The sequence below is a fragment of the Physcomitrium patens genome, chromosome 15, assembly GCF_059467195.1.
Source record: "Physcomitrium patens ecotype Gransden chromosome 15, ASM5946719v1, whole genome shotgun sequence".
NCBI lineage: Eukaryota > Viridiplantae > Streptophyta > Bryopsida > Funariales > Funariaceae > Physcomitrium > Physcomitrium patens.
The window spans coordinates 305,670-366,617 of record NC_143424.1 but is presented as its reverse complement, the minus strand read 5'-3'; the positions used below and the strand labels follow the sequence as shown (position 1 = coordinate 366,617).

The following is a 60,948-nucleotide window of genomic DNA, read 5'->3' as shown; positions in this document are numbered from 1 at the left end:
GATTTTCCATCTCCAAAGCATCACAACTACAAAGAAGCTACAAACAAGGATTGAAAGTAGAATGTTATCTTGCCTAGATGTTGTTTCTTTTATAAAGAAGGTTTTCATCTTAATTTTGATGGATGTCGTCAATGAATAGCCTCCACAGCCTTTGCTGTATTTACAAGATTCTTTATTGGCTCCCATGTACGTTCACTAATATCATATTTGCGCCAATGGACAAGATATCCTAATTTATTTCGACATCGCCTTGAATCTAAGACTTCTTCTACTTCAAACTCTTTATTATTTTTTACTTCTATAGGAGGAGGTAGAATTTGTTGTCTTCTTGGTATGTCCACTATCTTGTATGGTTCAAGAAGAGACACATGGAATACTGGATGGATTTTCATTGACTCCGATAGATGTAAACAATATAAAACTGGATTGATTTGTGTAGAAATAGAAAATGGTCCAAGCCTTCGATAGTCCAATTAGTCACAAGGACAAGTGGTCTTGATATTGCGATGAAGTAGCCATACCTTATCACCCAAGTGGAATGGTGGTTATTCCTTTTAATAGACATCCGCATTAATCTTTAGTTATTCTTGAGCTTCTTTTAATTGCGCCTTTATCATTACATGTAACTCTGACAAATGAATCACCAAATCTTTCGTAGCAGGATTATCAACTTTTGAAAAGTCAAAAGTATCAAGTTAAGTATGATAACCATAATTAACAAAGAAAGGTGTTTGTTTTGTAGAAGAATATATCGTGTTATTGTAAGCAAACTCTGCCAATGGCAAAAGAGTTGTCCAATCAACTTGTTGGTAGTTAATAGTACATCTTAAATATTGCTCTAAAACTTGATTAACACGCTCTGTTTGTCTATCAGTTTGAGGATGGAATATTGAAGATAGTTTTATATCCACTTTTAGAATCTTGAAAAGAGTCCACCAAAATCTTGATACAAATTGAGTTCTCATATATGATATAATATCATTGGATAATCCATGATAGCGATAGATATTGTCAAAAAAGAGCTTAGCTATTTCTTCACCTGTGATAGATTTTGTACATGGTATAAAATGTGCCATCTTGGTAAAACGATCTATTACCATGAATATAGATTCATAAGAACTTGAGATTAGAAGGTTCGTGATGAAATCCATAGAAATAGAGACCATGATTGTTTTGGAATGGATAATGGATGAAGAAGTCCATAAGGTTGATGATGAGGAGTTTTTGATCTTGAGCAAACATCACATGATTGTACAAAATCTTTGACTGCCTTCCACATTTGAGGCCACCAAAAATCCCTAGATATCAGCTCCAAAGTCTTATTGTATCTAAAATATCTTGCTGCTGGGAAGTCGTGTCAAGCTTGAAGAATACGTAAATGTGCTTCTCCTTCTGGAACATATAAGCGTCCTTCAAAATAGAATAGGTTGTTCTTGAACTCGAATTTAGAAGGATCATGAGATTTAGAAGAATTATTCTTGATATCATAAACAAGAGGGTCTAAAGACATACTTAACTGGACTTGCTTAAGAAAAGTTAAATCAACAGTCAATGTTGATTTTATTGCTCAAAGATGAAATTGCTCCGACTTCTAGAAAACCATTCTTTGTTGCTCAAAAGCTACATCTCTTTCTTTTGGTGTAAGATAAGAACGTCTAGACAAGGCATCATACAAATCTTGTTGTTTTCTTGGCCGATAAGTGATAATGAACTCAAATCTTGATAAAAATATGTTCCAACGAGCTTGACGACGATTTAATACACATGCTGATATGAAATACTTGAGGTACTTGTGATCTGTATACACGGTGACTAGATTGGAAGCGCCTTCTAAATAATGATGCCATTTTTGAAAAGAATCCACAATTATAAAAAGTTCTTTGTCATGGATCTCATAATTGATTTCTATTGCTGAGAATTTTCTTGAATGAAAGGCTACTGGATGAAGTTTGTCATTTGTTTCCATTTATGATAAAATCGCAACTAGAGCAAAGTTTGTTGCATCTATTTTCATAAAAAATGCTTTGGAAAAATCAACACGATACAAGATTGGTGCAGAAACAAACGTTGTCTTCAAAGATTCAAAAGTAACTTCTGCTTCTTGATTCCATGTAAGTCCAAAAGGCATGACATTATATTCAAAATATCCATACCTAGTTCGAAACGTAGTCTTTCATTTGTCTCCTTCTTTGATGCGTATTAGATTGTATGCTCCTCAGAGATCTATTTTTGTATATATCTTAGCTTGATTCAGCTGATCAAGAAGTCTAGATATTAAAGGTAGTAGATACCTATTCTTCATGGTAATCTTATTGAGTCCTCGATAATCAACACACATCCACAATGATCCATCTTTTTTCTTCACAAATAGAATTGGAGCTCCTTCAAGAGATTTAGAATGGCGTATGAAATTCTTGGTTAGATTTTCTTCAATATACTCCTTGAATTCAATCAACTCATTTTGTGATAAACTGTAGATTGGTCCAAATGGCAATTGTATTCTTTTTTGAAGGTCAATTGAGTAATCATAGAGACAATATTCGGGGAGTGTATCCACATTCTTTTTTTCAAATACATCTTGAAATTCTTGATTTTGGCTTAGAATGCCACGTGAAGTTTTTGCATCGTTAGAAATGTGTGTGGCATAAATAATATATGGTGATTCTTTCATAGCAGCATGCAAGAAAGCTTTTGCACCTATAAACACGGATTTAATTGAACTGGACTTATGACTCTCTACTTGATTAACTACACTATTATACTTTTAAAGAAAGTAAGAGTTCAGAAAATTCAATCTATTTGAGGATTATATTTTTCTAACCACAATAAATCTAAAATAATTGGATTAGAGGGAGATCTAATGATATTAAATACTACAAAGCTATTATGACCATGGATTATTACTTCTATAGGAAGGGTTTCATGAATAATATCTCCAAAAGACAATGGACGACCATCTATGACTTCTACATGAATAGATTTAGTTTTCTTTACTAAAGATATGCTATGTCTTTTAGTAAATTCTTTATTTAAGAAACACATTGAGGCTTTTGAATCTAACAAGGCAGAGGCTTTGTAATATTTAGGTCCCAAAATAACATTTAATGTAAAACAAAGAGAGGGCTCTAAGGAGAGAATATGACCTTTACTAGATGTTGTGCAAGATTCAAGTCACACGGTCGCCATTGTAGCTAGATAAACTTATTTTCTGACATATTGTCTTCTTTAACAGCTATACTCCTCATTTTGTGGTTGCGTCATTTCTTTGGACAATATTGAGCAGTGTGTTTTGGTTCTCCACAATATAAACATAATCTTTCTTGGCGACGACGAGTCTTTTCTTGCTCAGTAAGAGGTTTGAAACGTACTGCATCAATTTACATATCTTCTACTTCCGAATGTATGTGTTGAAGAGGTGTTGGTGTTGCTATTGAATTATATTAATGTTGAGGTCCACTTGTATGGTTCTCAGATCGAAATTCAAAAAGGCAATTATCGTACTTCACAGCAAAGTCAATTGCTTGACTCAATGTTTGAGGATCAAATAAGTTGAGCATTAATTTTTTTACCTCATATTGTAATCCATAGAAAAATTGGTTAATAAGTACAGAATCATCCCACTTGATATTAGTTGCAAGTTATCAAAATTGTGAAGCATACAATGTTACTGATCAATTATCTTGTTGTAAGATATGGATCTTATTGGTTGTAACACGAATTGCATCATGTTCTCCATACATGGATCAAAACTCCACCAGAAAAGCCTCTAGATTATCCAATATTGGATCTCATCATTCAAAAAAAGACAAAAACCATGATAGTGTTGAACCTAAAAAAAACATACCAATTAATCTAACTTGCGATCCTAGAGTTGGATAGCTTTGGAATTGAAGTTCAATCACAAATTGCACTTAATTGATAAATCCCCGAAACTTAGATCTGGTGCCATCAAACTTCTCGGGTAGGGCAATTCTTGGTTCTCTAACACTGGAAGGGCATTCCACCATAAGAGAAAGGACATGATTTGGTATAGATGTTGAAGCAGCTCCAATTATTTCTATATCTTCACTTCTTATCAATCTTATTGTTCCTTGTGGTGGTAAATTGCGTTGATGCATCGTAAGCATTAAGTCCCTCAATTGCTCTTGTATTTGTACCATTGCACTCTTCATTTCAACAAGTTCTGCCATAATAACACTTAGAAAAGAGAAGTTGTCTAATATCGCTCAAGATAAATAGAAGAGAGGACTTGAGAACAAAGAAAATACTAAGGAAAATATCAGTTTAAAAGAGGGTAATCCATAATTTCTAATATGCTTATATCTTATAAAAAAAAAGGGGTAATTCATTCTTAATCAAGATTAGACAAAGCTCTGATATTGTAGGTGTACTCTTATCAATCTATCAAGGACAAGAACTCGATGAAAAAGTAATTTAGACAACTGAGCCTTCACTCAAAGAAAGGTAAAAAAATATAAATAAACAAGTATATATATTAAAAGAGAAACTAGAATGGCTATTGCTAAAAGATAAGAAAATTAGAAACTCTTGAAACTAGACTGGAAGTAAGAAAGGAGTTGATAAGAGTGAAGAAGGCTTCACTCTTGTCTCTATATATACTATCTAACTAGAGGCTATGTGACAATGTTCTATAGGACTTCCAATATGTGTTGACTTTGTAGGACACTTGCCTTGATTTACAAGGTAAGTTTTTTTACGTGTGGAGTACATAATTAGCTTGATCTTCAAGCTAACAATATGTGTGGCACATGGCCAACTTATTGACCATGTTTCTAATCCAAAAAGTCAATTAAAGACACCTATAAAGTCAAAGCAACATCTATGAAGGTTCTAGGAAGCTTTTATACCAAATACTAAAGAATTAACTTTCTTTTATCTACTTTTACTTACTTCTACCTATATATATATGTAATTACTGGCTTATATGAGTATGTTCGTGACACTAAGCTACCATATTAGCAACATCATATTGACAAAGTTCCTTATCATATTTCTTAACTTCAACAAATCTTTGTGCTAATGTGGCATCTGTGTTATAGTTAAGAATAATTCTTGGTGTAGCTAAATCTAAGAGTTTCTTATCAATCTTGAATAAAAAAATCTTAATAAGTTGGCTATGAATAAATACACCTTGTAGCTTTAATGCAAATCAAGTCAAATAAGTATACATGATTTGTGAGATATTTTCTTTTTTATAATAAAAGTCTTGAATGGATTGCATTTGATTACATCTAAAACATCCATACTTATGCTCCAAGTGCTTTATAAATATTTAGAGAGGTTTAAATGAATGTGATTCTCCTATTGTAGATAAATTTGCATTCATTGCTTGAGCCATGCAAGACAAAGTAGTTGGAGTAGTAGTTAAGAAAGTAACTATTCTTTTTCATTTGGTATCTTTTGAAGATGTATCAACTTCTCCTTGGATTGGATCTTCTTCCTTCACTATAGGCATGAAGCTTAAAATAATATTCTTTTTAATAGCTGAAATAAGCTCTATAAGCGCCTCTCAATAACACTCCATTTCACGCAATTCAAGTTAGTGTTCTTCACTCTATTTTCCATAGAAGGTGTTTAGACACCTTAGCAATCTTAAGCAATCTAAAAAATCTTATTAAATTATTTTCAACTTCAAATAAATCTTAAAAAATCCTAAAAAAAATCCTAAAGTAATAAAAAAATAAATCTTAAAAAAATCCTATTTTTTTTAGAAATTATATTTTTTTTTCAAATTAATTATAAATAAATATTAAAAAATCCTTAGTTAAATCTTTAAAAATTTCTAAAAATCTTAACCAAATCTTAAGTAAATCTTAACAAATCTTAGTCAAGTTCTAATTAATCACCATAATAGACTTTAAACATTAATTATTATTAGATTAACTATTGTTTTTTATTCAAGTATTTTATATAATTTAGTTTATTAATTAAAAAAAGATACAAATTTTAAGAAAATCTAATTTATATATCAATATGCACTCAAATCCCTCAAAAATAATTCTCATAGAGCACCATTTAACATAGATGCACTATTTTGTACTTCAAGGTTTGGTTTTGATCCTAGTTCATAACTTACCTTCTATAGGTATCAATCTAAGATTTATCTAAGTAATTTTTGCTGATTACTATTCTTTATTTCTACCAAAAGATTCCCATGATGATATTTTTGCTAATTAATTTTATTTAGCTTTTTTTATGGCTCTAAAAAGTAAGTAAAATTCTTTTTTATACAAAAGCAATATCAATACTTATCAATTTTATTACATCCTTAACTATATTATTTATATTAAGTTTTATTACCTCCTTAATTATAGAATTTATTTTTAAATTTTCTAATTTTTAAATTTATTTTAGAACACGGTTTTGATGAGTATTTTTTTATACTATTTAAGATCAATAGAGTACCTATTTTTTAATAAGTTAAAAAATATATCAAATATTATCTAAATATTTTTTTTAAAAAAATTAAATTTATTTTTAGATGTATATGGCCAAATTCTATGAAGTTGACTAAACTATGTTTCAATAAAAATTTAAGATTCTTCTTAGATTTAATTTTTTATTTATTTTAATGAAATATGATAAATTTGAATAAAAATATATATACATATATATATATATATATATATATATATATATTCTAAATCTAAGGAAGAAGATCTACAAGGTATCTTTTTGATTGAATTCAAATAATAGATTTCTATATCTAAATTATCTTGAGAATTTTAAGTTAATATTATTTTATGGTTTTTTCTATTTATTAATTTAGTATTAGAGTGGCAGAATTTTAATTTTTTAAATTTTTTCATATATATATATAGATGTTCTTCAAGTCACATTCATACACTTGAAACATATAATCAATTCATGCCATCTTCTAAAAATTAAATTGTTTGGTTTATTTGAGATATTTAAGTACTAATCTTATTTTTGTTTTAATTTTTGAACCTTTGGTTTTATGCATGTTTTTGTTTAATTTTGTTTTTATTTTGTTACGCCAGTCTTTATTGATATTTATTAATGGATTCTACAATAATTCAATCTGAGGATCTCATTTTCTATTATCTCCAATAATATATATATATATATATATATGTATATACACCCCCACACACACTGTAAAACTTATTATTTGCTTCAATAGTTTCTGGCTTTTCATTGGTTTAAAGCAAATACATGTTGAAACATCAAATTAACAAGATAAATTAACACGATAAATTAACAAGATAAATTTTCAGCACGACCAAATTTTCATGCAAGATGGTTATTAAAAAAACAGTTTAGGTCTTTTTTTTTTTCCCCTTTTTTTTTTCTTTTTGTTTCCAACGTCCCTTTTGAATGATTCTATTCAATTCTGATGAACTTCATAACGTTGTCTCCAACTCTTATCCCTCTATTTTATCACTTGGTTTCTAATTTTTGCATATTCACTGCATCTTAATTTCTCACGAAAATACATGTAAGAAAATGATTCCTAACAGCGGGTACATTGTGAAGTTCCCCAGCACCTGAAGTATGCACAGAAATACAACTAAAAATCTACATTGATGTGTAAACAACTCATCAATATTCTCTTCCTATTGTTCCCTCTTGTTTATCTTCCTTTCTGTTTTTTTCTTCTTCTTTTTTTTTTTTTTATTTTTTTCCTAATAATATTTCGTTATACAGATGCCATGCAACAAAAGCATCACGCACCCACAGTTCAGAAGAGCCTGCAATCGACAAATACAAGTGATCGGGTCCAGGATTTCAACTAACATCCAACACAGATGTGCATCTCCTCCGAGTCTGCACAAATGCATTGCATTCTCATGCACTAGATTTGCATTGCAGGTACTTCACAACTAGTGCCGAGATCATCTGCACAGTATGATGCATGGCCAGATCACACCAGAATCCACAGCTCAACGTGCTCCTCCTCCTCAGATCAACACAAGCAGGATGAACAACGGCATGACAATCGACCCTGCAGCTCACCATCTCCGGGACCCTTGCTATCGCATCCGCTGCTGCTCTTGATCCGGCGAAGCGCCGAGGAGGAGAGACCACGACGAGCTGCATCATTGACACTGCTCTAGACTGTCTCGTCAGTCAAGGCAACTCCGGGCATTCGACCAGCACGTGTCGAGCTCAGCATCAGCTTCTCCCGGATGGCCTTCGTCGCTTTCGCTTGGAAACATGACACATCAAGCATCTCAGGCTTATCAGTACTGCCAGGACTTCCATTGCAAAACTATAAGTGTTGATCAAAGGTTGAAATGAATGGATGAGGCACGGACACTCAACTTGTGACCCTTACTTACCCCTGCTATAAGACTTCTAGCCACTGGAAACGGGTGCCAGTGGCACCCTTGTCGCTTGTTGGCATATGTGCCGCTATGTGATCACCACTCACAGTGATACTAAATACTTTTTGCTGCGTTTAGGCGACATAGAACTGCATGCAGCTTTTTATTGCCTGACATGTCATTAACCAGAACTTTTGACTGTCATGCTTCCACTATTTGAATTTGGGTGATAATGGACACCTATGGATTCCTTTACAAATCCAGTGTTTGCGATTGAGAGATTTTCAGCAGTCCGAGCACTGTCCTGTAACTCAAACCTAGACAATTGAGTTAAATCTGCAGGGATCCCTCTTCTCCATTCCAGTGATTGGTAATCGTTCGAGACGGACGTGGCTAGTCTCCCAAAACTAGCACAGATAGAGACCATGATCGTGAACTACACCACAATATCCAGCCAGAGCATGCTTTAAGATTGGACTGCGAGCATCGATGCAGTACGAGATTACGCTCTAACCGTATTTCATTGCGATGAGAAAGTAGATTCTTTGTGTGCACACAGATTTACCATCCTACTCCCTTCAAATCCCAAACGTCAAGAATACAGCACATGATGCAGAAGCAGAGGAAGACTGTGAAATGACCTACCCAAGTGAGTGTGCTCGTTGTCTGGTGGTTGCTCGTGCTGTGTCCCACCGTCAGGTTCAACATCATTCCCATCGACTGAATCCTCTACAGTTGGTGCCGCAGTATGAAAACTGAAACTGGCTGTGGAGTTGTTCAGTAATGAAGCTACAGCTGTGTCGGAGCCGCAATCATCCTGCGTTTCCAAGATTAGAACTTTATTTTCGGGCTTCGATCCTCCAATTGTCGGTGGATTAGGTGCTTGCAAACGAATTTCTGAAGACAAAAATTGAAGACGTTGTCGCGTTTCGAACAAGGGTTGGAATAAATTGAGCTCTTCTCGACTACCATGCTGAAAGTTGCTGCTCCCCATTCCGATCAGCCTACTGCTGCTACAACTCCTCCTTCTCCTCCTCTTCCTCTCCCCTCTCCACCACACAATTAACACTAAACTGCAAACTCGACAACCTGACGAGCCACGAAATTGGATCTTTCCTCGCTCAGTTCATTAGCAATTGCGATTTCTCGCCGGAGTTGCGTAGAAAACCCCAGAAATACCAAGTCAGCGCGTGCTTACCCTTTCTGTTGGCATTCGTTTGACTACACTTCCACCTTTAACTTCTCCTCCGCATATCGACCAAGCAGTTGCTCAACAGTCAAAACAGACCTGGCTTAAACGAATATATCCCAAACATATACACCGTTCAAGATTTCTGCCATAAAATATAAAACATTTCCAAGAAATACCAGCGTGAAACGGAGATCTTAAACGAAGTTCACGAACTGAGAGTGAGAGGAATATAATCCAAGCAGTGGAATACAGACCTACAGACCCTAAAAAAAATTAACAAAAAAAGAAGAAGATGTCTCATGGAATCTTACCGACAAGTTGGCAGACCCCGTCAAGCGAGGTTGTGATTGTGAGCCCCAGGGAAGTTGCGGAGGTTTCTGCTCGGTTGGTGCATTGCCGACCTCTGTTTGTGTTGTGAGGCATTCAACCTGAAAGTTTTATTTGCGAGAGCAGTGACGAGAACTAGCCCTCGACGCGGAGAAATAAAAGGGGAGCGGTAAGCGACGACGATGGCGATTAAGAGCCGAAGGGATAGCGTGCGAAGCAGCACACCCCGGATCCTGAGCTGGATGTGGACGACGGCGAGCGAAGATATCTCAGTCCATGAGAGGATCTGAAAGTGCAACGTAAAGCGCCAAAATATAAGCATGCCGCCCACGACGCTTCCGTCGCCGCTTTTCCAGCCTCATCTGGTTAGTTCTCGTCTTATCACCCAGTTCCGACTCCGCTGATTGTAACTCAGCGCCCAGAGGTCGAATAGTTCATGGAGATTGTCACTTCCCAATGGTCCGGAGTTCGAGATATAATAACTTTTTGCGCCAACCTTGAAACATTTGCAGCAGTTCTGAACATAATCAACTGTACAGAAGAGCAATGGCGAGGAATCATGCATGAGGCTAACAAACGAAGTGGACACATCTGATGACAGATGCAACTGCCTTCTGACAGTCTGTGATCGCCTGAAAATTACTATGTACCGAGAAGCGCAGATTGATTGCTAGAACCTGCAAGTGGTGCATCCAGAGTGGAAAAGAATACTAGTTGTAAGGCGTCAGATTTTACCACTCTTGTAAACGACATTCACGAGTCTACTCCCACTGCCACAGATCTGAAATCCAACCCGGTCTACCTTTCTATATTAATATTTTATACATGCTGGTCTCTCTGTTAAGATACCACAGCCATGACAGACTTCAGGTACAACTCATTTCGAAAACTCTGCTAGTTGTCTGCAAATCTTTATTTATTTTTATTTTTATCCTGCTAATATTCCTCACATGTAGTTTTCAAAATGAGTCAGCTGTGTTTAGACCTATGTAACCTAATACTTCGTGATAGATGTAGAGAATCAAGACTACATACACAAGCAATGATCAAACCTAATATCATAGAATAGCAGTTAGACTGATGCCTGATTCATGTATATGACCCACTTCGGTCCCATGAAGGTTGAGTTCTACTTCGGCGTGGATCTTAACATGTTGACACATCAAAGAGGTTGCAGGCAAATTATTTCTAAAATTCGGGGCCCTAGTTAGATCAAGCATAGTCACCGCTTACTAGAAAACTTGCGGCCCTTAATGGTTTTTGAACCTCTCAATGTCAACCTTTACCCACCTCAGAGGGTCTGTTGGTATGTACACAGAAGGAGCGGTGACCATGCCTACAACATGTACGAAGTTGTAGATTGTGTAAATATGGTACAATCAGTTGTGGAGTTACTGATTGTAGTTGTCACGAAAAGTTGTCAAATCATTCCTTTAAAGTGAATCAAAGACCCCAGCCAACCACGCAACACAATCCAATTCTATGTGTCTCATGTGGCATGAACTTACTGCTGTACAGGAGATTTCATTCGAAGACAATCCGACCAGATCCCTGTCTACTTCTTGCTCGTGTTTCCACCAATTGCAGGATGTACCCTCCCTGTCCCAATCCAAGCTGATGTCCGTATGCACACGCTGCCAAGCTTCCGCAGATAATACCCACAAGGCGTAGCGCGACTTCAGAGCTAAGTGTAAACGCTTTCATAATCTTTTCAGCATGATGTATGGAGTTGAGTTGTTTTACGTGAGTCATACCTACACCTCGTACTCTTAATGGCAGAAACTCACAGACAGAAAGGATCCTGCCGAGAGCTGAAACCAATCTGTAGTTCGTAAACGACTGAAGACATACACTCAATGGTTGGATACGGGGCTTGCTGGGGATTCATATTGACGAAAGAGGAAGTTGAACTCTGGATCTTTGCTGTGCGGGGCAGCTCAGAGTGTGATATGCACAAGCAGACTCCATCGCGAATCCTCACACTGTCGATGTCTCACGTCCGTAAGCCTATTTTAACCTTCGTTGCAAGTCCGAGCCTGGTTCCTCGCTGCGAATAACCCTAAATTAAGCAAATGATATGATTAGGAGTCTGAAAGCATCTAGTATTTTATTAGTCATGCCCTGCGGCAGTACGGAACTTCAGACAAAAACACAGGTCAACTCGAGACCATCTGTAAACACCGAGAAAAAGCTTTAAATAGTTTCCCTGAAGCATTAAGTATAAAGCTGGAGACTTCAGGGAGTCCTTGATCGTGAGCCCTCACGTCATTTTCCAATCCCACGCTCCACATGTGTGCAGCAGGATTGACTTATCGTCCGGAAAGGAAGATGGATTTCGAAATTAGCCTGTACATCAACGTTGATGATCTCAAATTGTGCATAGACCCAAGATCGTTATTCTTAGACACTCGGGTTCAGAAAATTATTGGCTGCTCATGGTGGGAAGCCAAGCTGGCCTGAAGCAAACTGTCAAGGCTCATGTGATGCGGTTTCTCGGGCCTTTGTTGTTCTGCCACCAAAATCGCTGCTCAATCCATCACTTGGTGAAAAGGACAAAACTTGCTATCATTTCTGACGCAAATTGGCTCCAAATTCACTGACCAAGCGTTTGGTTTTGTCTTATTTTTAGCCCTGTTCTAGGAAAGATGTTGGGCGCGAATCTAATTTCCACGATTACAGAGATTGGAACCTGCGAGTTTCATGTTCTTAGAATAGCCGCACATCAGCATGTATCCCTGTAGAGAAGGATGGATTTCGTGCCTTCCAACCTACAGTTTCAGAAATCCTGGGAAAATACCAAAAACTATTCCATTCTGATCTGATTTCTCGACGGCAAGGATGGTTGTTCAGTCTTTGCATTTAGTGATGTTTTTAGATGGTTCCCTCGTTGATCTAATGATGACAGACAGATATTACAGTATCCGAGGTGGATACAGTATGTAAATGGCCAAGTTGTAATGCAGAACCTTTGATTTATACTCAAGGACCCAATCAATGAATTGCATGGGAACCATGATTTTTGTTTCGGGCATCAAACTGAGGGCCCTGAAAGATGGCCTAGTTGTTCAAAAACTGTGCTCCTGGCAACCAGTGCGATTAAATGCTTATTCCTGCAAGTTGCTTTGCACTCGAAGCACCATTATTAATATTTGTCCTATCCCACAATGTCAACCATCCTGAGGAGTGCTTCTATTTGCAGCTCAGACATCAAAAGAGGAAGCGTGCCTTGTAAGACGTCTACATCAAACTGTGGGCGAGGCTGTAATAACTTTCAAATAACTTTCCCCCACCCCCATTAGGAAAAGCTCAATTCAGCCGGGAACGAACTCTGAGGTATAATAGTCTATGAATTCAACCATATGATTATCCTGTAGGGAATATCAAGGGAATCACTGCAACCACTCGTTCCGCCGCATGAAACATGGCTGCAACTGTTTGAAAGTTCAGATGAGGAAAGTGAAGTTGACAACAAGTTTTACGACAGTGATCCCAGCAACAGGACGCAGCTAGCCAGCGGCACGGCTGTGGATCTGAAAGCCCACCTCATCATAATCATCAAGCGGAGTCTTCTGATCTGAAGATGAGACTGATCAGAAGCCATCGTTGCCGAAGTTTGGTTCAGCGTGTAATTGTGTAATGCTGTGGTCTGTGATGTTCTGGTGGAGCGGAGCGGATGAATCTGGTTCGCAGACACGATGTGTGGATGGTGAGGCTGAACTCCCAGTTAAGTCCCAACTCCATGGAAATATCTCATTTGGATTATATTTACATAATTTTCTTTTTTTCTTTTTTTCTTTTTTTCTGATACACAGAAAAGAAAGAAAAAAATTGAAAACATTTGTGAATAGTGGTTGCTGTAATGCTTGCTTTGGCACCTCTACTACCTAGCAAAAATCGTTTTGTACTCTACACATGTTATTACATATGTCAGTAAGAAATTTTTGTTTAAATTTGAACTTTTATATGTTCTAAGTATTTGTGCATTCATAATATTTAGTAGGTTCTCCAAATATTTTCTATGATTTTTTATTAGATTTTCTAAAATTAATGTTTAAAAGTTTTATAAGTTGTTTAATAACACTTTGGAATCATTTAAAGAATTATGAAGATGAGCAATTGAAAATCTCAATGAATCATACCTTGGTTCTATATTAGAGCTAAATAACAAAATTGGTATGTCCTATGATTTCTTCAAAGTAGCAAGTAGTGCTAGCAATTCTTTGTGTATTTCAAAAACACTCTAAGAAGTCTATTAAGACATATTTTAAGATTATAGCTTAAACAAGATTTTATCTTAAGACCATGCCTAAGTTGTGCTACAAAGTTTTAATCTATGACAAGACCAAATAATATTCATTTTTAGGCCAAATTTCTTTTAAAATTCTCCAATAGCTTTAGAATAGTCTATCAGTTTTGATTATATATTTTTATTTTCTATAAGTTATAAAGTAAAAAAAAAAAAAAAAAAAAAAAAAAATTATTATTTTTAACAACATAACTTTTAGAATTAGAGAATTCTATCTATCTTATTCTTATTATTATTATTATTATTATTATTATTATTATTGGTTTTTAGAAAACTTAATGATATATTGAATAGTCTTTGTGTCTTGTTTTGACCAAAATTTTAAAACTATAATTCTATATAAATTTTTTTTTGCTATACATATTTGCTAGAAATCCTTAACTTGCTTCATATTATTGATTTGTAAATGAGATGTAATTTTTAAAAATCTTATAGTATTTTTTTAAAATTTTTTCTATTAGTCTTTTTATTAAAGATTTATGATTTTATGTTATTTTACCTCTAAAAAAGGCTCATTTTATTTTTAATTTAAAACCAGAAAAAAAATCTATTTATGTTTTTATTTTTATCATTCATTTTTTTAAAATTTAGTTGTTGTAATTGAAAATTCTTAGATTTTAAAGAAAAATTAACTATTTTATTAAAAAAATTGAATAAAAATATGAATAAACTATGATATTTTTATTAAATTTGATTCTAATATTAATATGTTTTTAAGCAATAAGTATGTTAAAATAATATATAGATAGCATATAATAAAGTTTAGCCAAGAAAATCATGAACTTTAATTTTTTAATATAAAGAAGTTATATAAATCAAGCTTATTCTAGTATGGCAATGGTTGTGCTATGAGTTGGATGTAAATACAGATATTATTAGAAAGATAATTGAATTAAACAAGAATATAAAATATATAATCAAGTTTTAAAACTTATATTAAAGTATATTATTCTTTTGAGTTTTAGGATTATTATAGATTGAAATAGTGAGTGTGTAGGATTAAATATTTAATTAAAGAGAAGATCTAATAGTTAGAATTATATATAAAAAAATAGAACAAAGTCTTATACAAATATAACTACAAGTAATGAAAGAAATTTTGATAAGACTAGATGCATATGGAAGTCATGGTAAACCTCATCTTATTAGAAAAATTATAATGAATATCTTTTTAATAAACTTATAATAGTGGTAGATTCTTTATTAGAACATAATTTTTGTGGAAACTGTGCAAGTAATAAATTCTAAAATCAATACAAATAATCTATTTTTATAAATTATAATAATTTTAAAATATATTTATATTTATATTTAGATACTAATTATTATATTTAGAATTCTAAAAATATTATTAAAGTAAAAAATAGTCTAATTTAGAAATTAATGACAAATTAAAAGGCAATAAAAGAAATAAAAAATTAATATCTTTCTATGAGATAGTATTAAGATATAGCAAAAGATGTAACTTAAAAAAATAAAAGACTATAAAATTAATGGAATAATAAAAAAAAAAATTATTGAGGTAGAATTGAAAAATAAATAATAGAGAAGAACACATGAAGTGAATTAGTAAGATATTTTAATTAATCTAAGAGACTATTAAATCTAAAAAAATTTTAAAAATTAAAAAAGTAAGTAAACTAGTAAAAATAAATTGTTAGAAATCCAAAAAAATACATATATTGAGTTTTAATTAACAAAAAGATAAAACATAAGACTAATTTTGATTAAGGCTATGGCATAGTTCATAATTTAATGTATAAGAGAAGGTAATATAAACAAAAAGATAAAAATTGATCTAATAATTTGAAAGTTGACAATTAACTCAATGGATTATTTTACATTTACAAGCCACATATATTTGGATTTAACAACAAATTTCGAATTAGTTAATGTTTGAATAAGCCAACAGCAAAAAATACTATTAGATAGATATAAGAAGAAGATTAAATTAACTTACAAGGTGGCATTATTGGTGCAAATAAAGATTTGTTTTTTTTAAAGAAATGATTAATAATAATAATAATAATATCTATCCATCAAAAATACCTTTTTCTAAGCATTATCATTCAATAAAAATAAAAAAGAATTCAAAGACTTTTATGAGATTTAAAATCAAGATATCTTATAGCCTTATCTATAGGAAAAAAAAAATTGATATGTAGAGTCTTGCAAGTCTAACTAGAAAAGAAGCAAACACAAATGAAATCTTTAAACTAAGAAATGTGGTTTATTTTGAATATTTAAAATGCATCTAAATGAGGCTCTTGAATAAGCATGCCTTTGAGATAAGAAATAGCTATAAATTTAATAATTTTTTTTTGAGAAGAACAGTCATATAAAAAAATTAAAAACCTAAAAGCAATAGATATAATAATTTATTTAAAGAAAAAAATTAAGAAATAAGAAAGCTTTTGATAGTATTAGCTAAGGTATAAAATTACTGCAACTATTACAATTAGACTAAAAAAAAAAAAAAAAAAAAGAGTATGAGAGAAAATTTGGCAAAATTAGCTCCAATCACCTAATTTATAAATGTTTTTTATTTTTTTTATCAATAATATACATAAAAGTGGTACAAGAAGAAAAAAAAATAAATACAGCAAAAATAAAAATGTTACTTGGTGCTATGATTTAAAAAAATAAAATAAAAACTATTATTTTTTAAAAAAAGAAGCTAAAAAAATAAATTAGAAAAATATATATTCAATAAAGTTAAAATAATGGAAGAATAAAAGAAGGAGAAAATAAATAAAAAAATAAGCTAAATAAATTTTGTAAGAAAAAAAATGACAAGATTAAGTAGAGCTATTGAAAGTGTAGATGAGACAAGGTAAGTAAAAATTAGTAAAGAAGAATATAATCAAAATGTGAAATATTATTTTATCAAATAATATATATATATATATTTAAGAAAATAGACTCATATTTAAGAAAATTATTAATACAAAGACATGTTATTACATCATAAAGGTTGCATCTAGGTATGTAAAAAATCCAAATAAGACAAAGAATGAATATGTATTCTTAAATATTTATTCTTTTCTATACTTGGTAGAAATTTTAAGTGAACTAATCTATAATAAAACTCCAATGGATCACCTTCAGATGTTTATATGAGGATTAATATAAAATTATCCAATATTTATTCTTAAAAAATATAGTAAATTTTGATAAGTGTGAAGAGATATAACATATAGTCTAAAAACATAGATAATTTAAATAACTGGAAGAAATAACAATATAAAAAATAAAAATATAATAACTCCTCTTAATAGGAAATTGGTATTAGTAAGAAAAGAAAAAATAACATGGAATCTATTTAAGATTAGATGCAAAAAAAATATTTTAAATTGGTAAGTAAAAACCTCAAATACACATGAAACAATAAAAAAGATTGAAACAAGTGATTGGCAAAGTTGGACAAGTTTTAAATTTTCTAAATTTTTATTTTTTCTGACATAATCCAATTATAACTGATTATAAGTAATAAGAGCCTATTAAATCATCTACCAGTTGTAATATCCAACTAAATCCAAGAATGTCAACTTAAGAAGTCACCTTACTAAGAAGATTAAAGCATTTTATTAAATCTAATGGCACAAAAAGTAAATAAATAGAATTTGGATTATGCTTCATATAATAGAAAATTTTAAAAATTCATATGATTTTATTAATTTAAACTATAATTGCTAAAAAATAAAATAAAAATTTATAAAAATTATAGAATATTAAAAATTAAAAAATAAATAAACTATAAAATTTGAACCTTCTTTTAAAATAAATGAAATATATATAAATATATATATTCAAAAAGATCTAAGTTAACTTTAAAAAAATAGAAAAGTAGAAAATAATAATAAAAAAAAATAAGTAAAAAATAAATTAGAAAAGATAATAAGATCAAAGAAAGATAGGTAAAAAGATATTTTTTAAATACATAAAAAAAAACATCTTAAAGTCTAAAATATTAAAAAGATAGATATGTAATAACCTCTAAAAGATATTTTATGGATTTCTATACTAAATTATATTTAATAAAAAAGTACATAATAAAACATACTTTAGCTTTTAAGTCAATAATGGATATGATTTGTTTCTAAAATTATAAAAAAAATTAAATTCAAATATAATTAATTACATAAATAATCAAGAATGAAAAAAAAAACCATGTGAAGATACAACTCATCTCTCAACCTAAAATATAAGATGGCTCCAATTAAGAATTTTTAGTAATTATTATTATAAAGTGAGACAAGAAAATAATAAAAACAATTGAACAACAAACACAAAACAAGTGAATGAATGTAATCAAGCAAATATACACTCCAAAACTTAGTCAATGTTTTTTTATTGTGGTTTTACTTTGTAAAAAATAAAAGTATTATATTTATATAGATAATTTTAATTTCTTTTCGATGACATAAGAATCATTTAAAGCTAATTTATTATGAGTAAATTATAAAGGTTTAAAGATAGAAAGTAAATAATTAAAAAAATAAGTAAACATAATGTTTCTTTTCATAACCAAATTAATTATAAATTTTTGAATAAAAAATCGATAATATAATGTATTTTTAAAATTTATATTTTGATAAAAATTACAATCATATATTATAAAACTTGTAGTTCAATGTTATATAAAAATTGAGGTTTTAAAATAAATTTTTAATTAATTTAAATCTTATTCAATATAAAATAAAATTATATATATATATATATATATATATATATATATATATGTATACATACTATAAAATTAATAGTTTAATGAATAGTTCTTTATATAAAGAAGAATTTGACAATGGCACTTGTTTACTACTTATTTATTCTATATTGATAGAAAAATACTCAACTATACAATACAAATTAGAATCAAATGAAAAGCAATAAGAAGGATTCTTTCAATAAAGAATGAGGACTAATAAACCTTCATATAATTTGCAAATAATTCAAAATTTGATAATTTATAGAAATAAAAATTTATATTTAATCTCTTATAGTTTTTGTTGTAGATTTGTTGTAGATTCTCAAGTTTATCTTGTCATACTATGTTACATCTTTTAATTTTTTTTAAATTAAAACATATAAAAATAATTATTTTATATTTTTAAAAGTGAAATTCTATAGGATTTTAAAAAAGTGAAGGTATTTATTTTCATAACTATTTTTTAAATATAAAATAATCAACTATATAAAACTAAACAAAAAAAAGCTTGAATCATGTAAATATTTTATAGTATTATTCACAAAATTGGGTTGTAAAAAATTATTACTATTTGATCAATGTTTTTATAAATAATTGGTTAAATATTAATAAAAATATTATGGATTTTATAAAACTTACAAGAAATTATTATTATTATTATTTAATAAAAGTAATATATATATATATAGATATATGTATATGTATGTATACAATTATGGTATTATGGGACCTAATAGAGGATTTACTTTTTGATTTTTTTAGCATCATATTAGAAACTTTAAAATAAATTGATGACACAATTAAGAAAATTGACAAAAACTTCTTGAAGAAATTAAAACTACTTTGGACCCGTTTTTAATCCTAGTAAGATAGACTATTGAAAAAATTCTAAATAATAATTAAAAAAAAAAATGTGATTCAAGTTTCATGAATGAAAAAAAGTCATATTAATTATAATTAGTGAGGTACAAAAAAATTGTGTTTAAAACATGGAAGACAAAAGTAAACAATGACATGAATGTAAATTGCATGTTTTTCACTCATGTAACTAATCAAAGAATTATCTACAACTTTTAAGAATATACATAACTGTGTAGAGTATGGAATTAAGCTTCCTTTTTTTAATTTTTACAAAAATTTCTTGTATCTACATAGATGGAGATTATAGAAGGCACCTACATGGAATCAAACCATCTTTGCTAAAAACCTCCTTCTTTGCCTTGAAAGATTAAAAATTAACTAAAAAATCTTTTTTAGAATTTTTTTGTAATAAACTTTAATAGATAAAAATATATGAGTATATAACTCATATGTATTTAGTGCTAGAAGTGCAAGAAAAATTCATATATTAATAACCAAGAATACAAAAAATAACATAAAACAAATAAAAGAAGAAATCTAACTAAAAAGAATCATTTCTAAAAAGATGGAACAAAAATTGTCCACTAAAACTATTGCCAAAAACTAATAATTTTTTAATTATTATATTAATAGATTCTAATTAATTTTTTTCTTAAAATATTTAATTTATATAAAAATAAAGATAATTTTTAATAATTGTTTTTAAAAAATATAATATTTATTATTATAATATTTTAATTGTATAGAATAATTAAAATTATAATTTTTAAAAATATATAGTATTATAAGTATTATAATTATTATTTAATATCATTAAATATTTTTTAGAATATAATAAATAATAGTTTTAAAAATTTTTATTTTAACATCTTAAAGATTTTTTAAAAAAATTAAGACTCTGAAATAGTTTATGAAAATCTACTTGTTATAGATTTCTCTTAATTGAAGTTATTTAAATCAAATTAGAAGTAAAAATTATTAATTTGTTTAAAATAAATTAAAAATTAATTACGTAATTAAATTATTTTAGGTTATTTATTTTTTAAAATAATTTTAAACTTATTTATGATATTTGAAATATTTAATATTATAATTAATATATTTAAAATTATTAATATTTTTAAAAATTATATATATATATATATATTTAATTTAACATCTAAATCAATATAAAGTATGAATAATTATAAATTGTTATTATTAAATAAAAATAAAATAATTTGCAAATTTTTATCAATTTTTATTTGAAGAATTTAATGTATTTATATATATATATACTAGAAGAAGCTTATTTAGCAAGCTAAATGAAATAATTATGCACTCTAATATTTTTATTGGTTCTACTATTTGTATTTTTATTTAGTTATTTAAGTGGTACTAACAACCTTAGCAAATCAACAATATTTGTGGACAAATAGACATACAGAATGTTTTTATATAAGTAGATATGTACATACAAAAGCACTCAATTTACCAACACATGAGCCTTAAATATTATATATATATATATTTATATATTATAAATTTTTAAAAAGTAAGGTTATCATTGTAAGTTTATGTTAAAGTTAATACTTCATGATTTATAGTTGGAACTTTTATAATCTAAACTTTTTTCTCAAAAGAATAAATATTTTTTAGTTTAATGTAAGTCTTGGTATTTTTTTCTTTTCAGATTTTAATGTACATGTGCAATTTATTTTATAATATATATTTGATTTATATAGTGCCGAATATCTCTCTTCAACGAGTGCTTAAAATAGAATAAAGAATGTACACTTTAAAGTATTATCTATGACTTATAGACCTTTGATTTGATGAATTAAGAAAATAAAAGTTATAATAAATTATATTTTTTTTGAATTCACAATGCTTCAAAAAATTGTCATACTCTATACTAAGAAATAGTCTTCAAATAAAAAAAAAATGACATGCATATGCTATCAATCTTCAAATAAATAAATTTGAATATCTATCATTTATGTTTTTAAGATTGTAAAGATTTGCTAAAAAAATCACAATATTTTAGAAACTAATTTTTTAAATAAGAAATAATCTCTTAATTTATTATAATAGTTTAATATACTTAAAATTATGTAATATAATATTTTTAGATTAGATAAATAAACTAGTATCTATTTAAAATTTCTTCAACTAGTTGCATTTAGAATGTCTCAAAAACATATATAGACTTGAGAGCATCAAAACCTAAGATTAAAATTGGTTTTTTGCTATCATCATCTTTAAATTCATCACTACTTGCAATTTTATATGAAAAACAACTAATTATGATATCATTAAGATCTGAAATTTTGATAACAACTTCCTTGTTTGAGTAGTTCAAAAAATTCTAGATGTTTATTGGATTTGAACAACAAAACTAATGGATGTGGCCATCTAGTTCTTAATCAACATCCTTCTCAATGAATTGATTTTTAATTATTAAAGATAATATATGTTTAGAATAAATTTAACAATAGCAGAAGCAATATTGAATTATTTTTAGTTTAGTATTGAGATTTTAGATTGGCACAACCATCCAAATAGCTTTGAGGATGTCAATCTTTATCAAATTTTTAATGCTATCTTCAATAGTTTAGAAAAGAAGCTAATTGAAGTACTAGCATTAGTATATTTTGAAGTTGCAAATGATACCAACATTGCAAGATTGGATTTTTGAAATTGTATCAAGAAGAAGATTAAAAATTAGTGTATTTTGCAATTAAATGTGACTAGAATTTTTTTAATAGTATAATATAAGCATTGAAATTGTTTAAAATGAAAAGAACCTTGTAATTTGTTATGTGCCAATTCAATGCCTTGAGCCATATTGCAAAAATTGTTTGTATCATTTAAGTATTATTTTTTTTGTAGAAATAACTTATTTGTAAATTTAGGACAAAAAATGCACTTATTGTGCTTTAAGTCACTAGTCTAGTGAGTTAGTGTAAGAATTTTGAGATAAATAGAAAATAAATGAATGTAAGATTGTGGAATTGCCTCAAGGGAGTAGGAAAGGGAAAAGAAATAGAAAAGGAAAGAGAAGTTAGTGAAAAGAAAAAAGACGAAAAAGAAGAAAAGAAAAGAGGAGGAAATTTGAAAAGAAAAATTCCTGTTGGCTGGTCCCCGAAATCCAGGATCTGAGCCTCGACAGGGGTCGGGGGCTACCCCGGACTTTCTCTCTTCGCTTTTTTTTTTTTTTTCTTTTCTGCTGTGAATTTTTCTCTGTTTTCCTGCCTGTGTGTGTTTTCCGACGGTTCCAGGCAGTGGTGCCGCTGCGGAGGGCTAGCTGTCTCGGTGCGGCTATGTGCAATGTTGACGGTGGTTGGAGTACTGCACGTGTTCTTCAGTGTAGATCCTCTTCGTGCCGAATCTAGTGGCGGCTCGGCTCGTGAGCGGCTGGGTTTTGGAGAAGGGACGAGGTTTAGTTTTCTGTGTTGCTGATCTAGCACTGGACTTGTTGGTTTTTTTTTTTTTTTTTTTTTTTTTTCCTCATTCCCTGCTTCCGTCGGTGGCGGCTGTGTAGAGTGAGGTTGTGTCTGTCCGGCGAACGAATAAGGGATACTGGTACTAGCTTTCTGTGATCCACATTAGTAGCCAATGGGAAGATTCTTTTTGTGACGAAATTGTTTAGCGTACCGGCAGCTGATTTTGTCCATTGGCAAAGTCGTTGAGAGGGGGTGTTGGCCGCTTCAACGTTGCTCGTACCTTCTTCTCCCTTGTGATGTCGCCTTGCTGCAGTTTAACTTGCTGTCAGCCGAGGGGTGCTATTAGCGCCAACTTTATTCCCCTTTTGCTTCCCCTAGTGGCGATAATTGTTTTATCTATTTATTTTGACTCGCACATTGGCAGAAGCAGTCCTCGACGATTCTGGTGTGTTGAGTTGGAGTGCAACGTTTTGCTTGAAGTGGGTTTTGGACTCCCAGCAAAGATACAAGTTGTGCTTTTTGTCGAGTGGTCGTAAGTAGAAGTAAAGGTCCGCAGCCGTTGCGGTCTTGTGAAATCTCCCTCGCACGGAGAGAAGCGTGTTTTGTTGGTTTCTTTGCACAGAGACTTTTACTGCACTTTTTCTTCTTCTCTACCTTGTTTCTTTACAACTCCTCCGACTCGGCCACAACCTGGCTTGCATTCAGGCCTGGTAACATTTTGAGAACCTCTGGTACTACAGAACGTCGACAATGCTAAAGCTTAGGTGACGATTTTACGATTTAACAGTCCTGGATCCTATAAGCAAACATGGGCAATTAGAGACTCCTCCAAGTGACTACTTATCAACTTGCTGTCTTGCAAGTTGATACAAGGATGGTGTGCTTTAATTACTTCCGAAGTTGATGGTCCACCACTTGTTTAGCAAAGAACAATATCATAATTGGCTAGGAATGTAGTGTCAAGATATGTGCCTCATCTTGCATTTTGTTGCAAGGCAATGAGACAACATTGGTAAGGCTTGTAAATTCTTTCAAATTGGTAATTTTTGTACTTGATTCATCTAATAAAATCTTGGTATTGAAGTCACATTTATCCTTGCATTATTATTGATATACACAATTTAAATAAAAAATATTAGTAAGAAGATAATTATAGGTAAATTTGATATTATCTTGTAATGTAACTTTTTAAAAGTTGTACAGATGCATATTTGACTTTATATATGTTTATAGTTGATTGATAGGTTAGAAACTTGGCCAACAAGTTAGTCATGTTTTGCACGTGTAGATAGCTTGTTGTACAATTTGATGATATAGTGTATTATCAAGGACATGAATCTCGAAGAAAGAGAATCCTAAATACACTCTTCTATCACTAAAGAGAACTAAAAAGTCACTCAAAAAGTGATGTTATATGAACTAGAATGGCTATTGCAAAAAACAAGAAGATTAGAAAGTCTTAAAACAAGACTAAGACTAGAAAGGCATTCATAAGAATGAAGAAGGCTTCATTCTTGCCTCTATATATACTATCTAACTAAGAGCTACGTGGTGATGTCCTATAGGACCTCCAACATGTGTTGACTTTGTTAGCTATATGTCTTATCTTACAAGGGAAATTATCTATATATGTACCATGTAGTTAGCTTATTCTACAAGCTATTACACAGAGATAACTTGTTCTACAAGCTATCAATACATGGTTAGCTTTTTGGCCAAGTTTCTAACCTACAAACACATCTAAAGTCAAAACCACGTCTATGAAGCTTGTAGGAAGCTTTTCTAAAAGACTTTATGAAATTATTCTATATTTACCTACTTCTATTTAATCATATAAGTAACTATTGAGATAAATGTATATATCCATGATATTATCTCCTCCCCTTCTAGGGACGAGTACCATGAGGAGCGGTCTTCATATGTTGACAAAGTCCAAGATGTGGCGAATTGTATTTGCTACATACTCCGATCTTTGCTTTCTTCAAAGATGGTTGATAGATCCTCTCAACCATCTATAGTGTCCCATACTAGGGTGAGAAGACCACCCTGTTATTTGATCATTATTGAGCCCTTCATAACTTCCTTCAAATAAAACATTTGGAACACTGTCAGGAGTTGTTCTTACTTCTAATAAAATCACTAAACATCAGAAGTCTCTTCCAAGGTCATGATACCAAACACATTGTATCTCACCATTTATTCGAGGAAGGACATATTGTTCTTAAGAATCTTCATCTCGATTCCGTCGTCTTGAAGGTTGTGACAATCCTAATGTCTCATCTGGTAAGTCCGCAAATGAAAGCTCTTGAATTGAATTTGCTAGTTGTTGATGCTCCATCTCATCACAAATACACAGAAGCTACAATAAAAGATAGAAGGTAGAATGTTATTTTCTTTTGATCTTAATTCTTTTATAGCAAAGGTTTTCTATTCTTTATCTTGATTTTGATGGATGTCATTGATGAAAGGCTTCAACTTTCTTTGCTGCATTTGCAAGATTCTTTGATGGTTCCCATGTGCATTCACTAATATCATATCCGTGCCAATGAGCAAGATATTCCAACCTATTTTGGCACCACGTTGGGTCTAAGACTTCTTCCACTTCAAATTCTTGGTTATTATCTACTTCTATAGGAAGATATTCACTATCTTATATGATTCTAGAAGAGACACATGAAATATAGGGTGGATCTTCATAGACTCCGATAGATGTAATCGATAGGCAACATGATTGATTTATTCACAAACAGGAAAAGGTTTATCACAAGGATGAGTAGTCTTGATATTACAATGAAATAACCATACTTTGTCATCCATATTATATTATGATTGCTCCTTGCTATAGGCATCCGTGTTGTTCTTTTGTCGTTCTTGAACTTTCTTTAATTGTAACTTCATTGTTGTATGTAGCTCTGACAAGCGATTTTTAAAATCTTCTACTGCAGGATTATAAACTTTTGAAAAGTCAAAAGTATCAAGACGTGGATGATTACCATAATTGGCAAAGAAAGGTATTTTTTGAATAGAAGAATGTACCAAATTATTATATGCAAACTCTGCCAATGGTAAAAGAGTTGTCCAATCATCTTGATGGTAGTTGATGATACATCTCAAATACTGCTTCAGAACTTGATTTATCCGTTCTATTTGTCCATCAGTTCGAGGATGAAAAGCTGAAAGAAGCTTTATATCCACCTTTAGAATCTTGAATAGGGTTCTCTAAAATCTTAATATAAATTGAGTCCCCCTATTTGATTTAATATCCTTTTGTAATCCATGATAGCGATAGATATTGTCAATGAAAAGCTTAGCTGTTTCTTTACTTGTGATAGATTATGTACATGGTACAATATGTGCCATCTTGGTAAAACGATCTACTATCATGAATATAGAGTCATAAGAACCTAAGATTAGAAGATCCATGATGAAATCTATGGAAACAGAAGACCATGGTTGTTCTGGAATGGATAACGGCTGAAGAAGACTATAAAGTCGATGACAAGGAGTTTTTGATCTTTAGCAAAGATCATAAGATTGTACAAAATCTTTAAGTGCCTTCCACATTTGCGGCCACCAAAAATCCATAGATATTAGTTTCAAAGTTTTATTATACCCAAAATGTCCTGCTGTTGGAAAGTCATGACGAACTTGAAGAACACGTAATCAAGCTTCATCTTTTGGAACATATAGGCATCCTTCGAAATATAATGGATTATTCTTGAATTCAAACTTCTAAGTATCATGAGACTTAGAAGAAGTATCCTTGATATCCTAAAGAAGAGGATTAGAGGACATGCTTGATTGAATTTGCTTCACAAATATTGAATCAACACTCAATGTTGATTTTATAGCTCGAAGATGAAAATGCTCGGATTTCAAGAGAATTGATCTTTGTTGATCAAAAGATGCATCCCCTTTCTTTTGGTGTAAGATAAGAATATCTAAAAAGAGCGTCTAATAGACCTTGTTATTTTTCAGGTCGATAAATGATGTTGAAATTGAATTTAGATAAAGACATGTTTCAACAAGCTTGACGACGATTCATGATATATGTTGATATAAAGTACTCGAGGTTCTTATGGTCTGTATACCCAATAATTAGACTTGAGGTGCCTTCTAGATAATGATGCCATTCTTGAAATGAATCCACGATTGCAAGGAGCTCTTTGTTATGGATCTCATAATTAATCTTGCCTATTAAAAATTTCCTCGATAGAAACCTATTGAATGGAGTTTGTCATCTGTTCCCATTTGTGACAATACGGCACCTATAGCAAAATCTGACGCGTCTGTTTCCATAAAAAAATACCTTAGAGAAGTCAACGCAATATAAGATTGTATCAAGGATAAGAACTTAATGAAAAAATAATTTAGACAAGTGAGACTTCACTCAAAGAAAGGTAACAAAATATAAATAAAGAAGTATGTATATTGAAAGAGAAACTTGAATGGCTATTGCCAAAAGACAAGAAAACTAGAGATCCTTGAAACTAGACTGGAAGCAAAAAAAGAATTGACAAGAGTGAAGAAGGCTTCACTCTTGTCTCTATATATACTATCTAACTAAGGGCTATGTGGCAACATTCTATAGGACCTCCAATATGTGTTGACTTTGTAGGACACTTGCTTTGACTTACAAGGTAAGTTTTTCTATGTATGGATCATATTATTAGCTTGATTTTGAAGCTAAAAACATGTGTGGCACATGGCCAACTTGTTGACTACGTTTCTAATCCAAAAAATCAATTTAAGATACCTATAAAGTCAAAGCAGCATCTATGAAGGTTTTAAGAAGCTTTTATACCAAATACTAAAGAATTAACTTACTTTTATCTACTTTTACTTACTTCTACCTATTTATATATATAATTACTGACTTATATGAGTATGTCCGTGACAAATTAGTGTAGAAATAAACTCTTTCTTTAAAACATCAAATGATGCTTCTGCTTCTTTATTCCACTCAAATTTGTCTTTATAAGTCAAATGTGTAAGTGGAGCTACAATTTGAAAAAAATTCTTAATGAAGATTAGATAGTAATTAGCAAAGCCCAAAAAACACTCTATAAAACATGCTGAGGCTCCTGAATCTAACAAGGCAAAGACTTTATCATTATTAGGTTCTAAATATACTTCTATTATAAAACAAGATGAGGGGACTGAGGAGAGGATAGGACCTTTACTATGTGTTGTACAAGATTCTAGTTGCACAGTCCCTATTATGGCTAGAGAAACTTGTTTTTTGATACAATATCTTCTTTGGCAATTGTACTCCTTATTTTGTAATTACATTGCTTCTTTGGACAATATTGAGCAGTGTGTTTAGCTTCTCCACAATATTAACACAACCCCTCTTGGTGATGTCGAGTCTTTTCCTGCTTCATAAGAGGTTTAAAACGTATCATATGAATTTGCATTGGTTCTGACTTTGACGAATACGTTTCAGAAAACTTGGGAGCTGTCACCATTACTTGATTTATTCCTCTCCAACCAAATCTCTGTTCTTGATGCCTTTCAAATAAATGATTGTTGCATACAATGGCTTGAGTAATAAATTGTTCTAAAGAATCTACTTTTGGTATTGTTAATAACAAATCTTTGATACTATCCTTCAATCCTATCGAAATTGGTTGATAAGTGCTTTGTCATTCTAGTGCACATCGCAAGCAAGGTTTTGGAATTCTATAGCATATGTAGTGGCTGATTGTGATCCTTATCTTAAGCATAAAAGCTTGGTCTCTACTACTCGTTGTTGATCACTTTCTCCAAATGTGGTCATAAATATTTCTAGTAATGAATTCAAATCATAAAATAGTTGTGAATCTTTTTCCATTAAAGGTGTAAATCAAGAGAGAGCACTTCTTGATAATCGTGTGCCTATGAGTCCGACTTAGATAAATCCATCAAGATATTGGAAAGGATGCAACCTTAGATACAGCTTGATTTATTGCAAAAATCTTCAAAATTTTGATCTTGTTCCATCAAACTTCTCAGGCATACTAATCTTTTTCCCTGTCATACTTATAGAAGCAAAACTCCATGGATTTATTTATGATGTTGATCTACTTGCTTCTTTCAAGTGCACAACTTCTTCTTTTGACTCTCAACTTCTTCTGTAGGCATAGGTATAGTACTTCCATGATTCACATTGGAAATACGTGAGATTTTCACTCTTAGAGTGTTGACAAGCTCAAGAAGATTTGCTATAGTTGCAAATCTATTCTCACTTCTATTGAGAGTAGCATCCATAATCTTTCCTTCCATAGAAAACTTAAATGAATTCAAAAGTTAAATTAGAAGAGAGTAATCTGCAACCTCTAAAAACAAATTCCACAAAGAGGGGTAATCCACTTTCTTTAAGGAAAAGATCAGTGTTAAAAAACAAGATTTTTTGTTTAAAGGTGGGTAGTCCACAACCTCTAAAAACAAATCCCACAAAGAGGGGTAATCCACTCTCTTTAAGAAAAAGATGAGTATTAAAAAATAAGATTTTTTGTTTAAAGGTGGATAGTCCGCAATCTTCAAAACATAACAATAGAAGTGAGGTAATCTACTCACACCTAAAACAAGATAGAAACAATATGTTAGCACTCTTATCAAACTATCAAGGACATGAATCTCGAAGAAAGAGAATCTTCAATACACTCTTCTATCACTGAAGAGAACTAAAAAGTCACTCAAAAAGTGATGTAATATTAACTAGAATGGCTATTGCAAAAAATAAGAAGATGAGAAAGTCTTAAAACAAGACTAAGACTAGAAAGACGTTCATAAGAGTGAAGAAGGCTTCACTCTTGCCTCTATATATACTATCTAATTAAGAGCTACGTGGTGATGTCCTATAGGACCTCCAACATGTGTTGACTTTGTTAGCTACATGTCTTATCTTGCAAGGAAAGTTATCTATATATGCGCCACATAGTTAGCTTATTCCACAAGCTATTACACAGATATAACTTGTTCTACAAGCTATCAATACATGGTTAGCTTTTTGGCCAAGTTTCTAACCTACAAACATATCTAAAGTCAAAACCACGTCTATGAAGCTTGTAGGAAGCTTTTCTAGAAGACTTTATGAAATTATTCTATATTTACCTACTTCTATTTAATCATATAAGTAACTATTGAAGTAAATATATATGTCTATGATATGTATATATAAGAAACTTATCTTGTAAGTTAAGTCACATGTTTCATAAATTAGATATAAGTTGAAAGTCCTGTAGAATAATAGAATGTAGTTTTTAGTTAGATAGTATATATGGAGGCAAAAATAAAGCCTTCTTCACACTTGTCAAGGTCTTTCTAGTCATTAGACTTGTTTCAAAACTTTTTAATCTTTTTGACTTTGGCAATGGCCATTTTAGTTTAATAGTGATTTTCTAGTCTTTTTGAGTGATATAAGAATATATTGATGTTTTAGTTCTTTGAGATTCATATCTTTGAAAAGTACTTAATTTATAAGAATTAACTATTCTTCATAATTATAATGAGCACAAGGGATTATATAACAATATAGAGTATTTGTTTAGAATGACAAAGATTGAAATTGAAACTAAAACAAATTAAAAAATTAATTCCAAAATTAGTGAATTTTTAGACTTTGGAAGCAAGTTGTTGAGCTCTTTATATATATTACCTAAGTAGGTGTTACTGACATACACATGTAAACTAATAATTACCTATATGATTAGATAAAAATTTATTAATTCCATAATAACTTCTATAATAGCTTCTCAGAAGCTTCATAGATATTGCTTTGACTTTATAAGTGTCTATAATTGATTTTTTAGGTTAAAAATGTAGTCAATAAGTTAGCCATGTGCCACATATGTTGGTAGCTTGAAGTACAAGCTAACTATGTGGCCTATACATAAAAAACCTGTCTTATAAGCTAAAGCATGTTTGTAAAGTCAACACATATTAAACATCCTATACAAAATTACCACATAGCTTTTAATTAGATAGTATATATAGAGGCTAAAGTGAAGCCTTCTTCATTCTTATGAACTCTTTTCTTTCTTTTAGTCTAGATTTAAGAGTTTTTAGTTTCCTTGTCTTTTTGTAATAGCTATTTTAATTTCTTTTTAATATATATATTACTTTATTTTTATTTTTTATTTTTTCTTTTGACATGGATTTCTTAGGTTTATGCATCTTTTCCAGTTCATGTCCTTGACAAATTGACAAGAATATATTGACAATATTATAGCTTTGTCTTTTTTTGATTAAGAGTAGATTACTCCTTTTTCTTCATAAGACATAAACATATTAGAAGTTGTGGATTACCCTCTTGTAAATTAATATTGTTCTTAATATCTTCTTTATCTTCAAATCTTTTTTTTTGCTTGTCTTGAGTAATATTAAACATTTATTTTTTTAGTATTATCATGGCAGAGCTTGTTGAAATGAAGAGTGCAATGGCACAAATGTAAGAGCAATTAAAGCAATTAATGCTTGCGATGCATCAATTTACCACCATAAGAAGCAACAAAAATGGCAGGAAGTGAAGATATAGATATGATTGAAGCTGCTTCAACATGGGTACCTAATCATATTCTTTTTCCTATAGTGAAACATCTTTTTGGTACTAAAGAATCAAGAGTTGCCTTGCTTAAGAAGTTTGATGGCACAAGATCTAAGTTTCAAGGATTTATCAATCAAGTAGAATTTATAATTGAACTTCAACCCCAAAGCTATCTAACTCCAAGATCACAAGTTAGATTCATTGATACACTTCTTTTAGTTTCTGCATTATTGTGGTTTTCATCTTTTCTTGAACAACGAGATCCAATACTAGATAATTTGGAGGCTTTTTTAGTAGAATTTTGATTCATGAATAGAAAATATGATGCAACTTGTGATGCAACCAACAAGTTCCATATTTTACAACAAAACAATTGATCCATAACATTATATGATTTTTAATTTTGACAACTTGCAACTGATATCAAGTGAGATGATGCTGCACTTATTAGCCAATTTTTTTATAGATTATAATATGAGGTAAAGAAAATGATGCTCAAATTACTTAATCTTCAAAAATTGAGTCAAGCAATTGATTTTTTTGTGAAGTGTGACAATCAACTTTTTGAATTTTGATTTAAGAGTCAGACAAGTAGGCCTCAGTAATACTGTAATTCAATGGCAATATCAACGCCTCCTCAATACATACATTTGAAAGTAGAGGATATGTAAATTGATATGGTATGTTTCAAACCTCTTATTGATCAAAAAAAGATTCATTGCTGTTGGAAAGAATTGTGCTTATATTGTGGAGAATCTAAGCATACTATTCAACATTGTCTAAAGAAGTGAAATAATTATAAACTGAGGAGTACAAATGTCAAAAAAGATAATATATTGAAAAATAAATTTGTCTAGCTATAATAGGAACCGTGCAGCTAGAACCTTATACAATATCTAATGGAGGTCCTATTCTCTCCTTAGAATCTTCTCCTTGTTTTACATTAAATATTATTTTAGAACCTAAACATTACAAAGCCTCTGTCTTGTTAGATTCAAGAGTCTCAATGTATTTTTTAGATGAAGAATTTGCTAAAAGACTTAACATAACTTTAATAAAGACAACTAAACTTATTCATGTAGAAATCATAGATGGTTGTCTATTATCTTTTGGACATATTATTCACAAAATCCTTCCTATAGAAGTAATAATCAATGGTCATAATAGCTTTGTGGTATTTAATATCATTAGATCTTCTTCTAATCCAATTATTTTAGGCTAATTATGGTTAAAAAAATACAATCCTTAAGTAGATTGGATTTCTTATATTCACAACTTTTCTAAAAGTATAACTAAGGGTATAGTTAATCAAGTAAAAAATCAAAATTCTAGTACAATTAAACATGTGTTTGTAGGTACAAGAACTTTTTTGCATGTTGCAAAAGAAGGATCACCTTGTGTCATTTATGCCACATTCATTTCTAATGGTGTAAAGACTTTAAGTAGCATTCCAAGCTAATATCAAGAATTTTAAGATGTATTTGAGAAAAAGAATGTTGATACTCTTCTAGAACATCATCTCTATGACTATTCAATTGACCTTCAAGAAGGAGCACAACCATTATTTGGACCAATCTACAATTTATCAAAAAATGAGTTGGCTGAATTCAAGGAATATGTTGAAGAGAATCTAGTCAAGAACTTTATACACTATTCCAAATCTCCAATAGGAGCATCAATTCTATTTGTGAAAAAAAAATGGATCATTACAGATGTGTGTTGATTATCAAGGATTCAACAAGATCACCATCAAGAATAAGTACTCATTATCTTTAATATTTGAACTTCTTAATTAGTTGAATCAAGCCAAGATCTATACAAAAATAGATTTATAACAAGCATACAATCTAGTATGCATTAAAGAAGGAGATGAATAGAAGACTGCATTTTGAACTAGGTACAGACATTTCAAATATAATATCATGCCTTTTGGACTTACAAATGCATAAGTAACTTTTTAATATCTTATGAATGATATTTTTTAAGAGTTTTTGGATGATTTTATTGTCTATTATTTAGACAATATCTTGATCTATTCTAAAAACACAAAAGAATATGAACTTCATGTTCATTGTGTATTACAAAAATTAAGAGATGCAAGACTCTATGCTAAGATAGAAAAGTATGTATTCCATACTAATTAAGTTGATTTCTTAGGTTATATCATTTCAAATGATAGACTTATGATGGATCTTAAGAAAGTTTAAACTTTTATGGATTGGAAGATCTCAAAAATGGTATAAGATGTTCAATATTCTTTGGAATTTGTTGACTACTATCAGATCTTCATTAAGGATTTCTTTCAAATTGTAACTCTACTTATACGTTTGACTTGTAAAGACAAAACTTCAATAGAATTAAGAAGCAGAAGCAACATTTGAAGTTTTAAAGACAACCTTTGTTTCTGTACCAATCTTGTTTTGCATGACTTCTCTAAAGCACTCTTTATGGAAATAGATGCATCAAACTTTGGTTTGAGTGTTAAATTATTACAAATGGAAATAGATCATAAATTTCACCTAGTAGCTTTTCATTCTAGAAAATTTTTAGTAGTCAAGATTAACTATGAAATCTATAACAAAGAGCTTCTTATAATTGTAGATTCTTTTCAAAAATAGCATCATTATCTAAATGGCACTTCCAATCTAGTTACCATGTATACAAATCATAAGAACCTTAAGTATTTTATGTCAACTTGTGTTTTGAATTGTTGCTAAGCTTGTTAATATGTCTTTGTCAAGATTTGAGTTCAATATCACTTATCGGCGAAGAAAACAACAAGGTTTGTTTGATGCCCTTTTAGATGTTCTTATCTTATACCTAAAGAAGGAGAGGCATCTTTTGATTAATAAAGAGTAGTTTTATTGAAGCTGGAATAATTTCATCTTTGAGTAGTAAAATCAACATTGATTGTTGATTCAACTTTTTTCAAATGAATTTAATCAAGTATGTCCTGTAATTTTCTTGTTTATGATAAGAATACTTCTTTTAAGTCTTGTGATACTTCTAAGTTTAAGTTTAGGAATAATATACTTTATTTTGAATGATGCCTCTATATACCAAAAGAAGAAGCATGTTTTTGTGTTCTTCAAGTACATCATGACTTTCAAGTGGGAGGATATTTTGGATATAACAAGATTTTCAAATTAATATCTAGAGATATCTAGTGGCCGCAAATATGAAAGACTATGAAAGACTTTATTCAATCATGTGACATTTATTCAAGGTCAAAAACTCCTTGTCATTGACCTTATGGACTTTTTCAGCCATTACCTATTATACAACAATTATAGTCTTCTATTTTTATGGATTTTATTATAGATCTTCTAGTCTCAAATTCGTGTGATTTTATATTCATAATAGTAGATTATTTTACCAAAATGACATCTTTTATACCATGTAAAAAATCTATTACAAGTGAAGAAATTGCCAAGTTTTTCCTTGACATTATCTATCAATATCATGAATTGCTGAAAGATATTATATGAGATAGGAGGACTCAATTTGTATCAAGATTTTGGAGAATTCTTTTTAAAATTTTAAAAGTAGATATAAAGCTTTCTTTGGCCTTTCATCCTCAAATTGATGGACAAACTCAGTGCATAAACCAAGTTTTGGAGCAATATTTAAAATATACTATTAATTATCAACAAGATGATTGAAAAACCCTCTTGCCATTGATAAAGTTTGCTTATAATAATATAATGGATTCTTCTATACAACTAACACTTTTCTTTGCCAATTATGGTTACCGTCCATAATTTGATACTTTTGACTTTCAAAAGTTAATAATCCTATGACAGAAGGTTTAACAAATTGTTTGTCTAAGCTACATGCAACAATGAAGGTGCAATTAAACAGAGCTTAAGAACAACAAAAGATTAACGTGGATGCCTATTGAAAGAAATAACTATAATTCAATGTAAGTGACAAGATATGATTACTTCATCATAATATCAAGACTACTTGTCCTTGTGATAAGTTGGACTATTGCAAGTTTGAACCTTTTCTTATTTGTGAAAAAATCAATCCAGTTGTTTACTAATTACATCTACCGGAGTCAATGAAGATCGATCATGTCTTCTACGTGTCCCTTCTTAAACCATACAAGACTATGAATTGTCACGGACATACTCATGTAAGCTAGTAATTACAAATACAAATAGGTGGAAGTAAATAAAAGTAGATAAAAGTAAGTTAATTCTATAGTATTTAATATGGAAGCTTTCTAGAAGCGTCATAGATGCTGCTTTGACTTCATAGGTGTCTTTAATTGACTTTTTGGATTAGAAACGTCGTCAACAAGTTGGCCATGTGCCACACATGTTGTTAGCTTGAAGATCAAGCTAACTATGTGGCTCATACGTAGAAAAACTTGCCTTGTAAGTCAAGGCATGTGTCCTACAAAGTCAACACATATCAGAGGTCCTATACAACGTCGCCACGTAGCCCCTAGTTAGATAGTATATATAGAGATAAGAGTGAAGCCTTCTTCACTCTTATCAACTCCTTTCTTGCTTCCAGTCTAGTTTCAAGGGTCTCTAATTTTCTTGTCTTTTGGCAATAGCCATTCCAGTTTCTCTTTCAATATACATACTTGTTTATTTATATTTTTTTTACCTTTCTTTGAGTGAAGGCTCACTTGATTGAATTATTTTTTCATTGAGTTCTTGTCCTTAACATGAACATACCAAGAAGAAGATAAGTCCTACTTCCTCCTATAGAAGTGGACAATAATGAAGAGTTCAAAGTGGGAGAAGTTTTAGAGTGAAGATAGTTCCAAAATAAATTAAATATCTTATCTTTTGGCATGGATATGATATTTATAAATACACATAAGAGCCAGCAAAGAATCTTGCAAATACAACAAAGGTGGTAGAGGCTTTTCATCAATAACATCTATCAAAATGAAGATAAAGAATAGTAAGTCTTTGCTATAAAAGAAACAAGGTCGAAAGAAGATTGAATTCTATCTTCTATCCTTATTTGTAATTTCTATGTATTTGTGATATTAACAAAATAGAGAATCAAGAACCAATAGATTTGACCTAAGAACCTTTGTATACTGACTTGCTAAATAAGACATTATGATTGTTACAAACTTTAAGATGACACAATTAAGATGAAGATCCTCAAGAATAACATGTTCTTTTTAAGCAAAGGGTGGTCTTTCTGCCTTGGTATGGGGACACTATTGATGGTTGAGAGGCCCTATCAACCATCTTTAAAGAGAACAAAGATCAAAATATGTAATAAATATAATTTGCCACATCTTAGATTTTCTCAACATATGATGACTGCTCCTCGTGGAACTTATCCTTAGAAGGAGAGATAATATTATGGACATATACATATAAACCAATAATTACCTATATGATTAGATAAAAGCTAGTTAATTCCATAATATCTTCTATAATAGCTTTTTAGAAGCTTCATAGACACTGCTTTGACTTTATAGGAGTCTATAATTGATTTTTTAGATTAGAAACATAGTCAATAAATTAGCCATGTGCCACACATGTTGGTAGCTTGAAGTATAAGCTAACTATGTAGCCCACACATAGAAAACTTGCCTTATAAGTTAAAGTATGTGTCTTGCAAAGTCAACACATATTAAAAGTCTTATAGAACATTGTCACATAGCTCTTAGTTAGATAATATATATAGAGGCTAAAGTGAAGCCATCTTCACTCTTGTGAATTCCTTTCTTATTTTTAGTCTAGATTCAAGAGTCTTTAGTTTCATTGTCTTTATGCAATAGCCATTTCAATTTCTTTTTAATATACATACTACTTTATTTCTATTTTGTGACTCTTCTTTTGACATAGATTTTTCAAGTTTATACATCTTTTTCAATTCATGTCCTTGACAATAGGTGAATAGAAATAAGAAATTATTGATTTAATTCAACTCTAATCTTTCACTAAGTTATTAATTAAATATTCTTTTTTTAACCATCCATTGACCTTTGTATGTGAAGTTGATGAAAAGAAATTATATTCTACACTGAGAAGCCTTATCATTATTAAAAGAAGCCAAATTATTAGAGTAATCTGAATTTTGAAACTAGAGTAGATCTAATACAAAGAATATCCTCTTCTAAGAAATAGATTTTATTAGATTTAGTTTAAATGATATTTATTAGATGATTTTAGAATAGATGATAAAAGAATAAAGAATGAAATTAGATTTAAGTGAATGAATATTTATATTAGATGAAAATTAATTCTTAGATGAGAACTTATTTGTAGATGAATTCTCATTTTTAGATGAAGTTTTTTTGATGGATGAATAGTGATTATAAAATATATATAAAAAATTAAAATATATATATATATATATATTATCTATAAATAAATTTATTTATATAACTTATGTTATAAAGTATAATTTATAATAAATATTTTATTTGATTAATGAATTTAATTAGAGAAATCAAAGAATAATTTAATCAAGATTTAAGCAATAGATAAAAACTTATAAAATCACATAGTTAATTCACTTGTCATGAATTAAAATAAATTTCCAACTATTGGAGGTTTATTTTAGCTCATAAACTAATATTGTAAGATTGATGTTTTCAAAACATTGTAGATTTTAAAACTTATCTATGATTGATAAATAAAGTTTATTGGTGTGCTTTTATTATAAAAACGTTTTAAGTACATTACATTTCTTTTTTCTTTTTTCTTTTTAAATTTAAGTTGCTTGATAGCTAATTTTATTAGTAAGAATGATGAATAAAAAATTAATATTATCTCATGTAATTTTTTTGTAAGATGACATACTTCTACTAAATATTTTACCTTACATGCATATAATAAAAGAATTTGGTTTATTCATATTGTAGATATCTTATCACTTTAATGTATATAGTGTTGCTAGATTTGAAGAATTTTTTAATTAATGATGGCCATATCTACAAACATACCTTCTTTACACTTGTAAAAAGAATAAATTTGATAACAAGTCTTAAATACCTCCATCCATATATTAAATATATATATATATATATATATATATATATATATATATATTATTTTTTTAAAATAATGGCATGTTTTATATTTATATTATAAAAAGAAGTATATGACATGATGAAAATACTTGTGTAGTATTACAAATAATATTAAAAATAGTATTTATAATGTTTTTATTATACCATGAATTATATATATATATATATATATATATATATATAATAGTAAATATTGTCCATCTTGTGTTGAACTTTTAAATTCATAACTTATACATTTGTGTGTGCCATCTTTGGATATTATGCAAATCATCCAAGTTTTTGCCATTAGGCTTTCAAAGTTGTCTTCTTTAAATTTTACTAATAAATCTATAAGGTGTCATCTTCAAATTCTAAAAAGCCTTTGTGCTTTTCAAATAAAGCTTCTAAAGCTTCAATGAATTGTCCAAGAATCACACTCCCTTAGTTCATAAATTTTTTTATCAGGTTTGAATTCATACATTTATATTCTAGGAATTCAATGACACCTTGCAAGAAGACAAAGGCGAGAAATTAAAGACTACATGGAATCCACCACAATTATAGAAGTAGTGCCACTTTTCATAGTCTCAATTAGGAGCTTCTAAGTACCATGCCTAGTGACCTTATAGTGCTATTCTTCGCAATCTACAATAATATGTAGATTTTAATCTCTAATTGATGAAAAATTGAATTAGTGCTTTACTTTTGTTTCACTTTTGATGAAAATAATAAAATATGAAACCAATCAAAGATGATTCTTATCTCATCTGGTTTATCCCATTGGTTTATTCTCTTGAGTTGCTTGACATAAGAGATAGATTCAAGGATTGAAAGATAGAATCTTACAACATGGTTAGAATACAAATCATTCTATTCAAGCAAAAAAATATGTTGTAGAAGCATACAATGAAGGTTTGTGTAACATTTCCGTCAGTCTTTTTGTGAAATAAAGAAAGATAAAAGATAAAAGAAAAAATTAATACATTTCAATAGATCTGAATCTGAAAAACCAGTGTTGATTGAAGTAATTTTTTCTTAACTTTCTCCATAAATGAAAGCTACTTTGCCCAAGTCAAGATGTACACATTTATTGGAAAATTAAGCATCTGGCAAAAGCTACAACCAATCAGATTTGGTTCTGAGATCAAGGATCATATCCACACATGAATTCTGCAGCAATTCATGCAACCCAAACACCAAACCATGAAACCATGGCAGAGTTCGCCAACTCCCTGCACCATCTGTTGCCATGCACCCACAATACCACAGCAAGCAACCAACCAACCAACCAGGTGGGGGGAGGGGGAGATGTACTGCATCTTAGCCATGAAAGCCATGAGGTTGCATGAGCCTGATACAAAGCAGGGGTGCGCAGCGGAGACTAGTTTCTGATCATAGATGCAGCCATCAAAGTCAATCAGGAAGGAAGGGAGGAAGGAAGGAATGAAGAGAGTGCATGGCAATGTAAGCAACGGAGCACTGGCTTCTCAACTTTCTTCTGTGAATCTGCTTCAGGATTCCTCATCTTGAGAGTCCCAGTGATCCACTTTTCCCAGTACCCTCAACTTGGGGCACTTTCCTAACACAACGCGGCGGTGCCGTTGGAGGGGTGGCAATACCTGCACAGTTTCTTAGGGATCGTCAAAGATGGAGTATAAACTTCTTGCTGTCTCGGAATATTCGTGGTTGTGGCCGTTCTAGGGCTCGATGTTCGTAGATGCGCTTCGTTTGTCCTGCTGAGACATCTAGATGTTTTACTTCGTGTCCAGAATACCCGGTCATGTTGTTTTCTGTGTGTGGTTATCGAGTAGACTTGGTCATGAGTTGGTCATCACTACGTCTGAGCTGTCGAGGTCTGGGTGTGACGACCCTCGAAACCTCATCAGTGGGCTCGCTTCCCTTCGGTCTCCATGTTTGTGGTGGAAGGACTCTGAAGGCACTACATTGCACATGTACCACCAAAAGTGGGTGTGGGAATTGACTTTCAAGGTACACGAGAGTAGTTTGTGAGTTCGGATATGCTCCAAGGTGGGACACTTCTCCATCTGAGTCCTTCCAGGACGTGAACGTCCTACGTAGCTCAAGCAGCCACATTCTGCATGAAGGATGTTAGGGTGGATACTTCTTCAGTCAGAAGCAAACAAATCTTTTCGCCTTCCAGAAATTGAGAGTGACGCACTCTGCTACGTCCGTCGATGGGAAGTAAAATTTGGGTTGCACATGCGATCGTGGGCAGAACCAAATGGCTGCAATAGTGAATATGTGATCATACGCATGTTTCGATGGGCTCTTCGCCTATGTGCCACTGACTCTTCCACGTCCCAGACCACACCTATATTTAGCCTTTTAAGCTGGACGAGTGTAATAAAGATCCAGGACGGAAGGCAACACTGTTTTCATATCAGAGTATTGCGAGGGTCTGCTTGGAGCGCTGTGACACATGAAACGACAGAATTCAATAAAAACTAAATGAATAAATTAAAAAAAGACGAAGAAACCCTCGCAAACGAAAGTCCCTCAACAATAACTCAAATTCTGTAACCGAGGGCGTCAGGTAAAAGAAAAAAAAAAAAAAAAAAAAAAAAAAGAAAAAAAAAAGGGGGGGGAGTTGATCGGAAAACGCTTCCAGCACGGCTCTGATCAGACATGATTTTACCACGCTATGACTGCAGAGAGAGACTAGATTGAATTTAAATTCTATGTCAAAGTACCAAACGAATTGTACAAGGAATGATCTCCAAGGAACCGAATTCGGAAGGAGCTGTACTGTGTCTGAAGCTGTTAAAGTAAAAATTACATTGTATGGACAAAACGGTATTAGTGGTTTGTGATTTCAGCGTACAGAATTTTTGTTTTATTGTTTTGGCTTTTTGTTTTTTTGTGTACTGTAACCACCAGTAGCAGACAAAACCCACTGCAAGGAGGAGAACAGGTCTGTATACCGCCATTGGCTGCTTGTCACCAAACAGGAGCCGTTTCAGAGTGGCTTCATTGGCTTTTTTCCTGAATGGATCTGTCTCATATGATGAACAGAGAAGAATGAGGCTCTTTGGATATGCCACTCAGAACCAACAATACGCTAAAAATTGTCACACAATTCAGCTGGGGGGTTTGCCGTTCCAAGGGCATTATCAATTTAGCTTTTGGAATCGTTTTCCAACGGCCGCGAGACAGGTGGTCAAGGTTGTCGTGCCATTATCTGCTGCGGTGAGACGTCGGATGGATTTTATGATGTTGCCGGAGCTGGTTCCCCTCGGGCCCACGGAATCCTGGGAATGAAAGGCGTGCGTCTCTGCGTTTCAAGTCTTCCGCGTGTGCAGTTTGGCCGTGGTGCTCACCACAAGTGGACCAATGAAAACCAGTGCTCGCTCTTCACTGGCTCATGGACGTCGACTACCATGGCCCCCAGACAAAAGTACAAGAAGGTGCTCATCGCAACCTTCCAGTGTATTACTCCGCAGTGACATGGGTGAAGCCAGACAAGGTTCCTTTAGCTGCCCTGCAACTTCCGGTGTTGAGTTAGCTCAGGCCCCTCCAGGAGAGCCTGATTCAGGCAGGGATCATGCAGGATTTCTGGAGTTGTTCATTCATCTGGAGGGGTTTAAGAGATTATTGAATTTTTTTGTTCTTTCTGCGAAGTGATTGCAGTGCTGGCCTACATAATGGTTGATATGTCTGGACACTCCAGGAAATAACTTCTCTGCCACGCTACGACATGCTGAACGTGAGTTTGACAGCCCTATGAAACTTCCTTCCCTCGTCCTCCTCCGTCTTTGGCACCACTTTAACTAGCCCGTCTCCAAAATTTTACTCTGACAGGCCTCCCGCGTTGCACCGTGTGAACTTGCGTGTGAGGGGAAGAGGGGGTAGAAACAACTCGAAATAGGGCAGCAGATGAACTTAACTCGAATGATCTGATTTAAGTCACAGGATTCGGTTCCCTGGTTGGGCCACGGCTGGAATCAGTCCTTCTGGGCCACGCGATAAGACAACTCCAGGATCTTAGCTGGTAAACCGAAAGAGCAAGCATGGCGAACGAGCTGTTTGAGGCTCTGGAAGATCTTCCAGAATGGACCAACTTGAGGGAGCTACTTTCTACGATAGAGGACCAGATGGGGAGGAAAATCCGTGAGCAGATTGAAGAGGCTCTAGACAACAGGGACGACAACCAAGTGATCAACGTGAGGGAGCTCTTGTCTGACATCCAGGATGAGCTTGGCTCCTCCTACTTCGACTCCTTGCTGCGGAATGACGAATCCTCGCAGCAAAGCGGAACTACTCAAAAATGAAACTTCATAATAAATTAATACAATATCAGTTGGAGGGGGGGGGGGAGGTGGGGTTTCTTCCCACACTTCTAAGAGGGAGCTTCAGTGTGCCAGAAAAAAAATTACCTGCAGATGTTAATACCAACCAAGAGTCGAGAATAGTTCTAGTGGGTTACAACGTGCCGAAGTAGGGAGCAATTTTGTAGTAGTTCTGGAGAACTATTCGGTTGTCCATATTGGCTTTCACATTACCTTGTAACGGGTTCATAAAGAAGAAGTAATTTCCGAACGCTAACTCTGCGATTGATTGCATGAACGCTTTCACTGGAACTCGAATTTTTTGCTCACAAATGTCTGTCAACGACCCACCCACGTTGCTCACAACCTTCTAAAACGAAAGCAAAGTCAGTTTTCATACCGTCCTCATTACTTTGAATGAAGAGTTATTTATTTATTTATTTATTTATTTCTCTCCTCCTCTTATTTTTCCTTTAAAGTCATTCTTATTATGATTATTATTATCGTTATTCTTCCCCCCACAGCAGCAAATGTATCAAAAGGTCAAGAGCCAGGCACTGGCATCATGGGTTTCAAAAAAGCTAATTGCATGAAGTCAAGACAGGGAGTATGGAGAAGCCTGGTGTTGGACCACAATGCAGTGTCCTTTCCTCAACAAACTACAACACATGCTAATATTAAATTGAATACAATTTAATATTAGCATCTATTTAATACTCAATATTTAAATCTGTTTGAGGTTTTTAATAATTAAAATAAATAATATAATAAATCATTTAAAAATGAAAATAAAAAATTTGTTAAAAATAAACTTCCATATATATATATATATATATATATATATATACACAATATTACATATTAAAACTACTTTTTCATGTAATGATTTATTGTTCCTTTTGAAAGAAGTATTTTTTGCACAAAGAAAAATCCATAAACAATAAAAATAACTTTAGTAGAATTTTAAAAAATAAATAATCAAATAACAATGTGCTTAAACTTCTTTTGATATTTATACACTTTCATTTTGTGTACTTTCAATCAAAATCTCATAAAGTAGATGCAGAATACATAGAATTGAATATCACATCATGAATTGAATCCAGAAATTGACCACAACAACACAATAATACATGCAAGTAAATTCTCTGAACGAGAGAACAAACGAACGAGATCATGTGGAAGGAAGATTGAAGAAGGTCATGTCTCCACACCATCGTCCTGGTGGGTCTGGACGTACGTCGTGTGCGTCGGTCGTCCTTGGGTTTCATTTATGCACGTACGTCGGGTTCCCCTTCTGGGTCAATTCCACGTCAATCCAGGGTTCCCCAAAAGAACCCCCCCCACAAGAAGAGTACATTCATGCATGGACTTAGAGTGGGAGAACATTACACGAAATAAGTAAGTGAGCAGTAGTAGCAGCAGCAGTAATACTAGGAATGAGGAGCCCCCCCCCCAGCCTGCTCCTCCGCCCTCCCTCTTGCGGCGCGAGTGCCTTCGGAATGGGAAAGCGTGCCGACGTCCTCGCAACGTCACGCTCATTTAAGGGGGTTGGGGGCGGGGGCGGGGGCAGGGGCATCCATCTATCCATCCATCTATCGGCGTGAGGCGAGACTTTGAGTTGGGACGCGGAGATGCGCCATCCATCTGTCCTGTGGAGGAGGTGGAACGGGAGAGAGTGTGCTGCTATGATCATGCTGATGCCGATGCTGTTGTTGTTGTTCGTTCAGTGGCTCTGATCTCGAAACGGAGACTGGCACGGGCTCCCCATTTCGCATTTCGCATTTCAATGCGCGGTTCCGCCCTGCACAGCCCTCCCACTCCTCTTAGGGTTTCATGGGGACGGTCCTCAGACGGACGAACGAACGAACGAACGATCGGACGAAAGTGGACGAACGGACGGGCTGACGTCGTCCTCCTCGTCCTGATGGATCTGCTTTGTTATTTAATAATGCAGGCACTTCTGTGTATCCGAAGTTCTCAAAACCATGAAATGATTTTGTTTTACTCCTTTCTTTATAAAATTATGTTTGTGAGTTTAAGAATACATGAATTATAAAAAATAAAAAAAACTAATGAATTATTCGTTAAAAGGTCTCATTCAATGTGTGCAAAAAGTTTTTATTTATTTATTTATATTTATTTTTTAAATGTTGATGGTTTTATTATTCATAATTTATATACTTTGATGTGTTGTCACAACTTAGAGTGCTGAATAGAAATATCAGTAATATCTTCTCAGCTTCATTTACAGCAGCAAAAAGAGTTTGTCTAAAATCATTAATTAACATTTTTTTATATTCATATATATACATATATATATATATATATAGACATACATATATATGTTGAGGTTCCCAATTAATAGCTTCCGATGAATGACAATGTTGTGTTGGTATCTCATTCTAAATTACATGAATAATCCTTTAAAAGATATTTACATGTGTATTGTTTTTGCACTTTCAGTGGGATCTCAAATGTTGAATGTGTAGTACATCCTTAACTAGGAAGGTGTACAATAATTCTTGATAAAGCAACACATGAAAATATCTACCAAAGTCTTAAAGTTCTTATTGACTTTATGATAAATGCAAATGTATTACCACTTTTTTCAAATGCCTGCAATGCATATATTTTCATTGTTGTTGGTTGTATAAGTGATTAAAAAAAATTAAAAATCAATTTTTTTGTATAAAGTCTATTCAATATGCTTTAGAATCAATCTGTTGTTGCTATGTTTGCTCCAAATTCTGTTTTTCAATGGCATAGATCAAAATGTCAAAAATCCTCTGGTTCTTTCTTAGATTATCAAATACTAAAATACATAAAATGAGTTTTTTTAAAAATGTTACAATAGAGAGTACTTCAGTTTTTGTGAATATTCAAAAAATTGTATTCATTTAATAATTAATATAAGAAGAAATTATATAAATCTTAGATAGGGATATTGGATTAGCTATCAAGATTATATATAAATAACCAACCATCTAAACATATAATCTTTGAATATTTAAATAAAAAAGTCGCTTAATCTTATAGTTTGAACTATTTTTATTGAATAGAGATTTATGAAAAAGAATAATTTGACACAAATATAAATCCAACATTTTTCTGAAGTATGAAGAATACATTATAAAAATTGATATTAAAAAATTTGATTTATTTAATAAAATACTAATAACAATGTTATAATCAGCTTCTAATAGAATTCAATACTAAAAATAAAATCACAAAAATAATAATTATAGAATCTTAAGTCTTTGTAGAAATCTACTTGTAGCATTAAATATTATAAAATATATTTTATTGTTCATTAGAAACATTCAAATAGTATTCTAAATACATTATTTAATATTTTACAATTGATTAATTTATGACAAAAGAACTATAATTAGATAGAAATATTAATAATATTTTTATTGTTGCCAGAAAAGACTCAAAGCATAAAATATAAAATTTTAAAGTTTAATTAATATTAATAAAATAAAAATATAAACACTATATATTTAAAATACATAGACAACAGCAAACCAATGCTAGAAATAATCTAATATAAATCTAATTTAAAAACATGTAGTGTGTTGTAAGCTTCCAACTCTAAAATTTATAATTAATATAAGAATTGTAAATTGGTAGAACGCATTGACCAATATCGCATCTTAGCAAATCCTTTTACAATAATATTTGATTTTAAAATTTAAATTAAATGGCTATATTTTTTCTCTTATTTTTATAAAAATTTTACATATGAGACTAGTTTTTAATACTATAAATGAAGGTTATTATTAAAAACATATATATTTTCTAAAAATTATCTATAATCAAATAAATTAAATAAAATAAAAAATAGTAATCCTGATATGAAGTGCTATGATTTATGTTTAGACTAATAAATTGCAACAATAACTAAATACACTTATAAAACAAAATCTTAACAAGAAAAAAAATACAATAATTAAGCCTATAAAAATATATTTTAATGTACTATATTTTAAAACCTTGGTATTTATACTTAAAATAATTCATTGATTTTTGTTTCATAAAATATTTTAGCAACTTTAAAGGTCAAATTTTAGAACGATACTTATTTAAAAACGCTTTATTTTAATTGAAATTATTATGTATCTTTTTGTTAGTTTTTTTGCTTATTTTTTTGAATTTTAATAAAAGTACGATTTTTTTGATTTTAAATATATTCCACAAAGAGTTTTCTTGAAATCCCAAACTTTTAATCATAAAAATTATAAATTTTATTTCCCACTCTATTTTAATAAAACATTATCTCTATTTGAAAGTTTTTTTTAGATATCAGATGTTGTAATTCTTGTAAATAATTCATCCAAATTTTACTAATAATTATAAACCCCATTTTGTAAATAAATCATCTAAAACTTAGCAATAATCATTAAACCTCAAATTGCAATATATATATATATATATATATATATATCCTACCAATTTTAAAGTATAAGAACTTTTCATTACATTCAACATTTATTTCTTAAATATTGTGAAGAGCAAGGAAACTGAATTTGATCAACCCAAAGTTGGTACAACAAACCGGATGCATGCATAGAAGTAAGTCTCACAACGTGATTCTTCTTGACGGGGCTGAAAGCAAGAAAGGCAATGACAGGATTGGCAAAAGAGGTGATTCCATGCCTCTGCATGAGACTGAGAGAGAGAGTGAGAGAGTTGGGTAATTCAGTGCCCATCGGAAAGTGTGGCAACACTCGATCAGACACTGAGTCGGCGGTCCCGCAAGTCGGCCATAACTATCATTGTGGTGAGACTTACGTTATATATATATATATATATATGTATATAGATCTATGTATACACATGTAGACACAGAGAGAGAGAGGGAGAGAGAGAGAGAAAAGTCGAGGTCCTTTGCATGGAGACGAGAAAATATTATCTTATTGTCATGTATTACAAGGTTACAGACATGATTTATATACGTATCAAGATCCTTTTCTGCTATCTAATGTGCGCTGTTTTAGAGCAATTCTAGCCTGATGTATGACTTAGAGAGTTTTAAGGCAAAAGCAAATAACTTGTTTCCTACTTGCTAGCCTATTCCTTTGCAAATACAAGTTGCTGAGAAAGAGCGACGTGGACATTCATCTAGATTCCCTCGCACCTAGTTGTGAACATCATGAGGTGCGAATGTAATTAGTTTCAACACCCTCAGTCTCACCTTATGATGATACTATCAGTTCAACAAGTTTTAATGATAGTTATGGCCGACTTGCGGGACCGCGATAGCGTGGAGGAGGTTAAGGTGCGCATCCTGCATTAATTTCAACAACTGGTGTTGGTAAGTGTCTCTTCCCCTCAGTTTTCTGAAACAGTTTCTTCTATACTCTAGATTCTTCGTCCTTTATCTTCATCTTGGTGATGATGTTTGCAGTCGCAGGCATTTGCAGTTTTGGTATGGCTAGTGATAGATTTTGCACGTCGTTGCGTGAGTCTCGTTCAGTGGATTGTGGTTGTGTTGCTTCGGTGCTAGGGACTTCTTCTTTCGATGTCACAACCCAGAATCATCGTACTGCCAAGATTAACGATGTTGCATGTGATGAGACCTTGCTTCTTAGTCCACCTAATGGTATTGTGTCCAAATTTTTGTGGCGCAGGCTCCTTGTCTCTCGCGCTCCCTTCCTTCTATTTCAACTTCGGCATGTTTCCCAAGCGTGAAAGTGCTTGGTTGGAAGCTTCTTCAAGTGGCAAGTTGTTTCATTTTTTAGTATGGACAATCATGGTTATGTATAGCATTGTGAGTCAGAAAAGAAAAATCCTCTCCCTCTGACCTGCCGTTACAGAATTGAAATAGATAGGTTTAGAATTCTATTGGAGGAGGATTTGAGTGACTATTTGTTGGGAAGGAATTTCTTATCCTGTGAGAGCAATAGCGCTGATACGGAAGAAATAGCTTCTGGATGCAGTTCAAATGTGGGCTCTTCTGACGAGCACATTTACTGGTAGGAGGCTCACTCTGAGAGCTCTTAGAGGAGCTTATTCTCTTAGAGGAGCTCTTACACTCTTATTCTCTGTCTAAGTTGTTGAAAGGTCACCCTTCCCAACGGCTTGTAAATATATCGGCCTCTTGCTCACTTGTATGGATGTAGGTTATCTTGATGTCACATTCTTCAACCCTTTCTATAATGTAATGATGCTGCAACTTAATGTGCTTAGCTCTTGCATGCAGCACTAGGTCTTTGACCAACTTGATAGAACTTTGATTATCACAAAATACTTTTGTTGGCTTTGTTAGTCCCTCTCTCAACTCAGTCATCATCGTTCGCAGCCACAGGATTTCTCTCTCCGCATCAGAAAGAGCTCTGTACTCCACTTCTGTCGTGGAGAGTGCTACCGTAGGTTGCAGCTTGCTGCTCCAATGAAGTGGTGCCTCCTCTACTTTCCACAACAAGCCGGATGTTGATCTCCTCTTGTTCAGATCACGTCCCTAGTCTAAGTCAACAAAGCCTTGTAGATCTATCGCTGTGGCTTTCGAAAAGTTCACCCCAAAACTACTGGTTCCTTTGATGTAGCGGAGGATACTTGTAGCAGCATCAAAATGTGGTCGTTGAAGGGTTGATATGAAACGACTGAGGCAAGTGACATGGTAAGAAATATCAGACATGGTATGAATAAGATAAATCAAGCTTTCAATCAAGCTCTAATACTTGTTTATCTCCACCAAATCTGCTTCTATATTCACGTGGAGTTAACTACTTTTATCAGGGTTGTTGCGGGGGCACCATTCATCATCTTGAACTTCTTGAGGAAATTCAATGCATAGGTCCTCTTGAGCAGCAGTATTCCATGCGGGAAACGAACAAATTCGACTCCAATATAAATGGTGAGTAACTCCCAACTTTGACATTTCAAATTTGTTTTCAAGTTTGTGCTGAAGTGCATCAATGCGAGTTGCATGATTACTAGTAATTAATAAATCATCAACATAAATTAGAACTATCATGGTTAGCTCACATTCCTGACAGAAGTACAAATTGTGATCTACTTCACTTTTGACCATTCCAAAATCAATCAGGAACATATGGATTTTGATGTACCAAGCCCGACTAGCTTGCTTAAGGTCAAAAATCGCTTTCTTACGCAAACAGACCTTACCTTGATCCTCTTATTGCAAAAGACATAGACCCTGAGGCAGCTCCCTGTGCACTTCCTCCTGAAAATCTCCATTCAGGAATGCGGTTTTAATATTTAGATATCAAAGTTTCCAATCTTTCTTTGTCGCCATGATCACAACGAACTTGATGGTTGGCCAGTTAATCGTTGAGGCAAAGGTGTCTTGATAATTGATACCTTCCCTATACTTAAAACCTCGGGCAACAAACCTTGCCTTGAGCTTCTATACTATACCATCGGCGGTCAGCTTTGTTTTAGAAATCCATTTCGAGGTAATAGTTGATTTGCCCTCTGGCCTGTGAACCACCTCCCGGGTGACTTCTCGCTTCCTCAAAGGCGTCAAGATCTTTTAAATCCACTACGTATATATAATCTTCAAAGCACACTGGTAGCCTTCTTACTCAGGTTGACCTCTTGTTTTGGATCATGGGTGATGTATTCGACAAAGTCATTTGTGTGCTTGATGTTGAGGCCAAAGTTAACTTTTGATGATCATCTGTAGATGGTTCCAGTTGAGACTGCGAACTAGCATTCTCTTTTGGAGGCGCGACTTTGTTGATTCAGGTGAGATTTAGCCTTGTACTCTCTCCTAGTGGTTGCGGTGGCATGATTTGTTTAATACTCAGGACTGTTTTGTCAAAGACGACGTCCTTACTTATCACTGTTTTCATTGTCCCAGGGGTTAAATAACATGTACGTTTTTGTAGTTAGATCATAACACAAAAAAACAGCAAATAGATTTAAGCTGGATTTTGTTTCTTTGATATTGTGGAATGTAAACATATGCCAACAATCCAAAAATCCTAAGATGATTGACTGCGGGTCTGATTCCAATGTACCTCTCTTTTGAAGTGACACCGTTGTTGCTGCGTGAGGGGCATCGATTGATCAAGTATGTGGCCTTGTTAATTGCCTCCGACCAGAGGTATGCGGGCGTGTTGCTGGCAAAAGTCATGGGTTTGGCTCATTCGAGGAGCGTTCTATTCTTACGCTCCGCAACTCCATTTTGGTACAGAGTGTAAGCTTGAGTTTTTTTGTGGACAATACTGTTACTGGTGCAGTATGCTTTGAACTCCATCAATGTAAACTCCCTTCCTCGGTCTGCTCTAATTATTTTGATGAAATCTTCTGTTGCATTCTCTATCATATAAAATCTTTGAATATTTGGAGAGCTTCTGATTTCGATTTAAGAAATAAGTCCATGTCTTCCTCAAATGATCGTCGATGAAGGTCATGAAAAATCATGATCCGGATAAGGACTATGTTGGTATTGGCCCGCAGAGATCCGAATGTATAATTTCGTTTCTCTGCGCGGCCCTACTTGCTGATTTCTTAGAGACGTTGGCCCTCCTATGATATCCTTCCATGCAGTGTGAGCATGGTCTTTCTACCACAGTCCTTCTACCGCAGTTGTCATCCCCCGGAGAGTTTTGTGATTGACATGACTTAGTCTAGAATACCACAAATCAAGTGAGTTTTGTTCATCAATAAAACAAATGTGAGTTTCTAAGCTAACGGAGTTTAACCCATGTAGCCCATTGGCGGCGTCCCAACTTTCTCGAGCGATAACTTTTGATGGATCAAAAGCGTTCACAATCATTGATAGTGTGTTGGGCCAAATGTTATAATACAGCCTTGGTCCGTGATGCTATCTACAGATAACAGATTTTTTGTGACACCAAGAACGTACAAAACATTGCTAATCTTCTTTACTTGTCCATCAGATTTAAAAAATACATTTCTTTTTCCTAGTATTGAATGAGAAATTCCACTTGATCAGCAAACATTAGAGTCTCCAATTGTTTTCAACTCAAACATTTTGGATGGATCCCTCGTCACGTGCTTTGTAGCACCGGAGGTTAAATACCGACTAGCAATGTCGTTGTTGTTGATATCAATGTCGTTGTTGTCGACATCATAGCGGCCTCGAACATTTCAGAAGCCTTCATTGGCTCTTCCGTCATTGTTTCTTCTTGCAGAGCATGAGCTTGTGTTCTGTGCTCCGATCGACGTCTAAATTGAGATTTGTATTGTTCTTGTTGGTGTATTGGTGGTTTGACGCATTCCCTTGCGAAGTGGCCCCGAACTCCACAGTTGTTGCAATGTCCTCTCCGCACAGTTCTAAAATATTCTGGGGCTTTGAAGTTCGCTGATCCACCTCTTATCATTTTTGCTCTTGAGGTGTTGAAAATAAGTTCTTTGTCCTCTGTAGAATGTGCCTATATGCTTTGTTGCTTTCACTACTGAAAGTGCTTCATTTTGATTCCCATCGCCCTCCCTTCTTGCTTCTTCCAATAGAAGTTTGCCACAAAGTTTCTCAAACTTGGGCAGCTCGTCCTGACACAATACGACTTGAACAAAAGCGTCATAGCTTTTTGGTAAGGCTCCGAGCATGATCTGAACCACCCTGGTGTCTTGTACTAGGTCTCCAACACTCGAGAGTTGGGTGACCAGCTCCTTTACTCACTTGATAAAATACTCCGTAGTGGTACCTTCAGCCATCTTGATATTTCCAAGATTTTTGCTGAGATGAAGAGCTCTTACTCCGTTCGTAGCTTTGAAGATATTCTTGAGTGTGTTCCAACACAACAAAGGGTCTTCACTTTCTGAGACATGGTGCAACACATTGTCTTTTAGTGAGAGTATTAGAATCGTTAAAGCTCTATCATTTCCCCTTGTTCTATCTCAAGTGTGATCTCTCCGAGCTCCACAATAATTCTAAATTCTTGTGGGCAGACATAATGCCAGAGTTCCTTCTTTCTCAAAATGGTTCTTATCTTTATCTTCCATTTCCCATAATTGGAGGTACCTTCAAGCTTGTTGGGGTCAGTGATGGAAAAAGATCCTTTAGTAGTCATTTCAACAAATTTTAGTCCTCTCTCTGTCTAGATGTCGAACTAATTTTCTGCAGTTGTGATCTTGCCTTCTATAGCAATCTATAATGGTTTCAAAAACTTCGATCAATACGTTCACTCGACAACAAGCTTTGCTCTGCTATGCAAGTCGGTTCCTCCACTCAATTGTGATCTTCAGTCGACTCCAAGCTTCGCTCAGCGGTGCAAATCGGTAGCTCCACTCAATCGTGATCCTTAGTGAAGCAGGCACCTTCGATTACTTTCAATCAGCTTGCATGGGTCTCAAAGAAACACTTTCTTCGACTCAATCAAGAAAAAATGTAGATTAGTTGCTAATGCAACAACTACATATTCGACAACATCGTTCTGATATCAAGTAGAAACCAAGGTTCTTTGCATGGAGACGAGAAAATGTTATCTTATTGTCATGTATCACAAGGTTATAGACGTGATTTATATACGTATCAAGATCCTTATCCACTACCTAATGTGCTCCGATTTAGAGCAATTCTAGCCTTAAGTATGACTAAGAGAGTTTTAAGGCAAAAGCAAACAACTTGTTTCCCACTTGCTAGCCTATTTCTTTGTGAATACAAGTTGCTGAAAAAGAGCGACGTGGACATTCATCTAGATTCCCTAGTTGTGAACATCATGAGGTGCGAACTTAATTAGTTACAACAATATATATATATATATATATATATATATGTGTGTGTGTGTGTGTATATGAAGTAGATGCCGCTTATCAGTGCCACAAGTAGACCAGGGCCGTGTTTCCTCCAGTTCGCAACACCGATAGCCCTTGCAGATTGGCCCTCCACTGGCACACTTGAATGCACAAGTAGCCGGGGCCTCCTGATGCAGGAGACCTCCACATCACGAAGGAGCCCTGAGGTCCCTCGGATTGGAAGCTGCATGCCCACTGCAAGTGCTGCTTCGTGTCGAAATCGAACTGCAGACTGGCTCCCGCCACCGCGTGGAATGACGGTTTCTTCTCCACGTTTGATTCGCAGATGATGGTTACTTGATATGGCAGATTGTTTTTTATGCTCATAATGCCATGATCCGTTCCTGGTTGGCTCAGTTGCCCTCCCACGACGATGCACAGGGATGAGACTGCAAGAGCTGCCGCAAAAAAACTGCCGAAGCCCATCATGGAACTTGTATCCGGCATCTTCAACGGAGGATAGCAGCACAGGAGCTGTTACGAGATGATTCTGCACATTCGGCGTTTCAATTTGAGCTTCTCAAATCGAAGAAAAAAGAATTGCAAAAAAAGAAACGAAAACGAACCTTCAGAGAGCTCCGAAACTAACAACTGGAACATGATCCATGACAAGCTAGGCATCGTGGTTTGCAAACGAAAGAGCCATGAAATTTAAAAACTCGGGGCTGATCATGTCTTCTCCAAACAAAGATCTCCTCGGGTACGCTCTGAACACACAATCCCAAGATCATGAAGTGAAGACCTTCGAGCTACTTAGAGCTATGTGGGAGATCTGCTCGAAACCATTGCAAACCTGGAACCACGCCAAGCCAGAGAAGGACCAACAAGAGCAGAGAGAGAGAGAGAGAGAGAGATAAATAAAAATAAATAAAAATAAAAATAAAAAATTGCAAGAGTAATGTCTCCGAAGAGAGCGTGGAGGTTGGTCACCAACCTGGCTGCGGCGATGGTTGCAAAATGGGTGCAGGCATCCTTTGTATGCAAGATCCAGATGCGGATATTCATCTCGGTCTCCATCAAGCACAATGCCGACACCATCACCTCCCACTCACACATTTCCTTGTCAACCGGCGTTGCATCAAGGCAAGTCAAGTCAATGCTGCTCCAGTGACTTGTTCATATCGTCATGCAGCGGTGGTTAGTTTCAGGAAAAAAGGAATCACCATTCTACAGCTAAAACGAAAACAACATATCATGAGGGAGGTGAGTCCAAACCTGCAGTACGAAGCAATTTTTCTGATGAAGACGTGGGTGATCTCTTTAGAGAATTGTGGGACTATGCCACAATTCTGATGGGTGAGGATTTTCTGATGCTATGAACCATCTCAGTTGATGCAGAATTCGCTACGCCGCATCTCATCACCCACTTGCTGGTCACATTCTCATCCTCCATTCTCCGTTTTGCTTCATTGATTACTGTTCTTCTGGTTATTGTTCAAATTTTCATTGAAATTTGCATTGATTTCTTCAATTGGGTCTCTCATATTCAAATGATTCAGAAACCCTTCCCCGAAGCAGGTGTTTGGCCTTTATTGTGTCTTGTATCAGAAGTGGTCGATGTTCATTTTCTGATATTTATAACTGTAACATGGATGATTTTTTGGTTTAGTTCCCTACGTCTTTAAAAACATTGTTTATTTGGTTATAGATTTTGTTTTATTATGGTGTGTATTTATTCATGACTGTTATCTTTGCTTTCATGAATTAGTATCTATATATTTATAGTGGTGCATATAGATTTCATACTTGTAAGTGGTTTTTTCAATTTTATTTATAGGTTGCAATAGAGTTATAACTTGCTAAAGACTTTTTATTTTATTTTATTTTATTTTATTTTTTTCTTCTTAATTCTTTTTAATATTTTTACATAAGATGATATCCTAACTGACATAGTTATATAATTTTGTTCAATAAGTGTAAGTCTAGGCCTCAGAAAACAAGTTTTACCACAAGTCTAGGTACTTTTGTTATCTTTTTTACATTTATTTTTATTTTATAATGTATTATTTATTCTTTAATAAAAACATTAATTAATTTTTCTTTATATTCATAAGCTCTAAATAATAATGATAATATTTAAAATCTAATTTAAATATTAAAAAAATTTAAAGCTTAATTAATTTTACATTATTATTTTAAAATGGTTTTATACAATTAAGAGATTTCAAAAATATGAGGCATGAATTTTTATTTAATTACACTAGATTTAAATACAAACATATATATGGAATATATATATGTTTGTATGTATACAAGAATTGTGCATTTTCAAGTTTTAAAGATATTAATTAAATTACATCAAGACTACACATCTATTTGCTGAAAAAATAAGGGATTCTTAAAATTAAAGATCTAAAATTACCAAAAATGCATGAAAAATATACATTTTAAAATAAATAAATGAATAAAAATCATTTTTTTCAATACTTCTTTTACTAGAAACATGATTAATTATTAAGTCCACTAGGATATATATATATATATATATATATATATATATAAAATATATATCTGTATGTATGTATGTATGTATGTATGTATGTAGTAGCATTGGAGCCTTGTATTTTGATTTGAAAATAACATATCAAAACAGTAGATTTCTAAATGCTTATGAAGAAGTAAAAATTATTTTTTAATTAGAATTTTTTCTTTAAAATAGGATCATACCAAAATAACTAAAATAAATCAAAGTTATGTATCTCCTCTATAGTAGAAAACACATAATCGAGTTAAAATATTTAAGTGTGGCTCATGGTAATATACTTAGATATTGCATTTCTTTTTACTTTCTTTCATTTATTCAGACACTTAAACTGACAAAAAATGTCAAAATAATATAATTTCAAAAAATAAATCCATTAATAGATACATGAATAAAGAAATAAATGACACTTTGGATGGATAGATATATGAAAAGATAAATGATACTTTAGATAGATGCACATAGATAGATCTTGTTATTTTATAAATCTGATTTTTGATTTTATAACTTCAAATTATTTATATTTAAAGTTTTTTTAAAAAAAATATGATTTATTTTAATTTATTATATATATTCAAATGTATAAACAAAAAAAATTATAATTTAAAATTTTAACTTTATATTAATCAAATATTTATATTATCTATTTATAACTACTATAAAATCAAAATAAAGATAAAAATACTTAATTATTATATAAAATTCATGTAGTTATATGAATTAAAAATATGAATTAAAAAGATTTCTTTGAAAAGTTATTTAGATATTCTATATAAATTATATCTAATAGAACTTTTTGAATATTCAAATAATTAATTATTTTTTAATAATATTAAATTTAAATTTTAAAAGGATTGATTAAAAAAATTAAATCCTTAACTTGTTCTTTATGTATTTTTATATAGAAGTAGATTTATTTTTTGTAGAGGTAAATATAAAACCTTAAACTTAGCCAATTCAATAATGGCTCTTTAAATTCTTTAAAGCTTTAACAATTACTACCAAAATGTGTAAATCCATTTGAATATTCATATGATGCACCTTCACTGTTTATTTCTTTACACTAGCATATTAAATGTTTAATTAATTAAATCTCATTTATAAACAAGCTTCATAGATTTAGTTTGTGTTGATTTAGTTTTCTATAAAATCATATTCCTTACTAAGTTTATAATATATATATATATATATATATATATATATATGAAGACAAATTATGTAACTATTACACGTCTACATCTTACTATTTGTGAAAATAATAAAAGTAAGTGTGAGGAGATTTTTTTCCCAAGCTATAAAAGAGTTGAAGTTTATATCCAGAGTTTCATTACCATAAAAAATTTAATCAAAAGATAACTTCACATCTAAGAATTGCATAAACATTTTAAAGTGAAGTAAATTTAGAAGCCATAGATTTTTGAGACTAAGGTTGATTTTACCAAATAAAAAAGAATAAGTTAGATTATTAAAACATTTGGAGCAGGACTCCAAGAATGCTCTCAATTAAAGGATTTAAATATATATATATATATGTATATATATATAAATATAGTAAATATATAAATTTTATAATATAATATATAATTTATTTATAAAAAAACTACTATAAATATGCTAAACCTTTATTTGTTTATAAATTCAATAAAATAAATATTATAAAAAATTATCAATATAATTTTATGTGCACAGAAGTTAATATAATTTATTATTATTAATTAATTCTATAAAAAATAATCTAAAATTTAAAATATTAAAATACTAAATTTTGATAGAAATTCAATAAATTAAAACCATTAAACTTAAAAATAAAATGTGGTAAATTTTAATAAAAACTTAGTCTTAAAAGAATTCTATTATAGATAAAAAAATTTAAAATTTTAAAATATCAATCAATTTTGAAATCCTTGAAAAAAAATACAAAAAAAGTAAAAATAAAATAAAAAGTAAAAATGAAAATAAAAAATAAAAATGAAAGAAGAAGAAAAGAATACACCTTATGAAGATTGCATTATTTATGGTAATAAATCTTGGTAAAAAATGTTGAACTACATATGGTGCTTTGAAACCTTGTAGACTTTGTTATATGTAGATGTAAAGATGTATATATTCTTTTCTTTTTTAGCCATGATTAAATTTTTGAAGAACTTCTTTTATTATAGATTTAACATATTAGATTATAATTTCTTATCTATATTGGCTTTTTTTTCATCTATTAAATATTAAACTTAAAAACTTCTATCATTATATTTATCTTTTAATATGTAACTATATAAGTGTATATTTAACAATTATTTTTTAACTTATTTATTCAAATTTTTATTTCTAGTACCATACAAAATCCGAAAGTTAAGATGTATATAATATGCTTAATTTGATATTTTCTAATTAATAAATATAACTCTAATAACTTTTTGCAAGCTCAAAAATAATTCTTTTTAGGCCCTACTTCATGTTGCACTCGTAAAAGTCATAGGTCCAATTAACTTCTATAGACTACTTTTAGTGAACAAGGACTTTTAGGTAAAATAAAAAAAATTCATAGATTAGCTTTAGTAAATAAGGACCTTTCTCTCTTTCTTTTCTTCTTGATCTATTAACTCTCTATTACTTAAGCTTGCTACTCTTTATATTATTTCTACATCTCTATTTGTTTATAGTATAAGAAATATATATATATATATATATATATATATTTTATTTCCTTCCTATTTTTTATATCAACTTAAATTTCTTTAAATTAATTGAATTTAAATTAAATTTTTGACAACCATAAATGCACTACTATTCTTTATAAATGCTAGAATGTCATGTATTATAAAAGAAATAATTCTTTGATAAATTTAATTTTTATATATAATAGATCTATCTATTGATAGTTAAAATCTTAAATTTAAAGGTACTTTAAATAGTTAAAACCAAAGTAAAATTTGATGTTATATTAATTTTTTTTTTTTTGTGATTAAAAATAATAAAATTTATTTCAATGGTGGAAGATGCATTGATAAATTATTATATAATTATTAAGAAGATGACTATTGGTGGCTTAATATTATAAATATTATAATATATCATCTAAATAAAACTATTTACATGTTTATTAATACATTTGAGTACAAAAGATTTGTACTCAAGTCATTGGATTTGTTGATTATAGTGACTAAACTACAATGGGTACCAAAAATATATCTTCATGCATGGCGGAGTACTAATGCCTCTCTAATATCCACACCTACAACTAAGTATTCATCAGCAATTGACCTTAGTTTCTCCTTTAAAATCCATTGAAGAAATGACAACAATAACAAATAAGTTGTGAGGGTTTTATTCTCTGTCACCACCATCACCTATCGATTTTTGGTTTTGAACTTTTAAAAATACATTAAAAGATTAAAGAATGAAGTTGTTGTAAAAACAAAGCTAGTGGCGCTTTAACACAACAAAAATACAATGAGTTCAAATGAAAACTTGATTATGACATCTAATAATCTAAGATATATTCATCCAACCAAAAGAAGTAATAATCATTTGTAATCTTTGATGACTTATTGTTAATACTCCTTTTCAATTAATATTTTTTGTCATTTTTTTTTTTTTTTGTAGCTTTATTGCAACATCAAGAAATGAATGATTGGTTTTAGATTATTTGATGTATGATTGTGATATGTATTTTTTTGCCTTTTAATTTATATTCATATTGATACTTTTATAATTTTTGATTGTGCTAGTGAGAATTTGTGTGGTTTGTGGTAAAAGATTTGTTCTTATTATGCATATAGGTAATGTAAAGATTGTTATATAAATTAATTTGTTGTATCTTTGATCTTGGTGATGATGCAATGGATCGTATATTCAAGAAGAGAGTACTAAGAAACATTATTGAATTGGATTTAAGTAGGCTCTTGGAATATTATTTTAACCTTTTTTTGAATATATACTTGTGTGCTAAGAGTTATTACTATCTTCTAAAAAATAGACATCAAAAAAGATAGTATAGCTCATATGGTAGAATTAATAGCTATAAAAATTTGTGCTATGAGAATGCCATTGCCCTATAATGTAGAGAAATTTGTGTCTTTTAATTGTTGTTGTTGGCAATAGTTTGCATCTTTTTTGCCTTTTATTATGTCTTTTATTTTGTCAAAGGTGATTGATATCAATCATTTTTAAAAATGAGGGATTCTATTATAATAAAGCTTTTAATTGTAATAGAAGGTCTTTATGTAGTAATAATGGCTAATAATGATAAGTTTATTTATTTCTATCAGCTAATACTAATTTTTGCCAAAAAAAAGTAGATGGTTGTATAGTAATTGTAGAAAAATTATTATATTCTAGAAAGCTTCTATCATAATGATATCAATACTTTTTAAGATTTAATTTTTTTAATTTAATGTTATATTATTTTGGCTAGGCTACTAAGGCTTTGGATGTCTAATGCATCTTTATGAGTTTTAAACTTGATTCTTTCTAATAGTTTTATAAGTAAATGTACTAGTTGGATATTTTTAGAAAAAAATAATATACAATTTTTCCTTCTAAAATTTGCTTTTAATTAAGTAATGGTATACTTTGACTTGTTTTGTTTTGATATAGAAGACTAGATTTTGTACCAATTTTATCAATCCTTGATTATTACAATGTATAGTGACAGGTTGTAATAGTAAGAGGTTTAAAATATTTTGATGTATTTCAACGTTTTTATGGGTAATGGAGACTATTGAGTTGATTACTTAAATTTCAGTGATAAATGTTGTAACTAAATGCCTTCTTATGCACATCACTAAAGGTGCAATA

General features: G+C 31.7%; 2 protein-coding genes and 1 long non-coding RNA gene across 14 annotated transcripts; 1 reads left to right on the top strand and 2 right to left on the bottom strand.

The window, feature by feature from the left end:
* Positions 1–7,211: 7,211 nt before the first annotated feature.
* Positions 7,212–12,375, bottom strand: LOC112292211 (uncharacterized). Of its 10 annotated transcripts, none has more exons than XM_090256134.1 (5): positions 11,337–12,375; positions 9,813–10,359; positions 9,508–9,643; positions 8,955–9,398; positions 7,212–8,479 (listed from the first exon to the last, which is right to left on the bottom strand). In XM_090256134.1, exons 4-5 carry the CDS (start codon positions 9,301–9,303, stop codon positions 8,424–8,426), a joined length of 405 nt encoding a protein of 134 aa, XP_090112260.1. In that variant the 5' UTR covers positions 9,304–9,398; positions 9,508–9,643; positions 9,813–10,359; positions 11,337–12,375; the 3' UTR covers positions 7,212–8,423. The 10 variants fall into 10 exon arrangements, with proteins under 10 accessions (XP_090112260.1, XP_090112259.1, XP_090112262.1 ...); XM_090256133.1 differs by having other exon boundaries at positions 7,212–8,184; positions 11,337–11,993; XM_090256136.1 differs by having other exon boundaries at positions 8,955–9,126; positions 9,508–9,597; positions 11,337–11,989.
* A 35,922-nt stretch (positions 12,376–48,297) lies between these two features.
* On the top strand, positions 48,298–51,263 carry LOC112292762 (uncharacterized). Its single transcript, XR_012219107.2, has 4 exons — positions 48,298–48,919; positions 49,490–49,563; positions 49,683–49,800; positions 50,593–51,263. It is a non-coding gene; the product is annotated as an uncharacterized LOC112292762 (long non-coding RNA).
* Positions 51,264–53,334: 2,071 nt separating this feature from the next.
* On the bottom strand, positions 53,335–54,624 carry LOC141046255 (uncharacterized). Of its 3 annotated transcripts, none has more exons than XM_090256102.1 (2): positions 54,607–54,624; positions 53,335–54,162 (listed from the first exon to the last, which is right to left on the bottom strand). In XM_090256102.1, the coding sequence occupies exon 2, from the start codon at positions 54,117–54,119 to the stop codon at positions 53,691–53,693; it is 429 nt and encodes a 142-aa protein (XP_090112228.1). In that variant the 5' UTR covers positions 54,120–54,162; positions 54,607–54,624; the 3' UTR covers positions 53,335–53,690. The 3 variants fall into 3 exon arrangements, with proteins under 3 accessions (XP_090112228.1, XP_073395227.1, XP_073395226.1); XM_073539126.2 differs by lacking the exon at positions 54,607–54,624 and adding an exon at positions 54,415–54,600; XM_073539125.2 differs by lacking the exon at positions 54,607–54,624 and adding an exon at positions 54,262–54,408.
* Between the last annotated feature and the right edge of the window lie 6,324 nt (positions 54,625–60,948).

What these genes read in the sequence shown, in the direction of transcription:
- LOC112292211 (XM_073539071.2), bottom strand. Translation starts at nt 9,303, where the DNA reads ATGGGGAGCAGCAACTTTCAGCATGGTAGTCGAGAAGAGCTCAATTTA. An exon ending in CAACGAGCACACTCACTTGG is followed by an intron (nt 8,191 to 8,954) that starts GTAGGTCATTTC and finishes CATGTTTCCAAG; the next exon opens with CGAAAGCGACGAAGGCCATC.
- LOC141046255 (XM_090256102.1), bottom strand. Translation starts at nt 54,119, where the DNA reads ATGCCGGATACAAGTTCCATGATGGGCTTCGGCAGTTTTTTTGCGGCA.